This window comes from Cryptomeria japonica, chromosome 10, assembly GCF_030272615.1.
Source record: "Cryptomeria japonica chromosome 10, Sugi_1.0, whole genome shotgun sequence".
Lineage (NCBI taxonomy): Eukaryota > Viridiplantae > Streptophyta > Pinopsida > Cupressales > Cupressaceae > Cryptomeria > Cryptomeria japonica.
In genome coordinates, this window is record NC_081414.1 from 555,988,779 (window position 1) to 556,060,867 (window position 72,089).

Here is a 72,089-nt window from a genome sequence, read left to right on the forward strand (position 1 = left end):
TTTAATCCAGTGTTTATCTTCACATGCCTCATTAATTGATGATGGCTCAATTTGATAAATAAGACATACCTCTTCATTTTCCAATCTTCCTCTTGTCATAACTCCTTTATTCTTGTTTCCAATTATCTGATCTTCAAATTGATTCAGTCTTACATACCGAGGTGTCTTCGTTTGCTGATGTTCCTTAGTTATTGCAGAATTTTCAAATGATACCGGTGTAACTGGATCTTCATTCTATACTGGTGAGTTCAATGTAGGTTCATTTGTTATAATCTTTGTTGCCAGTTTAGAGTCTATATACCTTGAAGTTCCTCTGAATTGTTCATCAATCTTCACATTTGTACTCTCAACAATTTTTTGCAATCTTTTGTTAAAACATCTATATGCCTTGCTCTTAGATGAATAACCAAGAAACATCCCTTCATCACTTCTAGGATCAAATTTTCCAATATACTCATGCCTTCTAATATAGCATTTACTCCCATATATTCTGAAATATTTAAGAGTAGGAGTAATACCAAATTGTAGTTCATGAGGGGTCTTACGGGTCTCACCTTTGATGTTAACTTTTTTGAATGTATAGACTGCTATACTTACTGCCTCTCTCCAATACACATGTGGTAGATTTGCTTCTGATAACATACTTCTTGCTGCATCCAAGATAGTTTTGTTTTTCCTTTCAGCAACTCCATTCTGCTATGGTGTCTAGGGTGTTGATAGTTGTCTTCTGATTCCATTATCTTCACAGAATGTATTAAATTCCTTAGATGTAAATTCTTCTCCTTGATCTAATCTTAGATATTTGATTTTCTTACCAGTTTCATTCTCTACAATTGCTTTGAATAGTTTGAACTTTCCAAGTGCTTCTGATTTTTCTTTGAGAAAAGTAACCCAACACATTCAAGAGTAGTCATCAATGATTAGCATGAAATATCTACCACCTTGCAAACTTTTAGTTCTAGCTGGACCACATAAATCAGTATAAATCAAGTCAAGAGCATTATTTGATTTTTCTGGAATACTTTTAAAAGTAGCTCTAACTTGTTTTCCGAATTGGCATTCCTTACATACTGTATTGTGAGGTTTGACAATTTTAGGTAAATCTCTAACTACCTTAGTAGTATTTATTTTTACCATGCAATCAAAATTAACATGACAAAGTCTCTTATGCCATAGCCAACTTTCATCAATATGTGCAATCAAACATGTCTTTTCATTGTTATTCAAATGAAAGATATTACCTCTAGTTTGATTACCAATTGCAATTTCCAAACCAGTTCTATTCATGATTTTGCATTTTCCATTTTTGAATTGGAGCTGAAATCCTTTTTCAACTAATTGACCAACACTGAAAAGATTAAGCTTTAAACCTTAAACATAGTAAACATTGTCAGTATTATGCTTACCATCAAGAGATATTGTACCTTTACCTTTGATCAAACAAGATTTATCATCTCCAAATCTCACTAAGCCTCCATTATATTCCTGAAAGTTCAAGAATTTACTTTTATCTCTAGTCATATGATGTAAGCATCCTGAATCAATGATCCATTCATCCTTAACTTCAACTTTAGCTACCAGGGCCTACTCTACCAGTTGAATAGTAGGTGTTGGTTGATCTTCTGTTATAGCAACAAAAACCCATCTATTATCTGTCAGATCTTCATCAGAATCATCAGTCACTCCTTCATCAACAAGATAACAAGATTTATTTTTATTCTTCTTAAATTTGTATCTCTGATATTCAGGGTTAGGCTTGTATGTTATCCTAGCTTCTTCTCTTAGTCTAGCATGTCTATCAGGGCATCTAGAAGCCATATGACCAATCTTATTACAGTTAAAGCATTTAAAGGGTGCTTTACCTTCATGCTTACTTCCAACTGGACCTTTAGGCATTTTTCTTGCAAATAGTGCTTCAAGTTCTTCATTTTCTCTCCTGGTTTCCTCAAGTTCTCTTGCATAAAAGGATTTCCAATTAGACTTGTCAAATGATGGTGTAGATGATGTTGATGCCTTAAAAGCTAAATCTATCTTTATAGTAGCAACAGGACCAAATTCCTCAATTTCAAAAGCTGAAAGTTTTCCAATCAATGTATCCCTAGTTACTGATGTATTAGGCATTGTTCTTAATTCATTTATAGCAGTAACCTTCATTTTATATGTTGGTGGCAATCCTTTTAAAACTTTTGAAACAATTTCATCTTCAGTTAAGGTTCCTCCACAACATTTAATACCCAAAACAATTTCATTTACTCTTTCCATAAAAGAAGAAATCCTTTCATCTTCTTCCATTTTCAGATTTTCATACCTGACCCGAAAGCTTTCAATTTTTGCAATTTTGACTGTGGAATCTCCTTCATTCAGTGTTTCCAAATAACCCCAAATATCTTTAGTAGTTGATCTATCTGATAATCCCATGATTTGTTGATCTATTAATGCGCTCAAAAGTTCTTCTCTTGCTTTGCAATCATTTTCTTCATCTTTTCCCAAGGTAGGTGGATTAGGCTGACCGGGAGTAGGAGTACTATAGCCATTCTTTGTAACTTCATAGATGTCCTTTCCAATGCAATTTAAATGTGTCTCCATTCTGATCTTCCATATGCCATAGTTGGTTCCATCAAGTTTAGGACTGTCCTTCCTGAAATAGTAGACATTGGATCTCCTCAAGTTGTTTAGCTTAGGCAAAAAGAGGACTAGGCTCTGATACCAATTGTTAGGTCCCAGAGACAACTGAGAGGGGGGGGGTGAATCAGTTGTCTAATAAATTCAAACCAAAAACAACTTTACCAACTTAATGCTTAATATCGATAAACCAGTCTTTTATGCCGCTAGACAGTTTTATCAGTTAATTGTAATACCAGTAAAGATTAATGCATTAAACAAAAAGACAAAGTCATCCACAACACATAAAACCAATATTTGTACGTGGAAACCCTGTAAGGGGAAAAACCACAGTGGGAAACCTTACCCACAATCAGATGATACTACTGCAGATAGTATGTGTATACAAATGGGGTCTGCACATGTAGAAAGGCCAAGCGCCTAGAGCTCATTGTTCAAACACAAATAGGAGTCACACTAACTACAATTGGATTGTTAAATCAAATAACAATGTACTATTCAAATTTGCATCTTTCTATGCTGGATTTAGTACTGATGTAGTTCTGATTGTCTTCACAAAAACCCTCCTTCAACCTTCAAATGATGTTTGTGTGTATAGATCTGCTTATTCTCACATATACCTTCAGACAATCATTTTTCGCATTCCACACATGATCTTACAAATAAGATCTTACATTTATATCATAACCTAAGACCAATTTTAGTAGGTTGGCTCTAAAGTATATTACAATAAAATCAATTTACAAACAAAACAATGTTTGATGCAATAACCGATTCAACATGTCAACTTGATGCATTTACAACAATAAAGAGACATCTACATAGCATGTCGTGCTGATCTGGAAAAGATAAACCTATCGGTGTATATCCTGGACCTATTTGCCGGTAACAACAAATATGCAAATATGAATATGCCAATGAACAAAACTCCAAGACAAAGTGTCCAAATGATATCTTCGACATAACCAGGTGTTTTCCACACTATTCCAAGTGCTAGTTAATATTATATCCTGCCAGTGTACTAGATACTGGTGACTGTGCATAAGTCACTTTCTTACCAGTGAATGTTGCTTATTCTCCAAAGTGCCAGAGTTGATAAGTGTTTAGTAGGTGTTGACATCAATGAAAAAACCATACTAAAATACCAACAGCTAGTGTGGTACAATTTCACACTTAGGTTAGCACCCGCCTTAGTGTGTCTTGCATCTTGAATTTCTAATTCCCCTTTAAGAATTTAATTAATTAATTTAATAAAATCTAAATTCATGTTTCATCACTTTACATGTTATAAAGTTGGGCCCTTTACCCTAAGTGTGCCCCTTTTCATCTTATTCTTTCAATAAATCATTTAATCATAAACCCTAATTATGTCTTATTTTGACCATTTAGGCCTGATTTTGCATATCAAAACATCTTGAAATCAGCTATAACTTTGGGATGTGCACTAATATCATCATATCTAATGGCCCAAAAAATTTGGTGAAAAGTTGGTTGGACCATGGCAGGAATGCACATGGTCCTTGGCTTTTTTCCCGAAATTTATGGAGCATAATCTTATGATATAATAATGTTTAACCTCAAAAGATTGGTGGGAAATTCAAATCCTAGGTCAGCCTAAACATGAAATTAAGATCTAGGTTTTCATACTTAAGATCTCTCTTTCTTCATTTGAAGGGCTCTTCTTGTAAGAATCTAAGAGTAGGTTTTTGGAGCATAAGAGCCTTCTTTGCAACAAAAGAGTAGATCTTTCAAGTCTTCAACAACATTCAACATTCATCCACCAAACATTCATCAAGCATCATTTTATCAATTGGGGGCTTTTGAAGATGTAGAAGAACAATAGGAGATCACCGATTGATGATTGGCTTGTACCTCTCCCTTGGGGTTGGGTATGGTTTCATGTTGTTTTCATGTCTTTGTATAAGATTCATTTTGAATCATATTTAGGCTTTAGATCACTTTGCATCATGGATTTAGAGCACGCACTTTGTCAATTATAAGCAATTAGGGTTTACTCTTTAGGATTGCTTTAGATTATTTGCTTTCATTTTAGGATCTTGCATACACACAAGGTTCTTGCACACACATTTTTAGTACATTATCAGCTATTTTTGGAGGTGGAAATCACAACATAGGGGTTTCACTAAGGCAAAACCCTATATAGCCACCCCAAACCCTATTTTTTAGCTTCAGGTACAGGCTCAGATTCGAGTGTTGTCAGAAGTTTCAAGACTGGAAGAACACACAAAGATAGTTTTTGGTTGTAGATCTCAAAAAAATCCCTAAGGACAAGGGCGTGGCACCCTAGTCTTGTCCAGGATAGTGGCGTGGCACCATGGTCCTGCCTTCTATCAGTAGGATTTGGCAGAACAGTGTCTTGCAGTCTTCAGAACCCATCCTATCAGTTGCATCTCCAAACTCTCAGAATCAGGATAGTGGCATGGTACCCTGGTCCCAGACATTTCTACTCATATTTTAGACATAGGTGAACCTTTTATTTTTTCCTTATGATCTATACTTTTCAGCAGTATATCAGTTATCCTTTGATCTGTATTCTCATATTAGGGTTTTCTTGCTTACTTGCATTCTAGGTTAGATTGCATTTTTGCTTCATTCCTCTCTCTCATTTACATTAAATGAATACAAAACCTAAGAGGTAATCCTTAGCTCTCTCTTCCACACAAGAAGTAGCCCAAAGTGTGTCACCTCCCTAGGCTCTTTTGTATTATGTGAGTGTGTATGAGAGTGGGATTAGGGTTTTCATACTAGGTCTCATTTTTTCCCCTACACATCTTTGGTGAACCCAACGTGAATCCAATTTCATTCTAATTGAATTGCATTGTTAGATATAGATCTATTTTATTTCATTTTCTTTCAAAACATTAAAAAAAAAAGAGAGATTTTTTTTCCTTACATTGTGTGCTTAAGTTTCATGCAACTTTCATTTCAAAATGTCAGATTTCTATTTGCAAGATGTTGATGCTTTTGATGATGTATGCAATTTTGTTGATTATGATTTTAGTAATGATGAATTAGATGAAGCTCTAGATGATATTTGGAACCCTAAGCCTTCTAAACCCTCATTTTGCCAAAAATTAATCAACCTTGTTACTATGCCATTTCGTGGTGATGATAAAGATAATTTGAATGATTCCTCTCATGGTTACATTCCTATCAACTCCTCCACTAAATCTAATGACATGATTTACCTTCACAATTCTCTTTATGAGATTATGTCTCCTTATGATTCCAAAGATAATCCTTTCAATCACTATGATCATGCTTTATTGGATGATGCCCTTGATGACTTTATGTCTTTGCCTAAACTTTCAAACAAAAATAATCCATCTAAAAGGTTAATCAATATGATCAATGTGAATGAACATAGAAAACCTCTTTTTATTGTCCAAGGTGCTTGTCCTTCTCCAACTTCATCTCTTTCTAATCAACCTCTTTTCACTGTTCAAGGTGGATATAGTCATGATTCCTTTACCACTCCAAACAAACCTATTATTACGGTTCAAGGAAGGAATCGCACTAAGATTCCTTATAGATATGTTGGACAACTAACTAAGGAGAGTTATAATGTAGTTTCCCATACCTATAACATGAGAAACAATAGGAAACCTAATCCTCCTCTAGTTGTTCCAACTTCTCTACCTGATCCTCAAACCATTCTTCCTCAAGCACCTCACATTTCACAAACCCTTGGTAAGGAATATGATCTTCTTGAACAACTTAAAGCTACTTCTGCCAAGATATCCCTTTTGGATTTGATTCAAAATTCCTTGGCTCATCATGGAATGCTACAAGATGCCTTCAAAACATTGAATATCCCATCCACAATTACATTCAATAATATGGCTTCTTTGATTAACTCTATTACAGTACCCAAGGCTTAGATTGTGTTTACACAAGATGAATTGCCCTCTAGTGAAATTAAACAACAATATGGTCCCTTAATGATTGCGGTTATTATAAATGATAGTGTGATAAGAAAATCAATAGTGGACAATGGTTCTGGCCTTAATGTTTGTAGCATTAACTTGCTGCATAGGATCAATGTTGATACATCTCTTATTAAGTCTAATTCTCTCACTATATGTGGCTTTGATAATGTTGCTAAATCTTCATTCGGTATCATCACCTTGCCTGTTAAGGTAGGTCCTGTTACTTTACCCATACCTATCCATTTCATGTCTAGAGAATTGACATACAACTTGTTTCTAGGGAGACCTTGGATTCATAGAATTCAAGTTGTTCCCTCTACATTGCATAGGCAAATTAAATTTATTTACAACATATACCTTTCTAGGTGACACAAGATTCCAGGCTTGTTTACAAACATCAAGTTCTAAATCCTCTTCAACCAATTCTTCCCCAACTATCTTAGATAATTACTCTAAATCTTCTACTTTGATTAGTGTGACCACTTCATGAAACCTATCTCCTATATCTGAATTGATTCCCAATACTTACTCAAGTGGACCTAAGGTTCTTGAGGAAGAGTCTTCTCAACCTGACTCTACTACTGAGGGAACCTTTTCTCCTGAGAAGGTTCTTGCAAAAGATGATTGGGGATCCCTTGATTTCAATCCTACTTTTGTAGGGGAATACATAATTCCCCCTAGAGAACCCAAGGTTAAAAAGAAGCAAGATGAAGAAGAACCTAAAAAGAAATCCACCTTTTCTAGGCCATTGAGTAATAAATTTGTGGTGGCTTCTCAGACTTCATCTCCCTTAGTTTCTAGTCTGGAGGATTTTGATTCTTCACTTTATGAAAATCCTCCTTCTTCTTCAAAAATGACTAACCTTTATGGTCCTGGTTTTCGCATCCTAGCTAGGTGTGGATATAATGGAAATGGATGTGGTGCTCAAGAACAAGGGATTAAGGTTCCCTTGGAAAATAAATTTCATGATATGACATTTGGGCTTGGTTATGATCCTTTCAAGCGTACTAAAGCCTCTAAGATACCATCTATTAGTTCTAATGTCATTTATGCTTCTCTCTCTCTAAAATATCCAGAATATATGTATTTGTATTTGTAAGATGAATTGTAGTTGGAGATTGTAATTTAGAGATATTATATTTGTACTATTGTAGAGATCTGATTTTATGAATCATAGAAATAAAGTGGAATATAGTTGGAATAGAATGGAATTTCTTTCTAGATTAGTTGTATTACTGCATGGAATGTTTATATGCTAGTTAGAATGTTAAATTATCTTGAAAGGGGAATATTTGTAGATTAATAGATGAATATGTTAGAAGAGGTTAATTGGATCTAGTAAATAGGAATGATTCACATAGATGCATTGGTAGAAAGGAAATTATGCATATCATGAGGGTTAAGTCATGTTGTAGGTTGCATATCTCATAGTTAAAGAATTAGAATATGATGCATTAATGAAGGTGAAATATACCTATCATGTGTGTAGTATGTTATTGTGGAAATGAATTAAGTAATGATGTTAAAGTACCCTAGAGAAAGATTATTGATGTTGTGTTATTTCCGCTTGCATTATTTGATGAAATGAGCAATGATGTATGTTCATATTGTTTAATTGGTTAATAAATGTAAATAGATGGAGATGTTATATGTTGCATTAATTGTTATTAGATGTTAATTAAGAAAAAAATTATCTCCATTTGTATATTATTGTTTAGTTTCTTTAGGGTATTTTGGTGAGCATTAGACTTTATATGCTTTTGTATTGATTTTTTTTTCAGGACTTTATATCTCATGCATTAAACTTCTTGAGATGAATAGAATTTATAGGTTCATCAAACCAATCACCTTCAGGGGTAGATAACTTGTATGCTCCTGAGCCATATGTTGCTACTATGACAAAAGGTCCTAGCCAATTTGGTTCAAATTTACCCTTCTTTTCTCAGTCTTGCTGATTTCTTGGATTCTCCCTTAGAACTATATCTCCAATCTAAAAAATGTGTGACTTGACTCTGTGATTATAACTTCTTTCCATTCTCAGTTGATATACTTTCAAATGATCTGTTGCATTTTGGCGACGTTCCTAGATCAGTTCAAGTTCTTGGAGTCTAGAGATGTTGTTCTTCCTCTGGTACAAGACCTTTCAAGGAAACTTGTAGAGAAGGTATATCTACTTCTATGGGTAAGATGGCTTCTGATCCATAGACTAAATAGTATGGAGTTTCCCCCATTGGTGTGTGGATGTTGTTTCGGTATGCCCAAAGAGAAGGATTCGACTGAATGTGCCAGTCTTTTCCAACGTCATTGACTGTTTTCTTCAAGATTTTCAAGATAGTCTTGTTTGATGCCTCAACTTGACCATTTCCTTGTGGATAATACAGAGTAGAAAACCTATGTTGGATATGAAATTTCTCACATAGTTCCTTCACATCTTGATTCTTAAATGGTTGTCCATTGTCAGTGATAATGGTCATAGGAACTCCATAGCGACATATTATATAATTCAAGATGAATGATGATATTTTTTTTCCTATCACTTTTGTCAGAGGTACTACTTCAATCCATTTAGTGAAATATTCAGTAGCAGTTAGAATGAACATATGTCCATTAGAAGATGAAGGATTTATCTTTCCTACCAAATCAAGGCCCCATTAAAAAAATGGCCCTTATCCGGCCATAGGATACAATTCTTGTGCTGGTGTGTGAATGAGATTCCCATGGATCTGACATTGTTTGCATTTTTTGGCATATGTGAATGAATCTGTCTTGATAGTAGGCCAATAGTAACCCATACGAAGAATTTTCTTAGCCAGTGTTAATCCACTTGAGTGTGTGCCACAAATACCTATGTGAATTTTGTTAAAAACTTTTTCAGATTCTTTTTGTTCAAGACATCTCAATAAAGTATTATCTAGACCTCGCCTATATAAGGTATTAGCAATAATAGTATAGCAGGATGACTGATGGATAAAATTTCTTTTTTGATTGTGGGATAGGTCAGGAGGAAGAATATTCTCTTTTAAGTAATGATAGGTTTGGCCATATAAGGATTGATTGATCCCTGATATACGACAAATCATGTAGGTATGTTGGGATTGAATGGTAGGGGTTAAGATATCTTCCACAAGGAATGCGTAATGTTGTTGATTCTCCTGATTCTGCAAGAGAGATGCTATTGTAGCCATTGCATATGCTTCTTTATTCTCATTTCTTAGGATTTGAGTAAATGATATTTATGCAAAGTTTTCTTTAAACTCTTCTACTAGTTATTTGTAGGGCATGAGCTTGTCATTCTTAGTTTGATAATCATCATTTATTTGGTTGATGATAAGTTGTGAATCACCATAAACATGTAATTCCTTGATATTCCATTCAATAGCCATTTTGAGCCCAATAGTCAATGTTTCATATTCTGCAGTATTGTTTGTACATGGAAACCACAGTCTATATGATTTTGGAATTCTGTGTCCTTGAGGTGTGATGAATAAAATTCCTGTGCTTGATCCATATTGTGTATAAGAACCATCAAAGTACAATTCCCAAGATTTTGTACTTATTGTTAGAGTGTCTGCATCAGGAAATTCAATGTGCAATGGTATGTCATTTTGTAAAGGTACTTCAGCTAATTGATCAGCAATGACGTGTCCTTTGATAGATTTTCGATCAAAATACTCTATATAAAATTCACTCAGTATCATAACCCATTTGGCTAATCTGCCTTTCAAAGTTGACTTGTTCAACAAATACTTTAGTGGATCTATCTTTACTATTAGCTTCACAGAATGAGTCAGCATATAATGTCACAACTTCTAGGTTGCAAATACAACTGCTAGACATGTCTTCTCTATTGATGTATAATTCAGTTCATAGCCGACAAGTGTTCTATTGGTGTAATACACTGCTCTTTATTTTCCTTCTTCATCATGTTGAGCTAGGAGAGCACCTAATGATACATTTGTCATGGAGATATAGAGTAACAATGGTTTCTCTTTGATTGGTGATACCAGCACTGGAGGATTCATGAGATATTCTTTGATTTGCACAAAAGCCTCTTCACATTTTTGATCCCATTTGAATGGAACATTCTTATGTAGAAGATGAGTGAATGGATGATATCTATCTACTGATTGAGAGACAAATATTCTAATTGATTGCAATCTTCCTTGTAAAGATCACAATTGACTTATGTTTCTAGGTGACTCCATCTCCATGATGGCTTTGACCTTTTCAGAATCTACTTCAACTCCATGGGCTGATATAATGTACCCAAGAAGTTTTCTAGAGGTTACTCCAAATGCACATTTCTTTGGATTTAATCTCAACTGATATCTTTCCAGCCTATCAAAGATCTTGCTTAATATGTTCAAATGTTCTTGTCTTTTATGAGATTTTGCATGTATATCATCTACATAATCTTCCATAAATGTATGCATCATATCATGGAAAATTATTGTCATAGCCCTTTGATAAGTCGCTCCTGCATTCTGAAGCCCAAATGGCATAACATTCCAATAATAAGTACCACATGCAAAGGTGAATGTTGTCTTTTCTTTATCTTCAGGGGCAATTCTTATTTAATTGTATCTTGAGAAGTCATCCATTAATGAAAACATCTCATGCCCTACTAATAAGTCCATAATTGTATCAATGTTGGGTAGTGGGAAATCATCTTTGGGACATGCTTTGTTCAACTCTCTGAAATCGGTATAGACTCTTATGCTTTTATCTGGCTTTGACATTGATACAATGCTTGAAACCCATTCTGGATAGGCAACAGGTCTTATGAAACCAACATCTAACAGTTTCTTTAGCTCAGATTTTACAAGAAGAGTGGTGTGTGGATGCATCTTCCTTAGCTTTTACTTAACTGGTTTTTCTTTTAAATCCATATTGAGATGATGCATTATAAGATTTGGATTAAGTCTCGGCATGTCAGCATAGGACCAAGCAAAATTTATTTGTCTTTGTTTGAAGAATTCTATGTATTCTTTCCTCTCTTTATCTGATAATGAGGCAACAAAATGAAGTATCTTGGGGTCCTTTGATGTTCCAATGTTTATTGCTTCTATTGGTTCTATTAGAATAGCAGATCTCTCCTAAAAATTTGTAGGGAGGATGTCAAACTTTCCATCTTCTGGCGCCTCCAAGAGGTTTTACCATCAGATACGTCCTTTATTTTCCCTTTTGATTGATCTAGTGTTGCCATGAAATGGTTTTCAACAGTAGGTCTCTTTCCTTGTTTTATTTCAATTTTTCGACTGGAAAGTTTGGCATTCTCCTAACTGCAATAAATGTTACTTGATTCTGCAATGGAAGATATCTTAGGTGTTATGGGTTCGACAGTATTAAGATACACAACTAAGTCATGATCATTGGAAAAGACGTCTAATTCAGGGTTTTCTAGATTATCCCAATCAATTAGTTCAAGATGAAGAAGGGGTAAGTCATAATCATTGTCATCATTAGGTGCTTAAAATTTCATGACATAATGGTCATAATTTGGTGTAGAGTAGGTAATTTCATAGATAGAATCATCTTGAGGATTATCTCTCCCAAGTACTAACAAAATCAATATTAGCATTTTGCAGTTCGCACTCAAATGGCTCTTCATCTGACGTTTGTCTCTTAAACGAATGGACTATTTCAACACACACGTCTTTAGTACCACAAGTTCCTTCTTGATTATTTTTAATAAATTCATTTGCATTTTGAAGTTGACATACTTGTGTACGTGATATAGAGAATTCTTTTGCTAGTTTTTGTCTTCTTTCAAACTTAGCTTCTTCTGAACTAATAGTCAATCCTACTTGACTGTCTCTTAGTTCTTCTATGGTTCTGCCATACCTTGGTACATCTTTCTCTTTATTTGATAGAAATATGATATTTCCAGATACTTGATCCATATTTGTTTTTGCTTCTTGTGGCGTTATTTCTTTGTCTTTGTCATCCCCTTTCTTTTGTTGTCTTGTATATGCCTCTTTTCTCTGGATTCTGAGTTCTTCTTGTCTTCTTTCTAACTCCATCTTTTGTTTTGTAATAAATAAGTCTTCCTTTGTGATAATTACTTTCTCTTCATTTATTTATTCACTTGATATACTAGATGAGACATCTGGACCCCATTCATATTCATTTGAATCTATCTCTATACCATTGTCTAGGACTATACCACTATACCACACGATGATGTTGTATGGTGCAAAAAGTTCCCTGATTTCTACCATCTTGATTTTCACAACTTCTGGAATATCTTGTTCAGATTTTGTACTTGCTCATATTCCTTGAACTTGTTGACAAGATTCTTCTTTTCTTTTGATTGCAATCTCTTCTTCTTGTTTCTCATGTTCTTCTTGTTTCTGCTTATTGGCTACTATTTCTGCTGCTTGATGTAGCTTTTCTTTCCATTGTTCTTCTTTAGAGACTAATTTATTTCTCAACTTTGGTTGTTGATGATTATGTTGCTTTTGATTTGATTTTAGATATCGAAGTATTGATTTTTCTTCTTTAGATTGCGAGTGGGGACAAATAGGTTCTGAAATACCTTGATGTTGGTTACCAATTGGTCCTTTTCCTTCATATCCCATTTTTTGCATGATTTTATAACCCTTGCCATATTATTCTATGGGAATATATTGACTTCTCCAGCTATTTCTATAGTTTCATTTTCATCTTTGTACAGCCAACCAAGAATGTCCTTGTCTTCGATTTCTTCTTCAAGGGCTCCAGCTCTAACAAATGCTTCGTTAAACATATATTTTGATTTCTCTGAGGTCTTTGATTGGATATTTGTAGGCTTTCCATATGACTTAGGTGAAAGTGAAAAATTATGCAAAGAATATTTTCCCATTCCTTCATCATTCAATTTGATCTTTTTCTCAAAGTTTTCCCATAACTTGTCTTGAATTTCTTTGGTAGGATATATTGATTCTCTATTATGTGGAACTCTTGTATCTTGTGTTGGCTTCAGATTATTGCAATATTGGCTAGAGTCTAAAATTATAGTGACCTCTTGTCCTTCATGAGGAAATTTTACACATTGATGATATGTAGAAGGAACTTCTTGCATGGTGTGAATCCATGGTATTCCCAAAAGAATGTTGTAAGAGAGGTTCAAATCTAAAACCTGACATAATGTATTATTTTCCACAGGTCCTCTTTTGATTGGCAACACCACATTTCCTTTAGAAGAACACTATGCTTCATCATAAGCCTCAATAGTTATTTTCTTCTTTGAATCTACTACATTTTCTGAATATCCCAAAGCTTTTATTAAATTTAATGCACAAATGTTTAAGCCTGCTCCACCATCTATGAGTACGCATTTGACATGACTTTTATTAATGGTGACTTCAACATGTAAAGGAGCATTGTGAGGATGTTACAAGGAGGCGTCATCATTTTCAAAAAATGATAAGCAATGAGGGGCTATAAGGTGTCCCACCATGTTTTGGAACTGTTGTTTCCACTAAAGCTTTTTCCAAAATTTCCTTATGCATAGGTGAAACTTTGAGAAGTTCCAAAATTGATATTTGAGCAGGTATTGTTTAAAATTGCTCTACTAAATTGTATTGTTGTGAAGTGGATGTTGAGTCTTTTATTATACCCGGAAAGGTGACCTTCACTTTGCTTCTCGTAATGACATTGATTGGCTCTGAAGGTGGGTTATCTTTAACAATGATGACATGTACCACATCCTCAAATGTATAAGTGTAGTTCACTTTGGCTTTTCCTTTGTCAACTTTTAATTAAGATGGTTCGCCTTTGTCATAATTTGGAAGTGGAGTTTTGAAAGCTAGGTGTGATTTGTTCGTCTTATGGTTATCCACTGTGATAGTTCCATTATCGATTAGATCTTGGATAAGGTTTTTCAATCTCTGACAATCATTTGTTTGGTTTCCTTTACTCCAATGGTAATTACAAAAATGATTATCATTCCACCAATTAGGCTTGACTTGTGGTTCATAACTTCTGCTTCTGGTAAAACAATCAGTTTCTTTGCTAGAAGAGTGTTGTTCATCAAAATTGATTAACCCAATCACACCTAAAATTGATATATGAAGTAGCCAATTCAATCTATGAAGAACCTCAGGGCTTGGACAACATGACAAGGATCTAAATCCTTCTACTCTTCAAGCTCTACAAAACCTAGGCGAGTATACCTTTGATGCTTAAAATTCAACCTATTACACACCTATGACAACATCAATGAAGCAGATAAATCTCACCAAAGCTCAACAACAAGTAGGTTACTGCGGATGGGCTAGATCTACACATACAACTCAGCTATGCTTGAGCATGAGATAGATGAAACATTTCAAAACATAACATAACAGAAAGATATTCTGATTGGATTTTAAAATGGTTTGAGATCCCCCTTAATTGCAAGATCAGTGTCTTATCCAAGGGAAATAGAGTCATACATCAGACTATAAGTGAAAGCACTCATCACAAATCCATCTTCATCATGAAATATTTCTGCATTAATGCCTTACATAATGCATTACTAAGCTTATCCACAGAAAATATCAGATCTAGAAGCATGAACCCTATTTTATTAATGTTTGCTCATACAATTTAAAATCTTCCTTGAAGATTACCTACAAACAAGCATTACACTCACAGACACAACTGTTTATGACAAACTTGGTCCTCCTTAAGAATCAAATTTGAATAAAATGAAGATACATTTCAGAGACAAATTCTCTGCGAATTTGTGCATGCCTTACATACACAAGAACTTGCAACAAATAACACCTATAGCAAGAAAATAAGACTCCATTCTATGGAAAAGGACATTGCCCTGTACAATCTTCAAGAATACTCAAAATTGGAAACCATGAAAAAATGGAGCCATTCTCCAAATTTCTGGAACCCTTACAATGAGAAGAAAATTGGAATAAGAAGGAAGAGGGAAAAGGTTAGGTCTGCAATCGAAATTGCCAAGTGTCTCTTTTCCAACCGAAATGACTTTCTTCTTCTTTCCCATGGAAACTGCTCTCAAAATATCTAATCTTTGTTGAAACAAACTTCATAGCTACATTTCTCATCTCGAGAACTTTTTGGAAATATATAATACTTCATATTTTGGCCAAAAATGGACCTATGGGCGAATTAATTCTTCATTTGAGCACATCATTTAAATTTTTTGAATTTTTAATATAGTCTGAACTATATATTTAATCTGCATTTAACTTTGATTTTTGGCTCCTTTTGTGCTCTGACGCCTTGCCACATGGCAATCTCTGATTGGTCGATGGGGTCCACTGGGTGCCACCTCAGATGACACCTCACCACTAAGCCACATGTCCACTTGCTTATTGGCCACCTTAGCGCCACCTCGGTGCCACATCATCACCCCCTAAGCTCCACCTATGCGCCACAAGACAACCACCTCACCGAGGCCCACCTACTAGACTGCTGACTGGACCTGCCACCTGTGCGCCACCTGGCTTTCGCCATTTTGCAATGGGTAAGTTTCGTGCATCTTTGGGTCATGAAGTCACACGAGTCGTTGATCTTCATCAGACTTGCTCGATCTTTAACTCGCTGTATGTTCGCCCTGGGCTTTTCACCATTTTGTGGACTTTAACCGGCGAGCACCTTCGGCCTGCGAATCAATGCACTTCGTCAGATCCTCTACAACCTGCTCACTAGTTAAGACGACCCTTCTCTACAAAATTTGTCCAGTTGCCTCAGGATCCATGCCTGCATGCGGTCCACCTATCGCCACTTGTCGGCCTCCTCATCCACCTCGAGAAGTGCATCCACGCGCATGCGGTCCACTTGGGTGCCCAAAGGGCATTGTCCATCAAAAGCCTTGAGGCTTTGACATTATATATTGGTGGAGATTTGCATTTAAATATCAAAAATATCCTTTGCCCAGCGAATGTGGGACAAATAGTTTTAGCCTTGGAACTTCATTTTGAAGCTTTCTCTGCAACTTTAATGGTGCATTCTTTTACATTTGCTTGGAATTCGATAGCCTTTTCAACCACACCATACTGCCTATCAATTTTCCTTTGCTTGGGTTTAATAATGCCTCACTGAACACTACGCAGGGGGAGGAGGACATGGGGTTGATTTGCACTTGCTGAAAACATCAATGCCCTCTACCAATCATCACGTGCCATTGGAGATGAGCATTTCAACCTGCCAGTAAGCTTTTGCTTGAATGTTTTTACTACTACCAAAGCCATGTAAAGGGGAAGACTCTGCCATTCCTATCATCCACTGTAGAAAGGGAGGGTTATGGCTTTATACCAGCCCATAGCATTTGACTTGAAAGATTTAATTGCTGCTCCCTTATCTTCCCTGTCACACAGATGAAAGGGAGGATGGGAGACCATGTAATGGAGGATGCAACTACAAAATCGTGGAGTTTGAAGTACACCTGCCAATGTGCATTTGCTGAGTGTTTTCCCCCTCCCACGTTGGACATGGTGAATGTGTAGAAAACAATCAGCATTTGGTATTTGTTAAAGTCTCTGCTAAAAAAAAGAAACTCCACTGCACGTGAAGGGATGATTGGGCAATATCTGCCAATTACATTGCATGAAGCTTGATGCTCATTTCACTTGCCTCCCAAATGCCATGCAGAGGACTTTGACCACGCACAGCAGGGAGGGAAGGAGGTCTTTGGCAATGCCTAGCAATGTGCACTTGCTAGAAAAATTTGACGGCCCTTCGCACACCACACTCCAAAGACCTTAATGCCCTACCACATTGCGTTTGCTTGATGGTTTTTTCCAACTGCACACTGCCATAGCCACATTGCAATTGGTGAAACCTCTGCAGTCTTCTCCAACACCATGTTGGACACGGTGAAAGAGGACATGGCGTTGATTTGTAGTTGCTTGTTGTTTATAAAACAAAATTCCCACTCCATACATATGTGGAGGATAAAAATGTAAACTTACAATTGTTAGCAGACCTCAATGCTGCACCTTACCACCATAGTGCAGAGAGGGAGTTTTACTTTTGAATACCATTTCATACTGCATTGGGGCTTCAACACATTTGGTACTTCCAAGGCCACACATAACAGAGAAAACAAAATGGCACTTGCTTGGAAGTTTATAGAACGGTTTGCTATGCTGAATGGGAATATCTGGCATTACACCAATATTCAGAAAGAGGTCTTTCAGAGTGTCAATACCCTCACCAATTCTCTTTGCTAGTTCTATAAGAATCATCCCATCAAAAAAATGTCAATAATCTTATCATGTTAAAAACATACTTCTCTGTTTGGCCTACACGTTAACATTTTGGATATACGTCCATCCATCTATATATAACCAGTCAAATGAAGTCGCCTTTCACCATCCTATTGGTGAATTGCAATCGAGCCAGGTCAGGCCCCAAAGTGGGTCCGACTAAAAAAAAATTTGTTTTCATGCAACTAACCTCTAAAAGCTTCACGAACCTCAAACATACCTCTGGAAATGATTTTCATCATTTTCGGATCATAAAATTGAATTTCACAACTTTTAGGCACTTATGCCACATTTTCGCATTTAATCGCGAAGACGTATTTTTCAAGCCGATCAAAACACCTTTCTGGACCTTGCCATTTGACAAGCATGTACTGTGATATACAAGGATGAATTCTACCAAATGGTTTCTCAAGACGAGTCCCAAGCAAAGAGATATTAATTGGTGAAAATGACCAGCTGGCTTTGTCGACACTGCGGACCTGACGAAGTCAATGTTCTGGCAACACATGATGCCTTTCTTAAAAATATCAAACGACCTCCGTAGGCCCTCAAATTTGAAACTCAGGTACCTTGAAGTACATACTAAATCTTTGAATTCTCAATTCGACCAAAAGCCTGACTGGATGCAAATGGCGCGCTCATAAAAATAGCTACTTTAACTGATATAGCACTGAAAGTACGGATAACTGAAAACGATGGCTAAATGAACCCTTTTGAAAACCGATCAAACGAATTGGCAGAGGCTTGAAATTTGAAACATAGCTTTTCATTTATACCAGCATTAGCCCAGAAGAAAATTTTTGGCATGACACTCACTGAGGCAAATTTTACACTTGTGCAAAACATGGCTCCAACTAGCTGTTGAAATAGGGACTTGCCAAAACACACAAACTGCAAACGGATTGATCTTCAAAAACTAAGCAGATGGATTCATTAGGACCTAAAATTTTACAAGATAACTCACATTTAGGGATAAAATTGAATCCATTTTTAATTTCTCCATGGAAATCAACAAGGTAAAAGATATAAACACCCAAAGTAAGCTACTCAATAAAAACTGCATTTTTGCCTAAGATGCACTTTCAGCTCACCCCTAGAAATGGGTAACTCATAAACTGATCCAAACTGAATTCTGAAAGTTTCACATCACTAAATAGGCCAAATGAAAGGTTTACAACAAGTTTCCCAAGCCTTACCTTATGAAAATCAACCGGTTCCATTTTACCCTCTCGCAAACTAGGCCATTCAAACTGACTTATTTGGAAATGCAAAGCAAAAATTTGAATTGGGCCTCTAAACTTGACTCAAATTTAATGAGTCCCAACAAAGAGTTTTTAAAGATGATTCCAATGGTTCTCCAATGTTTGTCAATTTCGTGTGAGGATTGGAGAAGAAAGACTTGGTTTTATTATTTTCATGATTGTTATTGTTTGGGATTTGACTTGATAGATTAAAAATTGGTTGTTGTTTTCTAGCACTATTGTCGTCATTTCCTCCATTGATGGCATTCCTATTCTTTGACCAGAACTTGGGTTTTTCATTGTTACTATCGTTGTTGTTTTTGTTGTTGTTGGTGTAAGAATTATTGTTAAGTTTTATCTCTCCTTTCTTTACCATCGCGTCTTCTATTTTCAGACCATTCTCAATCATCTTGGCGAAAGAGGGAGGACATTGCATTTTTAGTTGATAACTCATTTCACTGATAAGATTATCAATGAATATGTCCATCTTTTCTTGATCAGGTACATCTCTTGGATACCTATTAAACATCTATTTCCATCGCTATAAGAAGATCATAAAAGATTCACCATTCTTTTGTTTAACATTGCATAAATCCAACATTGTTATCTCATTCCTTACATTGTAGGAGTATTGTGAAATAAATCTACTCATGATCTCTTCAAAAGATTTGATTCTAGATGGTAATCTTGAAAACCATTCCATTGATTGTCCATTTAAACTCCTAGGGAAAAGATGCATCAGGTAAGTTTCATCATGTGCAAATTCCATACTCATAGTACAAAACTTCGTAATGTGATCCTGAGGATCAGATTTTCCATCGTATTTGTCATATTTAGGGATCTCACAATGTTGTGGAAATAGTACCATATTCAATTTTTTATCAAAAGGATATGGGCATATATCTTCCAATGAATACTTCTTGGAGCTTGTCCTATTTTGCATATCTTGTATATGCTATTGTAGAGTTTGCATTTGTTGAGTAAGGTTTAACAACAGATTATCCATATGGTTTCTCCTTATTTCTTCGTAAGTTCTTTTATCACTACGCTCTTTTCTTGTGTCATCCCATTCTTTTCTTGTCTCTTCATGACTTTCTTTGTTTACATCTTCTTTGTTTGGATCATCTGTGTTTTGGGTGTTACTTGCCTCTGCATCTTGTTTCAAGCTTTCTATGTTAAAGTCGTGTGGCAATTTATCTCCTGATTTTGCCAACATCAAAAGATATTTCTCTTTTTGTTTTGCCAATAATTTTTCCATTAGTCTATCAAATTTGAAATCTTTCTCAAGGTCTCTAATGGTGTTATTGATCGCTTCTTCATCAACAGTGGTATACCCAAAAGTTTGGAATATCAGATTATCTTCTTCCTCCATTTGTTTTTGTTGTTTTCTAAGTTGTTTGTATTGAGCTCTAGTCTAACTGCCATGTGATTGTTTCAAAAAATTTGAAGTTTCCAAAGGACAAGTCAATAGCTGATTATTGGTTTAGGAAGATATGGTTTGTTGATTTTACCACTATTGTTTGTTCGTTGTGATAAAGCATCTCTTTGTTGAAAAGCACATCCTTGCAAAATTTCTCCATCAAAATTTGTCCTGCAGCCATGTAAATAGTGACCAAAATAGTGTAGGAATGTCCTATGTTTTAATAAGATCTTGTGATTGATATACAAGAATCTTATTCTTTTCTAAGTAGCTTTATAACTAGGTTTTCTTTTCTTAAGGCGATACTTAAAAGTCATATAAGCATATGATAGTTTACAAGTTTGTTTGATTCTAATGTTGGTGCAATTCTTATTTTGATATGACCTATGTTCAAAATAGGAAAGATATATCCAAGATAATTAACACAAGATGAATTGATCAAGCTTCATGATAGAGGATTTGATATATCCTGATGAGAGACTTGACAATGATGTTGATTTTTGTACTTAAAATATTTGAATCAATAGCTTGTTAAATGTTTATGCTTATGGAAACCTTTTGAGAATAGCCTATTGGATTAGTCACCTGGTTATTGAACTAGTTTGAAAATGTGTGATGGTTTAGAGACAAATCTACTCAAGAAGTGTTTTGATACTGATGTTGAAATTTTGGTTTGATATGCTTTCTAGATGTGAAAAAGCCTTTGTGCTAACTCTAGTGGAAAAGAGTGTTAACTTATGGGATAAAAGCACTATTTTGTTGCTTGAAAGCGCTATTCTGATTATGTTTCAAGGATTTTTCTCAAATCCTTCAGCAAGTTGTTGGATTTTTTATAGATTTTTAGACGATGATTTTCTTTAATTTTTGACCATTTTGAACATGTCATAGACATAGAAGACACAATGTTTTTGAAAAACAAAATGCATAAGCAAGTATAAATCCTATGGCAGGTTGAGACAATAATTGTTGAATCTCACATAGGGTTTCCCCTGAGGCTACGCTATTCAAAGCAGATATTTAGATGCTTGACCCCATTGGCTCCACCCTCGACACTCACTTCTCCAGGGCAGCCATGTACCAATTTCCATGAAAACTCCCCATGGCAAACTTTATATCTCTACTAAGAACCATATGTGTGTGAGCCACTTTAGAGGTCCTACCTCTTGCACCAACAACTAGAAGGATTTTGGCAACTAGTACAAGTGGTTTTTAGTAAAGTCTTCCTGTCATGTGGCCATACATGCAGCACTTTTAGCTCTATAAATACAGAATGTTCCCAGCCTATAGAGGTTACGCTCCATAGGGTTTATGGAGAAACATAGTGTCGGTATGAACTTATCAGCACATGTTGCTTGTGACTTTTGTCATAAACATGATTTATTTAGAGTGGACTGGAAGGACTCAATATTAGCATGTTTCTACTTTGGGTCGTTCCCCTCTCACTGGCCTCCTCAAGGCAGCTTGGAAAGGCAGACCCTCTAAAGGTTATACATAAAAGAAAGTAGGTATGTTTTTCTAATCATCGTATGATGGTGAGAGCATACTTACCTACTACTTCATCAAGCACGGAAAACACAAGTCCATTTTAGCTTTTCTAAAATCTATGTGCAACTATTTTAAAGAAGTCACTCAAAATGCAAGTTGCATGTTGTTAATTTATCCCCCTTAGTTAAGCTAAATGAGCATGACATGATGTGTTACTTTCCAAAATAGAACTCTTAATTAACTAGGTGAGGATATGCATGAAATTTACTTTAAAAATAATCCTACACGTGCATGTCAGTAGTTTGAAAATTTTAAGTTCTTGGACATTCGGACCTGCAAGAAAATTCTTTCAGTTGCAAATAAAAGCGCTATCATAACAAATGCGTTGTCTTTCACCTCAAAAGCACTAACCTAAAGGACAAAAGCGCTAACCTGAAACACAAAAACATTGCTCTGCAGACTAAGAAGCGAGAATTCTCTAACAAAAGCATTAATCAAACTAACAAATGTGCTAACCTGAAGGAAAAAAGCATTGTTTTGAAGATTAAATGCATTGATTTATAGACAAAAGCGCTAACCTAAATGACAAATGTGCTCACCTGAAGGAAAAAAGTGCTAACCTATCAAATAAAGGCGCTGTCAGAACTCACATAGGCGTGAATCTGTATTACAAATGCATTAAATTTGCTTTTTGTGAGAATTAGATAGTATATTAGAAAGAATATGCGAGGCTCTGAGCCACACAGTGGGTGTCAAAATGTGTCAACTTGAATTTCATCATCAGAATACTACCTGCAACATATTAGTTTCACAAAATACAAAGAAAATGCTACAAGAAATCAAAACTCAACCAATGAAACTACATGAAATTGATATTAAATAAAACATTATTTTTACCTTCATGATTTAAGTCTCATTATGTCCTAACTCCACTATTCCTGGTTGCAGATGGTGTGCTCTCAGACAAGCACTGATAACTTCCAAGATGGCATATGAAGAATGGACCGATAACTGATAGTTAACTGATACTATGATATGCAATGCTAAATGATTATGCCAAATGATTATGCTAAAATGATTATGCTATTTGCTTCAAGATTAAAACTCACGGATGCATAAGTTTTCACAAATGATTAGCTTTGAAAAATCACTTGAAGACTAACTCTTTCTCAACTCAAACTCCTGATTTTATAGACTTTGAGAGGATAAGATGATGTGGCCCAGATCAATGGTCATGATCATATCTACAAATTTGGATGCCTATGAGAAAAGGTGAAGGTTGAGAGAAAGGGGGAAGGAGAAGACAAGTGTCACTCATCTCACCTTGACTAGGTTGCTGACTAAGGGAATCTAGGGATGGTTGGAGAAAATTTAGGCATCAGAGGACAAGTGAACTCAAGTCCTTCCTAAGATGTAGGGATATTGGAGGGAATATAGAAGAAGGTTATGAAATATGTGTACATACACAATATTTCATTAAATTTGGAGGTTGGAGATAAATGATGAATTAATATTTAAGAAATATTAATATCTTTAGCCACATGATTAATGAGTTGGCAAAGGGAGAATGAAGTGGAGATGGAAGAATGAGTTGGATAAGGTATTAAATAATTAAGAATTATTTAATATTTGAGAGAAGAATAATAATTAGATATTAGATATTCAAATGATTGAAGGAATAATTAAATATTAGATATTCAATTAATTGATCAGAAGAATAATTAAATATTAGATATTTAATTAATTAGAGGAATATGATAGATGAATTAATTAATAAAATATTTTAATTAAATTAATTAATAGAAAGACACGAAATGAATTAAATAAATTATTCTTTTCAAATTAACTATTTAATAGAAGAATAAACATTAACTAAATATAAAATATTTATTTCATCGCTCATAGCCATTTTTATGTGTATACACACACCACTCGGTGAGCCTATTGAATCAATGTTAAAGAAATTAATACAAACAAATATGATCACTTTTCTAGAGGTTAGAGTATATGAATCGGGTCCTTTCAAACCTACATGGTGGAATGATAACGATTTATGTGACTATCATTGTATAAAAGGTCATAAGACTACAAGTTGATATAAGTTGAAGAACTTAATTCAGGACCTGATAGATCAAGGTGGCATCATAGTTGATACCAATAAAACTTCAACAAACACAAATCACACCATCTTTAAGGATCATTTTGTCAAACATGACAAAGGTAAGGCATCAACATCAAGAACACAAGACAACACTGCCAACTACACAAAAGTGTCATATGACTATACCATTCATGCTATGAGTTCAGGGAATGTAGTAAATGTTGATTCACAAGAAGAACCTGATGATGATGAGAAAAATCAAGGGACTGATAACTATGATAACCAAGTTTGCATGATGTCAAAAGCACCAAAATATGATAAAGATGACAATCTCTATCTTATGGACTAGGGGCAGGAAGAACCACCATATTCAGGATGGTTTGAAGATGAAATTATAGCACAAATCATGAATGTCAGACTTGCACATGATGAATATAGGATGGGATATGGAATAAACCTTGATAACACAACATATGTTGCAGAAATGTCCCTCAAAAGAGATAATACAGTGGCTACTATCACAAAAATCCAAGAGACAGAGACTGTGCAGTAGTTACCCGCAAATCAAAAGTAACCTTGCAAGGAGTACCCTCAAATTAGTCACCAGCAGTAGGGAACTATAATGTGGTTGAGAAATTGAAGAAAATCCTTGCACAAATATCACTCTTTGAGTTATTGCGTATATCACCAAATCACAACGTTATCATGGATAAAGAAGTTGAAAATTCAGTAATCAATAGAGATATAGATGAAAATGATTTCCAATCCATGGTAGGGAATCTGGCTAATGTTACCCGTATTGCTTTCACGAAATGGGATGTTCCTAAAGATAGACTTTTCTATAATAATCCACTACATTTAGAAGCTTACATAAATAAGAAGAAAGTCAGAAGATTTTTTATAGATGGAGGAGACAATCTTAACATCTGTACACTAAAGTTGGTCAAGGCATTGGGTTATTCTGAACTTCACATTGATCCTTCAAAGAGAATAAACATAAAAGCATATGATGATAAAGAACACCCTTCAAAAGGTGTATTCACACTACTAGTACTAATAGGACCTATCACAATAGAAATTACCTTTTGACTGTTGGATAGAGAAATAGGGTAAAACAGACTCTTAGGCCACCCATGGATTCATGCCATGTAGGGCGTACCTTCAACATTCCACCAATGTGTTAAGTTTCCACACAATCACATTGAAATCACCATCCATGGTGATCCAAACCCATTTCAACATTGTAACCACTTAAAGGCAAGTGTAGATAACCAGGTACCCATTAATCAAGCAACACCACTCACTACACAAATGGATTCATCAAGACAATCATAGAAATACAAAAAAATACACCTACAACATCTTCTTTACAAATTAAGGATGTCGGTTGTGGGGAATATTTCATTTCAAGTACCTCGAATGTCAAACTTGGGAAACCTCAAAATACTATGATGAAATAAGATAAAGGAAAAGAGATAGTAAAGTACTCAGATTCATTCTCATTCATTAGATGGGGAGACTTACAGGAAGAATCCTTAAATGAAGATGTCAATCAATGGATATATAAAGAAGAAGATGACATGTTGATACCCAGGTTACCTCTAGATCAATATGGAAATGGTTTCAAGATGCTACCAAAACATGGGTATGATGGTACCACAAGCTTGGGACTATAGAAGCAAGGAAGATTGGAACCTGTTTTACCTCAGGAAAACTCAAAGAATCAAGGGTTAGTATATAAATATGGACCAAAGATAACAGAGGCAAGACAATGAACACTAGATATACTGAACAAACCTAGGCTACCATCAGAGTACATACCTTAGAATTAGTTATCAATAAGGGTATTTACCCCTTCATCTTAGAGAAAAAAGAAAACACCAACATATCCTAGCATGGAGTCAGATGGTGAATATATGAGGCATCTTCTACAAGAAACTAATACAGAATCATCTAACAATATAGTACTTTAAATATCTACACAAGCAAATGTGGTAATAGAAACTGGCTTAGCACCGACAAATAAACCTAATCCTTGGATTTTATCAATACTTTTACCAAGGGAAACAACACAAGCTCTACCAGACGAGTCAGATGAAGAAAGACTGCAATGACCTATACTAGGCTTGAGAAGGGTATCCACAACACAAAGGAGGTCCACAAATCAAGAAAAAAATTAGTTACAAGAACAAGAGGAGACAAGTGACACAACCTTAGAAAGTGGAACATACATAGAAAGTGTGATAGATTCTCATGACTATGAATTCCTATCTAACCATGATGACAGCCCATAAGAAATAGACATGACATATGACAACCAATCACCCATTGATGATGACATTTCCTATGAGCATACACCAAATCATCCAAATTCAGTAAAATATATTCAAAATAATCAGGTATGCATGTTGTCAGAGTCTTTTACAATAGATGGATGCAGTGACTTACCCCTTATACATTCACATTTAATTGATTGGGGGTGAGAAGAAAAACCAACTCTAGACTGGTTTGAGAATGATGAAGCTATTGCAGAATTCCTTGGTGTCAGAGAAGGGTTTCCACAGGGTGATCATAAGGTAGGATTTTCTATAGGCTTGGATAGAACAACATGCTTTGGAGAGGCAAGTACCTCTATGTCAGAAGATATGGATGAAAGTGATTACACTGGCAAAAGCATGTTAGACAACCTCCCTATTGAACAAGAGAATTCAACATTACTTATGGAAAAGACTGAAGAAGTCAATATAGCAAAAGGAGAAGTTATACATAATATCCACTTATCAAAATCATTAAATGAGGAAGAAAAGGAAAAGTTCATACATTTCTTCAAACAACATCTGATCAATTTCACTTGGTCCTATGTAGATATACCAGTTCTAGATCCAAGATTGGTATTACATCACTTACCCTTGCTACTAGGAATCAAACCGTACAAACAAAATCTCAGAAAGATGCATCCACAGATTGCATTATTGGTAAAAGTGGAACTACAAAATTTTTTGGATGTGGGCTTCATTAGACCTATTGACTATGCAGAGTGGATATCCAATATGGTACTTATGACCAATCCCATTGAGGGTATAAGAATCTGCACAAACTATCGAGATATAAACAAGGCACGCCCTAAGAATGATTTCCCATTACCTAACATAGACATGATAGTTGACTTAAATATTGGGAATGAAATGCTTTCATTAATGGATGGTTTCTCAAGATACAACCAAATCAGGATTGCACCAAAAGAACACAAGACAACATTTACCTGCCCATGGGGAACATACTACTGGAACATCATTCCATTTGGTCTTAAGAATGTTGGGGTAACATATCAAAGGGCTATGACAACATTATTTCATGACATGATCCACAATATCATGGAAGACTATGTTGATGAACTACTAGCTAAGTCACAAAAAAGAGAAGGTCACCTTGAAGTCTTTGCTAAGATATTTGATTGATTAGAACAATGCAATGTCTGATTAAACCCAAAAAAGTGTGTGTTCGATGTAACAACGAGAGACCTTCTAGGCTTCATTGTTTCTAATAGAGGAATTGAGGTAGATCCAACAAAGGTCAAAGCGATCATGGATATGCAACCTCCATCAACACTCAAGCAGTTAAGAGGGTTACAAGGAAGATTAGAGTCTATAAGAAGGTTCATAGCATAACTAGTAGATAAATGTCATCCATTTCAGCATTTACTCAGAAAAGGAGTCACCTTCAAATGGACAAAATACTACCAAGAATATTTTCAAGCTTTAAAATATTATCATCTAAATACTCCAGTATTAGTTCCACCTACTCAAGGAAAGCCCTTATTACTATATATATCAGCAACAAACTCATCTTTGGGAACCCTTTTAGCACAACACGATGATCAAGGAAAGGAAAGAGCAATGTACTATATAATTAGAACCCTAGTTGGATATGAGCTTAATTACACTCCTATAGAACGATCATGTCTAGTAGTGATATTCGCATCTCAGAAGCTTAGACATTGTATGCTGAGTCACAAAATTCAACTCATAGCATGCTTTGATCCACTAAAATATTAGTTGAGCAGAATAACATTAACTGGAAGATTGGCCAACTGGGTCATGATTTTAAGTGAGTTTGACATAGAATATATGGACAGAAAGGCAATCAAAGGGCATATTATAGCAGATCAATTAGCAGAAGCTCCCTTGCATGACATTCACCTACTACTAGTGGATTTTCCTAATGAATCTATGTTTACATTGACAACATCCACCACTTGGAAATTATACTTTGATGGATCTTACATAAATCATGGGGCAAGAGTCATGATTCTTTTTATCACCCCTCAAGGTGATTCTATCCCGAAGTCATTCAGAATCAATTTTCCCTATACAAACAATATAGCTGAATATGAAGCGCTCATCATAGGACTATGTACCATTATACATTGGAGGATAAAAGAGCTACAAGTGTATGGTGACTCACAACTAATTGGCAACCAAGTCAATAATGACTACAACATAAAAGATGATAAATTGATGCCTTATAAACAAATGGTAGAATATTATAAAGAACACTTCAGTAACATCACTTTTGAACAAATTCCAAGAATGTATTACAAGGCAGCAGACACCATGGCTACTATAGGGTCTCTCCTAGACATGCCTAATATTGAAACTCAATTTGAGTTTATTGTAGAACAATTGATGGTACCAGCATATGAGATTCCCTCATCATAATATGTATGTGTAATTATGGGTCCTGAATCCCCATGGTATAATGAGATATACACATACTTACATAATCAGAGTATGTATCCTGATCTGTCAAGAAATCAAAAGAAGGCTCTTATTCATCAAGCATCTAGACACACTATTATTGCTGACACATTGTACATAAAGAGCCTTGATGGAACACTTCTCTGATGTCTTAATATTGAAGAAGCACAACTTGCCTTAAAATAGGTACATGATGGAATTTGTGGTGCACAACCAAGTGGCCCAACACTATCAAAGAAATTATTAAGAACTAGATACTATTGGCCTACTATGGAAAAGGATGCCTATAAATATGTACAAAATTTTAGACAATGTCAAGTGCATGGATACCTCATTCATGTGCCAACACAGGATCTCCAACCTATCACATCACCCTGGCCATTTTCACAATGGGGGTTAGATCTTGTTGGTAAAGTTAATCCTACTTCTTCCAATGGGCACAAATTCATCTTAATGGCTATTGAGTATTTTACTAAATGGGTAGAGGTAATCCCTCTATGATACACCATGGGTAAGAAAATAGCAAAACTCATGCTTAACTACATCACCTGTCGATACGGATTCCAATGTACATAGTTACTGACAATGGACATTTGTTCAAGAATCAAGAAATGAGAATTGTGTGAACAATTCCAAATACAATAAATATTCGCAACGCCCTTTTATTCGCAAAATAATGGACAAGCAGAAGCAACAAACAAGACAAAATTAAAAATCCTCAATAAATTTGTCATTGACACGGGACGAAACTAGCATCTATAGTTAAATCCCACTCTTTGGGCTTGCAGAACAGGGGTACGCACACCTATAGGAGAAATGCCCTATTCATTGGTCTATGGTACAAAACAAATATTACCTATTTAAATAGAACTACCATCTTTAAGAGTCTCCTTAAAACACATCATATCAGAGGAAGACTATCAAGTTGCAAGGTTACAAGAGCTTGAAATGTTCGATGAAAAGAGACCAAGAAATTTTGAAATGGGAGATCTAGTTCTCAAGGAGAACCAAAGGAACCTAGCAGAATGTGAAAAGGCAGGGAAGTTTGAACCTAACTGGCTAGGTCCTTTTATCATAACAAGGGTCATAGGAAATGGAGCATATAATTTGGCTACCATGGAGGGAGATCCACTCCCTAGCCCTATGAACAACATGCACCTTAAATGATATTATATCTAAGGGCTAGGTTAGTTTAGGTTTTTCTTTCTGCATTGCATCACATATAGCTTCTTTCCAAGCACATCACATTCACAAATTTAATAGCATATAGTTTCTGCATTTACATATAGCAGCATCAATAAAACAAGGCAATTGTCCAAGTTTATCATTTGTTTGCATTCAAGAGAAACAAGCATCATCTCCTTTCGTAGATATTCATACATGAAGTCTTTGAGATCCTAAGGTCATTCATTTTCAACATTACCCTATGACGACACTTTACTTAGGGTTGGGTAGTCATTTCACTATTTGAGTCTTGGTAACCCAAAATCTCTCAATTGCTATATCTCAAACACATTAACAAAATCTCTAATTCATTCTAGAAACCTAGTTGATCATATGACTAGTGAAAAATCTAAAATTCTACTTCAGCGCCACTATAATTGTCACACCCAAGTAGGTTTCATTACTTACAAGTCAAGGCAAGAAAATAAAAAAGGAAAAATGTTATGCCAAATATTCATCTCAAGGCAGAAGAGCAATGATATATAACTAGAATATCACACATACAAGTGTGACAAAAATCTTGACTATGGGAACATGCGAGTAACTCCATCAGGGCTATGGACGTATGCTAGCAATGGAGAAATATTCAAGAAATTACAGTCTATAACCTCGTAGGAGCTCTAAAAGCTTGCTGGTAGTGAGGCTCTATTCGGGATTCTTTTGGAGTTTGAATAATCCACAAAGCTAGTCATATAGGATGCTAAGGATCTATAGTGAACACAAGAGTGGGAATTAACTCATTTGCACACACATGGACAAAAGAAGATCAAAGTTTCAAGAACCAATCGGGAAGTCTTTTGTGTCTCCATTTGTAAATCCTAGTCACTAAGTGTGTTAATTTGGATGTTCCAAGGGTCCTCAAGGATTGATTGACCTCTTATCTATGAATTGTTTTGAACCCCTACTTCAATTGGTGTATTACAAAATGCTAAACAAACATAGTCACCCTTGTTCGAATAGGAAATGCATCTTCATCATGCATATTGCATTAACATAGGTCATGTGAAAAATTCATTGTCTCCACATGTATTCTACAGATCATCATGTGATATAGGTCTTCATACTAGGGGCATAGCTGAAAAAATCTTTAAAATCATATATAATCCAAAAATAGTGAAAAACACAAAAATTCAAAAACATTGAAAAAACAAAAAATCAACCAAAAACATTCAAATAAAGTCTTAAAAAAATTCAAAAACATTAAAAAAAAAAATCAACCAAAAATATTCAAATAAAGCCCTGAAAAAATCCTAAAAGCATTCATATAAAGTCTAAAAAAAAATCAATCCAGAAACATTCAGATAAAGTCCTGAAAAAATAAACCAAAAAACAATCAAAATCAATCGAAAAACTTGCAATAAAATGTCTCGCAAAAATCAAACACCCTAGCAAATATCCAGCAAACACTTCGCACAAGGTTAACAAAGGATACAACTATCCAATCAAACATCTGCAATCAACTAATCAAACTATCTTATCAATCGTATCAATATCCATATCAAGTGATCATTATCTTGTCTTAAACAGAGATGGATACACTTGAAATCAGACAGATCAGTCTTGAACAGGGTCTACAACTTTTTGAGATTGGACATTATCAACCATCACATCAAGGAACTGAGAATGAAGGCACAGATCAATATAGCTTCTGAATTTTGTCTAGGTTAGTCTTTATCTTTTATCATTTGGTGACATATCATGTTCTTATGCTACTTGAGGATGTCCACGAGTGACTAGAGGAGCCATGATGGGAATTATCTTTTTATTTGTTTGTTGTTTATGGTTTGAACCACTAGTGGTTGTCTGTGATAGGAGCATCCAGCTTGTGAATGCCATGCATACCTTGACCCCTAGCATAATTCCTAGAATGGAGGGTTCACTCCTTGTCTGCTATGTTTTTGTTTCTTCGATGAGATATCTTTACATCTTGGTTCCTTATACCCTAATGTGCTAAGCTCCATTGTTTCATAATAAGGCTCAGTGATTAAAATATATTGCACAATAAATAAGGACACAAGTTCGTGAATCAATCATTCTCATTTTATCTCATTTGCTTATTCTTTTTAGTCTGTTGATTCTTTTCTTATCATCTCTTTCTAGAATCATTTTCTATCATCTAACATTATTCTTTCATCAATCTATTCTTGGTGCAGAGCACATTTCGTTTCACAGCTAATTTTCAAGCACATGGTGTTGTCTACTCGTTCATTTATGTTGTAATTATGGGTCGGATCAATGATCAACCTTGATGTAACTGAATGCCTATTTTGTATGGTCAATAATCTCTCAAGTGAGCATATAAACCTAGAGGTCTATTAGGCCACGAAGGCTTGAAATTTGGATTTTGTCAAAGTTAGTATGTCTAGGATGTTGTCTTAGGTGTTGGAGTAAATAATGACCTTTGTTGTGTTTCCATAAGGTCTAGGTAGTTAATAACTAGTGTTCTAAAATTGAAAAATTGCAAAATGTTGCATTTGATTTCAAGCAACTTTTCAAAGTTGTCAGCGGGATGACAACTACTTCTCCAACGGTCCTCACTATTCAACAGTTGGTTATGGATGTTGGAAGAGGTTTATATATATGTGGATAGCCATAGGAAGGCATGTCAAGGGTTTTGTAAAGTTTGATGGAGAAAGTGAATAAGATAAATTTGATTTCGCCATACAGAGATTTTCCATGCGATTCATATAGATTGTGAGAATTTCTGATGAATTTTTTATTTTAGTAGAAGTTACAAACATTTAATTTCTACAGGTTGAAACCCTCCATTTTCAAGGGTTATAATGCAAGTAAGGCCCTAACTTGCACTCTACTCATTGGGATCTGATGGCCATGGGTAGAATGCTAGTTAGGGATGTGCATTTTGAGATTCCAGAGGGGCGAGGTCAGGGGAGTTGGTTAGTACAGTGCCACCAAGCCCTAGTCTAAACCGATTGAGGGTTTAGATTAGATTAGATGAGTTTCTTTGAATAGACAATGAACAAAGATGAGAAGATGATTTCAAGTGCTGAAACTGGGTATTTGAATATAGGAGAAACTTCCTGAAAAGTTGGAACCTTCCTATGATCCCATTCTCCATTCCTCTTTTGTGTGACCGGTCTAACCTGATCAATTAGGCCTATAACCAAGTAGGTGTTGAAGAGTGCAAGAATAGGGTGGAAAATCCAATCTTTTTTAATCTGATAGCAATCCCAAAAGGGTGTCTGAAACCTAAATTTGGGTAAGTGTTGTTTGGTATTATTTGGAGAAAAGTCCCAAAATACAGTGAAATAGGGCTACTAACCAGTGAACTTGTACTGATAAGTCTGTGAAACCGGTATCGGTAAAACTATGAAACTTGTACCAGTAGACCTATACCGATGGGCTTGTCTAGTCCTCAAAATTCAATACTTGTCTTGTGTTTCAAATGAGCATTGTGGAAGATCTTGATAGGTCTTAGGAAGTGGATAGGAGTGTGTGTCAACCCGATTATTGGTGAGAAGTTAATTTCACCATTGAGGTGTGAAACATAACTGGAAAGAGAAGACCAGAGGTGTGTGTGTGGGTTTATTACCCTACTGCTACTGACCTCTGCATCAATTCTCTTTTTCATCTCATTAAAATTTCTTCAAGATAAATCTAAGTTGAAAGAAATAAAGCAATATTCTAACATTTTCAAACAAAAACAAATTGCCTTCATTCCCAGGTGGTCTCTGATAGGAATGTACTCGCTCGGACAAGTGTTGTCATGGCCTAATACCAGACATGATGATCAAACACTTGCATGAAAGAAATCAACTCACAATGATCTCCAAGAACACAAAACAATGCAAATGAGAAACTGAAAGGGAAAAATAACTATTTATAGCTCCAAATTAGGGCTTTTGCACTCTAACGGTCATGGTCCCCCTGAACTTTGACACACTTGTAGGCTAGTCAAATGGTCTTGAAATTGCATGAAACTTCCCATGATTTCTTACTACCATGATATCGAAAATATGGTCTCAGCTTCCAAATTTTTTGACCACTTTTTCTGAGGGGGCATATTTATACCCTAAGCGTCATTGAGGCATACTAGGGTAGGAATTTTTTCGTTTTCTTTGAAACAACGTCGTTCTAACATTGTCTCAAAGAGGGGCAAATGTAGACACCTAAAAAATGTCTCATTGATCATGTACTAATTATTCATCCAATTAGTTAAATAATTCTTTAATTATTTAATTAAGTTAATTAATCTTATTCTTTTAAATTCATATTTCCTCATTTTACTAATTATTATATGTCTATCTTATAACCCTTTTCTAAATATTAATTAAATATTAATTATTTAATGAATTGAGATTTTAATCCTTTAATTTAAATAATCTTTATTATTTAATTAAATTCAATTTCTAAATAATAAAATAGTTTCTTTAAATTATTTAATTAGCTAATTAATTCTTCAAATTCCAATTCCAAATCCCCAACTTTTAATTTTATCTAATTCATTAATTCTTCTAGTTTCATTTAATTTCATATTCTTCTAATTTCATCTAATTTCATTAATTCTCCAAATTCAAATTCAAACTGTGTTGGCATTGAGTTGTCATTGGTGTCAACTGGTATTGCAGGTAGGCTATTGGTAGAAGTATGAAGGCTTGTCACCTAGTATGGTGGAAGACAAGTAGTTATTGAGACTATCAGTGACTTCACCAGTATGAAGTGAGATGCATGTGTATGTTAGCATGTTGAGTGATAACCGGTAGAGCATAAATTGGTTTGGAGGTTAGTTGCATGTTTATGATGAAGAGGCATAATATTAAAATGATCACAAACCATCGAAGGTGAAGATATGCTACCAGAGTAGTGTGCACTACCAGTTAGCAGGAGAGGGTCTCACCGATAAAGGCTTGTGCCAGTATGAGTTTGGTGAATGTTCAAGTGTAAACCGGCCTTGTGTCGGTGAGCTAAGTGTATGGCCGATGTGATGCCATGTGGAGCTCAAGTGGTAAGCATGCAGAGTTCGGTAAAGTTTCCTACGACATGGTTGTTGAAACAACTAAGTTGACATTAATGAAATAGCGACAAATCATGGGATGATAATAGATTGATGCAGCTCGAGGAAGAAAAAATGACAGAGAAAGATCAGGGAGTTGTTGGTGCCTGGATCGAAGCAAAGAAATCAAACTGCAAGAGGACCTCGAAAAGGAAATAGTTGGGTCATAAATAAATAGACAGATTTCAAGGCCGTGGATCATGGGTGGGATTGCTATCTTTAGAAAATATGCATTGGATAATGTAAAACATTTACAGATGCATTCCTTGAGTACAACTGATTGAACCAAGGCAGATTGGATTAGATTTGATGTAGATTTGGTCAGGTGAAGGAAACCCTAACCGCCCTCAGTTTGAATTGATTCTTGGTGAGAAAGCTCAAGTTTAAATATGATGACTTGAGACTATGGTTGTTGTTGCTGAAGAGTGATGATAAGTGTGAAATTATTCTTTGAGAGCCAAAGAGATAGATACTTGATGTGTTTATGAGTGAAGACTAGACCGGTAAGGAGAGGTAGGGTAAACCAGTGTAAGGAACGAACCGATGGAGTGTGCATTGAACACAAATAAGATAAACCAGCAAAAGTTATACCTGATAAAGAGTGATCAAGTGTGAGTTGAAGAGTAAACATATAGTGAGAGGGGACTTAGAAAATTCATCATCAAAGCCAAGTTGTAGAGTGGGTAGAGAGAATACAGACCGGTAAGGTTGAAATAGACAGAGCAGAATATTGTAAGCTTGCAAAACTTCATTTGCAACAATGATTTCATTTGTATAACTGAGTTTTATATTGTTCTCACTAAGTTGGAGATTAGTGCAGTGGTTTTAGCTCCTTTAGGTTGTAGCCTATAAATTGTGTACAGGTTGGTGCTCATAAATCAAGGGTTGGTTCTCCTTGGGTTGGTGCCCTAAATATTGTAATCAGAGATTCTTTGTGAGGTTGGATTGGAGCAGAAGATCTCCAATAGCTATTCTCACCGAGGTTTTTCACACATTGGGTTTTCCTCATATATCTGGTGTTGTGTGATGCAATCTTGTGCATGTGTTATGTTAATGTTTTAGCAAGTCCTTTCACACACCTTGTTTGCACTCAATTTGTTTTATACATTATCGGTATCTCCCTACTAAATAAAAAGTGTTTAAATCACTGATTCGCCCCCCTCTTAGTGATCCATTGTGTCTAACAACTGGTATCAGACCCTAGGCACCCTATTTTGTCAAAGCATTCTCTAGCTTGGGTAGATCCTGTCAAGTGTTCACAATGGTAAGAAATGAATCTGCCTCCTCAAAATCCCCTATATTCTATGGTGTTAACTATGCATTCTGGAGTAGAAGAATGGAAACCTATTTGTCCTCTCTAGATTGTGATGTGTGGATGTCGGTTGTGAATGGGTACACAATCCCTAATAATCCTCCTAATGATCTAGATGCTAAGAAAGAATATGAGAACAATGTAAAAGCTAAAAATGTCATTCTTAGTGGATTGTCTGACAAAGAGTTTGTTAAATTCATGCACTGCTCCTCTACCAAAGAAACTTGGGATAAGTTGCAAAAGATATTTGAAGGCGATGCTAAAGTCAAGGAAGCCAAGTTGCAGACATTGAGACCACAACTTGAGGGTTTCAAGATGAGAGATGAAGAGAAGATTGTTGACTATCTAAACGGTTGATGAAACAACAAACACCATTAGAGGGCTTGGAGAAGAAATAAAAGATGAGGTGGTAGTGAAGAAAGTAATTAGATCTCTTACATCTAAGTATGATACAAAGGTCTCAACAATAGAAGAAGAAAAGGATTTGAAAGTATTTGAGTTGTATGGTTCCCTAACTGCTTATGAGATGAGGACTGTCAGTATTGATGTTGTGAAGAAAGAAGCTGCATTCAAAACATCAAGAAAAGAAAAAGAAAAATCTCCTCATGACGCAACCGGTGAAGACTCTGATGACATCATGGCAAACTTTGTAAGAAGACTCAAGAAGGGTTCAAGAAAATACAAAGGCAAGCTGCATTTGAAATGTTTCAATTGTGGAAAGATTGGACATTTTGCTGCTAAATGTCCCTATGGTGATAAGAATGAAGATGATCAATCAAGTGGTAGCAGATCATATGGTAAGGATAGGAATAAGAATGTCTACTGGCATGGTAGAAGAGGCTACCAAAAGAAAAACATGTTAGGAATTGGGAAGGATAGCTGAGAGGGGGGTGAATCAGTTGTCAACCAGTTATCAATAAATTACAAATCAAAACCAATTAATCCAACTTGAAACTTAGTGTCCGTAAACCAAACTTAAATGTCGGTAAAATAGTTTAACAGTTATACCAGTACCAGTTTAAGTTAATGCATGAAATAGAAAGAGAAACAACATCCACAACACATGACAAAGAGATTTTGATGTGGAAACCCTATAAGGGGAAAAACCATAGTGGGAAACCTTACCCACAATCACATGATACTACTGCAGACATTAAGTGTATATAAATGGGGTCTCCACATGCAGAAAGGCCAACCTCCTAGAGCTCATTGCTCAATCACAAAATAGGAGTCACACTGACTACAATTGGATGGTTAAATCCAATAACAATGCACTGCTTCATAATAGCAACTACAATGCTAGATTCAGTACCGATTTAAGCTCTGACCATGAGTTCCAAACACCTTCATAACCTTTCCTTCAACCTTCAGATAATGTCTATGTTATTCACATGAGGATCTGCTTATTTTTTCTCTTCAATATTTGCACACACTCATCATGATTGATCTCCAATAAGATCTTACAATCATATATACAAAACCAAAGACCTATACATGAGGTTGGCTCACTAAAGATATTACAATAAAATCAATTACAAATAAGTATTGATGCAATACAATATGTTGGCTCAATGCATTTACCACATTATCCAATTAATAAACCATTTCCAAAACGTGTCATGCTGATCTGGAATAGATATCATGTATCGGTCCATAACCTAGACCTATCTGTCGATAAAGGCAAATCTGTTAACCCGATTAGACCAATAAGCAAAACACCAAATCCAAACATCCAATCCATGTCTTCGATATAACCAAATGATCTCTAGATGATAACAAGTTATCATCACTGTTGGTGAACAATATAACATGTCAGTGAAGCATATACCGGTGACTGTGCATAAGCCACTAACCATGTCGGTGAACACAATATGTTGGTTCAACAATAAACCAATATAGTCAGAGTGCCAAATCAACAATATAGACCTCCAAGAAGACAAGTGTTGACATCAATGACAAAAGCAATACAATACATGACGAAGTCATCCATAATACCAACAATATCCCCCTTTGGCATTGATGGAAGCACTAGATGGAAAAACATCTAAGTGCCAAAAACAGAATGCCAAAAACCAATAAACCAACAATCTCCCAAAATAAATCAATACAAAGTTATGTGCCAAAACAGAAACCAAAACCAAAAATACATCTCTCCCCAAAGTACAAATTTTTTCCATAGATATATCTCCCGCTTTGACATCAAATGCCAAAGAAGTTAAGAGTCAAAGATCTTAGCATACAACCAACTACTCCCCCTAAGAAGTAGCTATCCTTCATCAAAGCCAGAAAAAGATATTTTTATTAGTTCATGTCGATTTGATGCCAATCTTCATCATTCAAGTCTCTGCCAGTGGGGAAATTACCCCAAGCTGCTCTTTGAGATATTCAAATGTTTCCTTAGGCAAAGGCTTTGTAAAGATATCTGCAATTTTCTCTTTAGTATTCACATAAACCAATCTCACTTCATTTGCTTCAACATTCTCTTTCAGAAAATTATACTTATGTCTTAGAGTGAAATACCGGATTCTTTGATATATCAATTGTTGTTGAATTATCACAATAAATAATTATTGGTTCTTTGCATTTTACCTTTATATCCTTCAACATTTCCTTGATCTATAATACCTGAGTACAATTAGTTGCTGCTACAACATATTCTGATTCTATTTTAGATAATGATGTACAAGTCTGCTTTTTGCTTATCCATGAAATCAATCTTCTGCCAAGAAAGAATGCACTGCCAATGGTACTCTTTATGTCATCTACATCTCCTGCCCAATTAGCATCTGTATATGCACATAAATCAAAATTTTCATCCTTAGGATACCATAAACCAAGATTTGTTGTGCCTTGTAGGTACCGGAAAATCCTTTTAACTGTTGATTCATGATTTTCTTTAGGATTGCTTTGAAATCTTGAAAAAATATATACTGCATTCATTATATCCGGTCGGGTTTGTGTCAAATACAGTAATCCTCCAATCATAGATTTGTACCTTGTTGGATTAATAGGAGCTGAATCATCAATTTAATGTCAATTTATCAGTTGTAGTCATAGGAGTACTTACCAATTTGGAGTTTTCCATACCAAATTTATTCAAGAGTTCCTTCAAGTATTTTGTTTGACATATTAATATACATTTATCTATTTGTGAAATATGCAAACCTAGAAAAAAATTTATCTCTCTAATCATAGACATTTCAAATTCTTCCTGCATATTGTTATCAAAATCTTTACATAACTCTTCTTCACCTCCAAAAATGATATCATCCACAAATACTTCAATAACCAAAATATCATCATTGGTGACTTTGTAATACAAATTGTTGTTAGCATTACCTTTTGTGTATCCAAGCTTTAAAAGATATTTATCAAGTCTAGCATACCAAGCTTTGGGAGCTTGCTTTAATCCATATAAAGCTTTTCTTAACCTGCAAACCATATGCTTATCATTTGTCAATGAAAATCCATCAAGTTGTTCAATGTAAACTTGTTCTTCAAGATCTACATTCAAAAATGCACATTTTACATCCATTTGATAAACTTTATAGTTCTTATGAGCTGCAAATGCAAGAAATAGTCTAATTGCCTCAATTCTGGCTATCGGTGCAAAGGTTTCATTATAATCAATTCCTTCTTTCTATGAATAACCTTTACAAACTAATTTTTCTTTGTTTTTTATTACTTCACCATCCTCATTAAGTTTGTTTCTATAAACCCATTTAGTTCCAATAACATTTTTGTCTTTAGGCCAGGGAACTAATATCCAAGTATTATTCTTTTCAATTTGTTCTAATTCTTCTTCCATTACTTTTATCCAATGTTTATCCTAACATGCTTCAATAATTGATGTTGGTTCAATTTGAGAAATTAAACATACCTCTTCATTTGCCAATCTTCCTCTTGTCATAACACCTTGATTCTTATTTCCAATTATCTGATTCTCTGAATGATTCAATCTTACATACCTGGGTCTATTCTAATTTCCAATTACATGATGTTGTTCTTCAGTCACAATTGAGTTTTATGATGATGTCGGTGTGACTGGATCTTCACTCTGTATCGGTGCAATCTATGTCAGTTTACTTATGATCATTTCAACTGTCAGTTCTACAGATCTTGAATCTCCTCTAAAATGTTCGTCTATCTTCACATTACTACTCTTAATGATTTTTCGTAACCTTTTATTATAACATCTATATGCCTTACTTCTAGAAGAATAACCAAGAAATATTCCTTCATCACTTCCAGGATCAAATTTACCAATATACTCATCTCTTCTAATATAACATTTTCTTCCAAATATTCTGAAGTATTTAAGAGTGGGATTATGACCAAACTATAGTTCATAAGGGGTCTTACCAGTTTCACTTTTGATGTGAACTCTGCTGAAAGTGTAAACCGTTGTATTCACTGCTTCTCTCTAGTACACATGAGGTAGATTTTCTTCCATCAACATGGTTATAGCTGCATCCAATATAGTTTTGTTCTTCCTTTCCACAACTCCATTCTACTGGGGTGTTCGGGGTGTTGATAGTTGTCTTTTGATTCCATTCACTTCACAGAATGCATTAAACTCTCTAGATGTAAATTCCACTCCTTGATCTAATCTCAAGCATTTGATTTTCTTTCCGGTTTCATTTTCTACCATTGCCTTGTATATCTTGAATCTTCCAAAAGCTTTTGATTTCTCCTTGGGAAAGGTAACCCAACACATTCTAGAATAATCATCAAGTATTAACATAGAGTATCTATCACCCTAAAGACTTCTTGCTCTTGTTGGACCACATAAATCAATATGAATTAAATCAAGAATATTATTGGATTTCTCAGTAATGCTCTTAAATGTTGTTCTAACTTTCTTTCCCATTTGACATTCCTTACATATCGGATTATGAGGTTTCACAATCTTAGGTAAATCCCTTACTACCTTAGTTGAATTGATCTTTACAATGCAATCAAAATTCGCATGACAGAGTCTCTTATGTCATAACCAAATTTCATCAATGTGTGCAATCAAACATGTCTCATCATAGGTATTCAAATGAAAGATATTACCTTTAGTCTAATTACCGGTTGCAATCTCCAATCTAGTTCTGTTTATGATTTTGCATTTTCCATTCTTAAATTGTAACTGAAATCCTTTTTCCACTGACTGACCAACACTCAAAAGATTATGCTTTAAACCTTCTACATAATAAACATTGTCAGTATTGTGCTTACCATCCAAAGATATAGTGCCTCTTCCTTTGATTAAACAAGCTTTATAATCTCCAAATCTTACTAGACCTCCGTGAATTTCTTGAAATGATAAGAATTTTCTTTTATCACCAATCATATGATGTGAGCATCCACTATCTATAATCCATTCATCCTTTTCTTCAATTTTTGTTGCCAGTGCCTGCTCTACTGGTTTGACAATAGGTGTTAGTTGATCTTCTTTTATTGCAACAAAATCCCATCTGAGTCATCTGTAACACCTTCATCTGCATAGTAACATGACTTATCTTTGTTTTTCTTAAATCAGTATCTCTAATATTCAGGGTTAGGCTTATATGTTCTTTTTGCTTCCTCCCTCACTCTTGCATGTCTATCAAGACACTTAGAAGCCATATGACCAACTTTATTGCAATTAAAATATTTGAAAGGTGCTTTACCTTCATACTTACTTCCTATTGGACCTTTAGGCATCTTCCATGCAAATAGTGCTTCAAGTTCTTTTGCATAAAGTGTTTTCCAATCAGTTTTGTCAAATGATGATGATGATGATGCTTTGAAAGCTAAATCAGTTTTGACTGTAGCAATAGGACCAAACTCTTCAAGTTCAAATGCAGAAAGTTTTCCAACCAAAGTATCTCTAGAAACTAGTGTATTAGGCATTGTTCTCAACTCATTAATAGTAGTCACTTTCATTTTGTAAACTGATGGAAAAGCTCTCAAAACTTTAGAAACAATTTCATCTTCACTTAAATATCCTCCACAACATTGTATTCCTAAAACAATTTCATTAACTCTTTCCATAAATAAATAAATTCTTTCATCTTCTTCCATTTTTAAATTTTCATACCTGACCCGATAACATTCCAATTTTGCAATCTTGATAGTGGTATCTCCTTCATTCAATGTTTCTAATTTATCCCAAATAGCTTTAGCAGTAGATCAAACTGATAATCCCATGATTTGCTGATATGATAATATGCTCAGAAGTGATTCTCTTGCTTTGCAATCATTCTCCAAGTCTTTAGCCAATGTCGGTGGATGAGGTTGATTTAGAGTAGGACCAACATAGCCATTATTTATAACATCCCATATATCTCTTCCAATGTAGTTCAGATGTGTTTCCATTTTGATCTTCCATATACCATAGTTAGTTCCATCAAGTTTTGGACTGTCATTCCTGAAAATATTTGTTGCCATAGGATCTCCTCAAGCTATTAGGCTTTTGGAAAAAGAGGACTTGGCTCTGATATCAATTTTAGGAACCATGAAGGACAACTGAGAGGGGGGGGGGGATGAATCAGTTGTCAACCAGTTATCAATAAATTACAAAACAAAACCAATTAATCCAACTTGAAACTTAGTGCTAGTAAACCAAACTTAAATGCAAGTAAAACAGTTTAACCGTTATAGCAGTACCGGTTTAAGTTAATGCATAAAACAGAAAGAGAAACAACATCCACAACACATGACACGAAGATTTTAACGTGGAAATCCTGTAAGGGGAAAAACCATGGTGGGAAACCTTACCCACAATCAGATGATACTACTGCAGATAGTAAGTGTATACAAATGGGGTCTACACATGCACAAAGGCCAACCGCCTAGATCTCACTGCTCAATTACAAAATAGGAGTCGCACTGACTACAATTGGATGGTTAAATCCAATAACAATGTACTACTTCAGAATAGCATTTGCAATGTTGGATTTAGTACCAGTTTGAGCTCTAACCATGAGTGTTGAACACCTTCATAACCTTTCCTTCAACCTTCAAATAATGTTTGCGTGATTCGCACAAGGATTTGCTTATTTTCGCTCTTCAATATTTGCACACACTCATCATGATCGATCTTCAATAAGATCTTACAATCATATATACAAAACCAAAGACCTATACATGAGGTCAGCCCACTAAAGATATTACAATAAAATCAATTACAAATAAGTCTTTATGCGCCACAATATGTCGGCTCAATGCATTTACCATATTATCCAATTAATAAACCATTTCTAAAACATGTCATGCTGATCTGGAATAGATATCATGTACCGGTCCATAATCTAGACCTATCTACCGGTAAAAGCAAATATGTCAACCCAATTAGACCAATAAGAAAAACACCAAATCCACACATCTGATTCATGTCTTTGACATAACCAAATGATCTTTGGATGATAACAAATTATCATCACTGCCGATGAACAATATAACCTTCCAGTGAAGCATATATCTATGATTGTGCATAAGCCACTAACCATGTCAGTGAACACACTATATCGATTCAACAGTAAACCAATATAACTAGAGTGCCAAATCAACAATGTAGACCTCCAAGAAGACAAGTTTTGACATCAATGACAAAATCAATGCAACACATGACGAAGTCATCCATAATACCAACAAAACAATCTTTACACACATGAAAATGATACCACGGATGAGGAAAGTGCCTCAGATGACTGTTGCAGTGGAGATGAAGTCAAAGAAAACCTTTTCATGGATCAAGAGGTTCTGGTACCTAAAGAAGGAGAAGTAGATCTTGAAGCAAAGCTCATTAGTTCCTTAGATGAGTTAAAGAAAACAAGCAGATATTTGAAGAAAGTAAAAAGGGTTGCAATTGAAGAACAAGAATTGTTGGAGTAATCTCTTGATGTTAGGGTTCCCACAAATACTAAGAGGGGGGGTGAATCAGTATCTGACTGGTAATGAAATTTTCTTAAAACTAAATATGTAGAATATAAAGTAATAGTATACCGGTATGCAAGAATTACTGCAAATAACATAATCAAAAGCATCCACATGAAAAGAACACCATAACACAAGATGTTTAATGAGGAAACCTAGTGTGGGAAAAACCTCGGTGGGATTTGTGACCCACAATATTCACTTACTAGCCAATAAGAGAATATTACTTACAATAGGGGCCTGCACATGCAGGAAGGCCAACTGCCTAGAGCTCACTACTCAATAAGAAGTCACACTGACTTACAATGAGAATTTACATAAATCCAATATTTTGTACTGCTTTACAATAGCATCTTCAATGCCAGATTCAGTACCGGTTCTTGCTCTGTTCTTTACATATACCCTTGACCTACAATTTGCACATTAGGTCTGCCTTATAATTTATTTATTGCTTTCTATCCATGTCCTACAAATGCCTACAATGATCTCTTTTATATACAAGAGTCATTTTACAATTTTCCAAGTCGGCTTACAATGATAAACAAAATATTACATATCAAAAATCTTGTCGGCCTCTATGCCGGTATACATATTTCCTTCTATGTTGGTGTACATCTTCTAAGCCGGTACTGGTGTAGATTGATTTTGTTGATGCCGGAGCACTGTTTTGTTTGAGTAATGCTTTGCCAGTATAATGTCTTGTCGGTGCCATAGGATTGCAAGGTTTCCTGTGTAATGCTTTGCCGGTATAATGTCTTGCCGGTGCCATAGGATTGCAAGGTTGCCATCAATGACAAAACCTTCAATCACACACAATGTCTCATTGGAGTGTCCATATGCCAACAATCTGCCCCTTTGGCATTGATGGCAACACTCATGAGAAATTTCAAAAAGATATCCAAAAATGTGTATACCAAAAAATGTTACCAAAAATGTGAGAGCTCCCCCTAAGCATGTGATCCCTATGTTTTGAATTTTCTCATCTACTACTCACCCTTTGGCATCAATGACTAAGGTTAGTAGATTTTGTAGTTGTACCAATTCATAACCTCAACCTTGTAGTTGGGTAGTTATTATCTGAAGAATATCTCCCAAAATTAAGTTTATACTATCCATAATCTTCTTGCTCTCCTTTATTGCTATCTTAGTTCTGTATACTGTACCGATGAGATGCTACAAGTTCTTTGTCGGTGTTTTGCTACCTTGTGTTAGTGCCTCCGAGATTCCTTACGCAGAGATGCTAAATAGTCCAATCTTGGACTTAGTTTAGATCTCAAAAAATTTGCCTTGTTTATTATTTTCTCTTTTTCTCTTTCTAATTTGAGCAATTCTTCCTCAAAATTTGTTATCTTTTCCTCAAAAACTGATAATGTATCAGGTGAGTTAACAAAATTATCAGCAAGTTTATTGATCTCTTCCTGTACCTTGCTCATCTTTTTATCTACATTTGTGGTCAAAATTTTTATCTTACAGGTGTCTTTGTACAGAGTTTTGTACTCTTTCAATAAATTGCACAGTTCTGGTAGAAGTGTGTCAAATTCCCTGTTACACTTCTTTATTCCTTCCTCAAATAATTTCTGTTTCTCTTTTTCTACACTTTCCTTTACAGTTTCTACCTTTGTTTGCTCAAAAATTTCCAGAAATATATTTACAAAGTGTATCCAACTGGCCTAAAGAATCTTTGTTAGCTATATTACAATTGGGAGCTATTGATTTCAAAACTGGAATTGAATCATCTATCCCTTTATAGGCTTGTGAGCTATAATCGGTTATTTTCTTGATAGATTCGAGCAATACCTCTATTACATTTGATGGTGACCCAATAAACTGAGTGTCGGTGGAAGTGACCATGCTAGTATTGACCTCTAGTAGGTCTGTTTGTGTCTCCATCTCTTTAAGCATAGTTTTTCCTGCATCATTTCTTGCCAGTGGCATTTGTTCTGGAGCCTTTAGCTCTGTTTGTGTTCCAGATTCCATCTTTTTCTCTGAATCTACTGCCGGTTGCTCTTTGTTTCCTGTTGTTGGTTGCTCTTTATCAGATTTATCTGTGGTATCCTTATCTACCACTATGTTGATTTTTTGAGTATCAACATTCACAGTATATAGGACTTCAGGATTAGGATTATTATCCTCTGTGTCCATGCTCTCAGCTGCCGATGTGCAGTGGAAAAAACTGTCCGATTGGCCTGAGCTATCAAATCATCAATATCCTTAGGTGAGTTGACCGGGTATATTGCAAGTAATTTTTCTATTTTAATTTTCTTATCCAACTCAATTATTCCTTGCCTTCTGGCCTCAAGTCTTTTATATAATTCATCAGGAATTTCATTTAGGACTTGCATCAAAAACTTTTTATACATGTCCATGTGTAATATAACACTTTCCTCAACTTGTCCTTTCTCATCATCTGATAGGGTGTCATAGATTTTCTCTATGTTTTTCAATTTACCTTCCTCTGTGATCTCATTTAGTAATATGTCAAAAGGGGCCAAGTCAGTGTTTGTCTTCTTCTTCTTTTTGGGGGTCATCTTTTTTTTAGGTGTGGCTTTCTTGACTGGAGACCTTACAGCTTGTTGCTTCTATCTTGTACTTCTAGGTAAAGGAGTGGATACCAATGAGGGGTCTCTTTTCCTAACAACTCTTTTGAAATTTGCTAGCATATCTCCTTCTAAGGAGGTATCTACCAGTGATAGATGAGTTTCATGCTGTTGGGCTGCCAACTCTTCTTCTGTTATGCCAGTTTTCTTTAATACATCATCTTTTATGGCTTTTGCTTGCCTAGTTCCTTTCCTCACAGATGCCTCAACTTTCTTTACTCTATTTTTAGATTGAATTTGACTTTTGATGGTCTCAGCACTACCAAATACTTCTTCCTTTGGTTCATTGGGGGCTTCCAAAAGTGCTTTGGCATAAGTTTCCACTATGTGGTCATCTGTTTCATACCCCATCTCTGTAACCCAGATTGTTCTTGGGATGACTGCTTCCATCCAGATCTCATCCTTTTTTATTACAAAGCATATATCATCCTTGTATTTGTTGACAATTTCCTATGATAGTCTGATCCTCTTATTCATTTTGACCTTTAGTGCTTGAAAATACTCATTGATATTCTTTTCTTTGTTTTCACCCATGTTGTTGAATAAGTCAGACAATTGTTTTCCTACCAGTATGTCAAATCCAAAATCCTTGTTGCCTATACCGGGAGCCTGTTTGGTTATATGTAGCATTAAGCATACAAGTAAATTTCAAAATCTAAAGGTTCCTTTCTTGTCCTTCTTGATTTTTGCCAAATTGTCAATTAACTCATCTTTTAACCATTCACACATATCAATTTTCACATTGTCCTTAACCATGTCATAAGCACTCTTTATGCATAAACTGGAAACAGAGTTAAGCCTATTTGCATGAGTTGCTTTGTAACCTAGAATCATGCTAATGAATCTCACATTTGTATCAGTCACATCATTAACCCTCAATGATCTTTTGTTAGATGTTGCACCAGTTAATTTCATTACTAGGTCATTGGAGACCTTCTTGGTTTTGTCGGGTCTAGTACCGGTGGAAGGTAACCCTGTTACTGCTTTCATAGCTACCTTTGTAATTTTATGTACTGAGTCAAGCCAAAAGAATGAGCCATGTACCCTACTAAGAACTATCCTAACCACTTCCTTGGGAAATTCAGGAATGCAGAGGATTTTAGTGAATCCTAGGGTTTCAACAATTTTATGTGCAGGTTTCACATTTCCAGCATTGTCACATATAACAGATTTATACATGTTTTTGATTTCTTCATCACCTAATTCCTCTATGTTGCAATGAATATACATTCTAGGGTCTTCTACATAAACAACACCCTTTGGAATTTGGGAAAAAGCACCTGTGTTGTCATCTTTCTTAGCTACCTCGGGAACTAGCTGAAACACGGGCCTAGGTCATTTTATAACCTCGACTACTATAGGGGTTGCTATGAATTTAGGTGCAGAGGAGGATGCCATGATGATAAATACCTTTTTCTACCTTTTGATGGATTGATTACTGAAGTGCTTTGCCTCTTTGCTCGAAATGCCTTAGCTCGAAAATCTTCGCGCTCTCTGAAAGTTTGAATTCATGGTGAAATGAAATGGAGCCAAAAACCTTATTTTATAAAGTCTTTTCTGCTACCTACCACATTAATTGTTTGTCGGTAATGTATTAACTCAACTTTATTTGCCGGTAATGAAGGATTTTCAACTTCTTTTCTCTAACAGAGGGAATAATAGCACATGTGTCATTAAATTGCCAAACCCTCAAGATAATTTTCTTCAATTTGATGAAGAACATCCTGTCGGTGGAGCATTGCTCTGTCCTACCGGTGGAGCATCATATTGTCCTGCCGGTGAAGCATTTGTTGGTTCTACCAGTGGAGGAGTAACCCCAATATTTAGATCACCTTTTCTAATCCATTGCTTTGAAAATTATTGCTTAACCTCTTCAACCTTTTCTTTACCTTTCAAGCTAGTACTTTTGTTATCTACCGGTGTACCTTTACTTCTACAGAATTTAGCAATATGACCAATCTTGTTACATGCATAACAAGTTACATTATTTTTCTGAATAGCTTTCCCATAACCTATTCCAGTTTGTGTTCTGCATTTATTTGATAAATGACCAAATCTTCCACAAACATAACATCTTACATTCATTCTGCAATTTTCAGAGTTATGACCAATTTTGTTGCATTTGGTGCATTGACCAGTGGGAGGATTGATGTTTTGATAATTCCTAGATCTACATTCATTTGCCCTATGACCATATTTATTACAGTTAAAGCATTTTCCATTGAATTTGTAAGTATTAGAGGGTCTTACCGGTTTGCTTTGATCTTAGGTATTTGCAGTACTGGAGCTTTCTCCAACTTCAAATCCAACTCTAGAAGTGTCACCTTTGGGTTTTTGATTCTTCAATAAGGTACCAAGTTCTTCTAAGCTTTTCTTGAATTTTTCTTTGTGTTGATTTGTAGTTTCCAATTCCCTTTCCAAGATCTCTTTTTGTCTCATTAGTTCATTCGAGTCATTTTGAGTATGCATCAGATCTGTCTTCAACATGTCATTTTCATACCTAAGTCTTGTGTTCTCATTTGCTGCATCACTTATTCTTATGGTCAATTCTTCTTCATTCTTCTTTCTGTCCTCAATCTCCTTGCAGAATCTCATAGTCATATCCTGCATTTCATTTTTTGTTGTCATGATCTCTTGTTTCAATTTGCTTATCATATCATTTAGTGATTCCTTTTCATCATTTTCATTTTGCAATTTTTCACAAAGTTCTCTTCTCTTGTTTCTTGTAACAGTGAGATTTTCTTGAAGTGCCTGAATAATGTCGTGAGCTGCTTTTAAATCATCTTCTAATTTGATATTTTTCAACTTCTCTGCATCATAGTCAGTAAGAGCCCCTTCAAGTTGCTTCATCAGATTTTCCATCTTTACTGGTGTCAAGATCTTCCTCAAGCTATTAGGCTTTTGAAAATAGAGGACCAGGCTCTGATACCAATTGTTAGGGTTCCCACAGATACTGAGAGGGGGGGGTGAATTAGTATTTGACCGGTAATGAAATTTTCTTAAAACTGAATATGTAGAATATAAAGTAATAGTATATCGGTATGCAAGAATTAATGCAAATAACATAATCAAAAGCATCCACATGAAAAGAACACCATAACACAAGATGTTTAACGAGGAAACCCAGTGTGGGAAAAACCTTGGTGGGATTTGTGACCCACAATATTCACTTACTGGCCAATAAGAGAATATTACTTACAATAGGGGCCTGCACATGCAGGAAGGCCAATTGCCTAGACCTCACTGCTCAATAAGAAGTCACACTGACTTACAATGAGGATTTACACAAATCCAATATTTTGTACTGCTTTACAATAGCATCTTCAATGCCAGATTCAGTACCGGTTCTTGCTCTATTCTTTACATATGCCCTTGACCTACAATTCACACATTAGTTCTGCCTTATAATTTATTTATTGCTTTCTATCCATGTCCTACAAATGCCTACAATGATCTCTTTTATATACAAGAGTCATTTTACAATTTGCCAAGTCGGCTTACAATGATAAACAAAATATTACATATCAAAAATCTTGTCGGCCTCTGTGCCGATGTACATCTTCTGAGCCGGTGCCGATGTAGATTGATTTTGTTGATGTCGGAGCACTGTTTTGTTTGAGTAATGCTTTGCTGGTATAATGTCTTGTCGGTGCCATAGGATTGCAAGGTTGCTTGTGTAATGCTTTGCTGATATAATGTCTTGCCGGTGCCATAGGATTGCAAGGTTGCAATCAATGACAAAACCTTCAATCACACACAATGTCTCATTGGAGTGTCCATATGCCAACACTTGAAGAGTCCAAGAAAACTATTGCATACCTAAAATTCCAACTAGAAGAAGCCAAAAGGATTTGTGAAGCCACTAGCACTGGTCTAACTGAAAAGGAGAAGGAGGATCAGAATCTAGAAGAAGAAATAGTGAAACTCTGGAAGGAATCAGAGAAAACTCAGGAAGAAATAAAAGTGAGAAGCAAATATGAAAGCAGCACTGAAGCCCTGTACAAGATGTTGAGCAAACAGAAGCAATCTAAAGATACCAATGGCTTAGGTTTTCAAGAAGGTCAAAGTTTAAACAGGAAAGACACATTTGATAAGGAGATACAATTAAATTCTTCAAATGAAGGTGAAGAGAAGAAGACATTCACAATAAGCAAGGATACCAGAAAAAACACATATGCAGATGCTACTAGAAACCACCACACAAACTGGTATACTCAATCAATGAACCAGAGACCATATTCAATGCACCAACATGCAAATCCAAGGAGAAATGAAAGTGTTGATCATAAAGGATTCACAAGAGTTTGTAGCATGAAAGGAAGACCCCTAGTGAGGCAGTCATTTGTAGGTTCAAGACAACTAACCCATATGTTCCAATTTTTTATGGTTATTGTCACCGGTGTAATAAGTTTGGTCATAGAATGGCAAATTTTAGGAAAATGAATATCAACCCTAGTTTTGTGAGTAGAAACTCATTCGTTGCATTACAAAGTACAAATGTCACATGTTATAATTGCAATGAGTTTGGTCACAAGAGTTATGAATGTAGGAGTATAATGCAAATGTCCTACAAGAATGCTTTGAGTACATCTTACAGTGCTAATGTGAAATGTTATAAGTGCCAAAATTTTGGTCGCATAGCAAGGTATTGTCAGATGAGAACTAACAAGCAAAAGAAAATTGTACCGGATGAGAAGTTAGAAACAAAACCCAAACACGAGGTGATAGAAGAGGAAAAGAAAGAAGAGAAATCAATTTGGGTAGAGAAGGAGAAAAACAAGACAAAGTCCAGCTTGATTGTGCAGACTACTCTACATTGTGAAAGAAGGAATTTATGGGTAGTTGATAGTGGTTGCTCAAATCACATGACCAGAGATAAGAAAAAGTTCATCAAGCTTGATGATTGTAATGGTGGTTCAGTCCAATTTGGTGATAACTCCTCCATCAAGATCAAAGGTTGAGGTATACTAAATATTGATGGCAAGCTCAAGGCTCATAATGCGTACTATGTGGAAGGACTAAAGCATAACCTACTGAGTGTAAGTCAGATGTGTGACAAAGGGTACAAGTTTTCATTCGACTTTATCAATTGTCAATTAAGAAAGCAAAGTATCGATCAGGTGGTAGCAGAAGGTAATGTCTACAATCTAAAGGAATGCTATGAGTCCCAATGCATGATGGGATAGGTTGATGAAAGCTGGTTGTGGCACCAGAGATTGGGCCATGTGAATTTTGATAATTTGGTTAAGATAAGAAAGAACTGGTGTGTGAGAAACATACCTTAGATCATAAAACCAGTAAGCACATTCTATGATGAATGTGTGAGAGGTAAGCAAGCAAAGGTCACCTTTAAAAAAAAAGAATATAACACCTCAATACCTTTGGATTTGATACATATAGACTTATGTGGGCCAACAAGGATAAGAGCATTGGCCGAAGAAAGTTGTTTCATGATGTTCATAGATGATTACTCAAGAATGACTTAGGTAACCTTCCTGCATGATAAGTCACAAGCATTTGAGAGATTCAAGATTTTCAAGAAGATGGTAGAAAATGAAAGTGGATACCGGGTAAAATGCTTAAGATCAGATCAAGGTGGAGAATTTTCTTTCAATGAGTTTGTTGACTACTGTGAGAGACATGGAAGCCAAAGACAGTATTTAGTTGCAAGGACACCTCAGCAAAATGGGGTGGTAGAGAGGAAAAATAGGACAGTGAAGGAGATGGCTAGGACTATGTTGAATGATGCCAACATACTGGATATGTACTGGAAGGAAGTAGTTCATACTGTAGTCTAAACATTAAATCGAGTACACTTAAGAGTGAATAGTAGAATGACTCCTTATGAGTTATGGAATGAAAGGAAACCATCACTCAAGCACTTCAAAGTATTTGGAAGTAAATGTTTCATCAAGAGAGATGTTGATGGATTAGGAATTTTTGACTCCCGAAGTGATGAAAGAATCTTATTGGGATATTCAACCAACAGTAAAGCCTACAAATGCTACAACAAGAGATTGAGAAGGATGGTTGAGAGTGTAAATGTGAAAATAGATGAAGACTCACATAGAGGAAAATCTACACTGGTACCTTACATTGATGATTCAGATGTTGAATATGAAGAACAATCTGACAATGGACCGGTAGAAGATGCACCAAACAAGATCCTCAACCGATATGTGCAAAAGAATCATCCAAAAGAACAAATCATAGAAGATAGGAATGAAGGTGTGCTAACCAAAAGGAGATTAGCCAGCGAAAGTGAGAAGGTAAATTTATGCCTCATGACTGAAGTAGAGCTCAAAACTTCTGATGATGCTAGTAAAAATGAGAAGTGGGTAGATACCATGGATGAAGAATTGAGACAAATTGAGAAAAATCAGACTTGGGAACTTATTCCTAGACCAGCAGACAAGAATGTCATAGGTACCAAATGGGTTTACTGGAACAAGATGAATGAAGAAGGTAAGATAGTCTGGCATAAAGCAAGGTTGGTTTGTAAAGGGTATGCTCAAGCGGAAGGTATTGATTTTGAAGAAACCTTTGCACCGGTTGCTAGATTAGAGGCAATAAGAATGTTTTTATCTTTCTCAGCCTATAAGGGATATAAAGTGTATCAGATGGATGTAAAATCTACTTTTCTCAATGGTAATCTTAAAGAAGAGGTGTATATGGAACAGCCAAAAGGGTACTTGTTGCATGAAGATGAGAGTTTTGTATGTCAGTTGAAGAAATCCCTATATGGGTTGAAGCAGGCTCCCAGAGCATGGTATTCCCAGTTAGACAAGTACTTGAAGGAGAAAGGATTCTGGAAAGGGAATACAAACAACAACTTCTATGTCAAGATTAATGGAGATCACATGATTATAGTTGTTGTATATGTGGATGATATTATCTTTGGTGGAGACAAGGACATCATGTGCAAAGAATTTGCAGATCAGATGAAGATAGAATTTGAGATTTCCATGTTGGGTGAGTTGTCCTATTTTCTTGGTTTGCAGATCTCACAATAGGAGAAAAGAATTTTTATCTCCCAAACCAAGTATGCTAAAGACATGTTGAAGAAATTTCAAATGGAGGACAACAAACCGCTAAGTACTCCCATGGTAACCGGTTGTAAGTTGAGCAAACTAGATGAATCACCGGAAGTTGAGAAAACACTATATAGGTCTATGATTGGTAGTCTGTTATATCTAACAACATCTAGACCAGATATTGTACAAGTTGTTTGCATGGTAGCAAGATTCTAAGCTACTCCTAAATAGTCTCACCTAAATGTAGTCAGAAGGATCTTTAGGTATCTACTAGGAACTATCAGTTATGGTCTATGGTATCCAAAGAATAGAGACTTCTCTTTGTAGGCTTATATTGATGTAGATTGGGAAGGAAGTATTGATAACCAGAAAAGTACAAGTCGAGGTGCTTTCTACTTAGAAGACCGGTTAGTATCATGGCACAGTAAGAAGCAAGATTCAGTGTCATTGTCTACTATTGAGGCAGAGTATATAGCAGCTACTACATGTTGTTCACAAGTTTTATGGATGAAGAAGACACTGAAAGACATACAGGTGGAGATACTGAAACCTAATCCAATCCAGTGTGATAACTCAAGTACAATCAACATCTCCAAGAATCCAGTAATGCACTCAATAACAAAACACATTGCAATTAGGTATCACTTTTTGAGGGAGAAGGTAGCAGACAAGGAGGTTATAGTAGAATATGTTCCAACTGATGAGCAGATTGCTGACATATTTACCAAGCCACTTCCTTTGAACCCATTTGAGTACTTGAGACAAAAGATGGAAGTTGTCCCACCATCTGGCAGCACTTAAATGCATAAGAGGATGCATGATTCAAGGGGATTCAACCATTGTTACTATCTTATGACTCTGGAACCTTGAAGCATAGACACAGGGGGAGAGTGTGTCTCAATCGGGTGTAGTCAAGAGAAAGATTATTGGTGTTAGTCTAAGATTCCCTTTGCCATTGTTGTCAAAGGGGGAGAGAAACCGAAAAAAATACAATGTTGACATCAATGCCAAAGGGGGAGATTGTTGGTATTGAGTTGTCATTGATGCCAATTGGTATTGCAGGTAGGCTATTGGTAGAAGTATGAAGGCTTGTCACCCAGTATGGTGGAAGACAAGTAGTTATTGAGACTATCAATGACTTCATCGTTATGAGGTGAGATGCATCTATATGTTAGCATGTTGAGTGATAACCAGTAGAGAATAACCCATTTTGGAGGTTGGTTGCCTATTTATGATGAAGAGAAAGAATGTTAAAATGATCACAAACCACCAAAGGTGAAGATATGCTACCAGGGTAGTGTGCACTACCGGTTTGCAAGAGGAGAAGGTCTCACCAGTAAAGGCTTGTGCCAGTGTGAGTTTGGTGAATTTTCAAGTTTAAACCAACCTTGTGTTGGTGAGATGAGTGTATGGTCGATGTGATGCCATGTGGAGCTAAGGTGGCAAGCATGCAGAGGTCAGTGAAGTTTCCATCGACATGGTTGTTGAAACAACTAAGTCGACATTAATGAAACAACCACAAATCACGGGATGATAATAGATTGATGCGGCTCGAGGAAGAAAGAGTGACAGAGAAAAATCAGGGAGTTGTTGGTGCATGGATCAAAGCAAAGAAATCAGACTGCAAGAGGACCTCAAAAAGGAAACAGTTGGGTCATAAATATGTCGACAAATTTCAAGGCTGAGGATCATGGTTGGGATTGCTATCTTTATCAAATATGCATTGGATAATGGAAAATGCATACATATGCATTCCTCGAGTATAGGTGATTGATCCAAGGAAGATTGGATCATATCTGATGCAGATTTGGTTGGGTGAAGGAAACCCTAACTGCCCTCAATTTGAATTCATTCTTGGTAGGAAAGCTCAAGTTTAAATATGATGACTTGAGAATGTGATTGTTTTTGTTGAATAGTGAAGCCAAGTATGAAATTGTTGTCTAGGAGTTGAAGAGATAGGAGTTGAAGAGACAGACACTTGATGTGTTTATGAGTGAAGACTAGATCGGTAAGGAGAGGCAGGGTAAACCGGTGGAGTGTGCATTGAACACAGAGGTGAAAAACCAGCAAAATTTGTACCTAATAAAGAGTGATCAAGTGTGAGCTAAAGAGTAAAGATATAGGGAGAGGAGACTTATAAAATTCATCAGCAAAGCCAAGTTGTAGAGTGGGTGGAGAGAATACAAACCAGTAAGGTTGAAACTGATAGAGCAAAATATTGTAAGGTTGCAAAAATTCATTTGCAACAATGATTTCATTTGTATAACTAAGTTTTATATTGTTCTCACTAAGTTGGAGCTTAGTGTAGGGGTTGTAACTCCTTTAGGTTGTAGCCTATAAATTGTTCAAGGGTTGGTTCTCCTTTGAGTTGGTCCTCATAAATCAGGGGTTGGTACTCCTTGGGTTGGTGCCCTAAATATTGTAATCGGAGATTCTTTGTGAGGCTAGATTGGAGCAAAAGATCTCCAACAACTATTCTCACCGAGGTTTTTCCCACATTGAGTTTTCCTCATATATTTGGTGTTGTCTAATGCAATCTTGTGCATGTGTCATGTTAATTTTTTAGCAAGTCCTTTCACACACCTTGTTTGCACTTTTTGAGCTACCAGTTAGCACTCAATTTGTTTTTGGTATTTGGCATTTCTGTTTTGGCACTTTGAGGGTTTTTCCATCTTGTGTTGCCATCAATGCCAAAGGGGGAGATTGTTGGTATTTGGTATGGTTTTGTCATTGATGTCAACACCTACTAAACACTTATCAACTCTAGCACTTTGGAGAATTAGCAACATTCACCGGTATTTGGTACACCGGCAAGATATAATGATCATTGGCACTTGGAAGAATATAGAAAACACTTGGTTATGTCAAAGACATCATGTGGACACTTTGTTTTGGAGTTTTTTTTATTGGTACATTAGCATTTGCATATTTGCTATTACCGGAAAATAGGTCCAAGTTACACCTATAGGTTTATCTTTTCCAGATCAGCACGACATGCTATCGAGATGATTAATTATTGTTGTAAATGCATTTAAGCCGACATGTTCAATCGGGTTATTGCATCGGATATTGTATTGTTTGTAAAATGTTTTTATTGTAGTATCTTGTAGAGCCGACCTACTAAAATTGGTCTTAGGTTATGGTATAAATGTAAGATCTTATTTGTAAGATCAAATGTGGAATGTGAAAAAGGATTGTGTGAAGCTATATATGAGAATAAGCAGAGCTATACATGCAAACATCATTTGAAGATTGAAGGAGGGTTTTTGTGAAGACAATCAGAACTACACCAGTACTGAATCCAACATATGAAGATGCTATTTTGTGCAGTACATTCTTATTGGATTTAACCATCCAACTGTAGTTAGTGTGACTCCCATTTTGTGATTGAGCAGTGAACTCTAGGCGCTTGGCCTTTCTACATGTGCAGGCCCTATTTATGTACACTTACTATCTGCAGTAGTATCATCTGATTGTGGGTAAGGTTTCCCACCATGGTTTTTCCCCTCACAGGGTTTCCACGTACAAAAATTGGTGTTATGTGTTGTGGATGACTTTGTCTTTATGTTTCATGCACTAATCCTTACCGGTATAGCAATTAACTATTAAAAGTATCTACCGACATATTGAACCGGTTTACTGGTATTAAGCATTAATTTGGTTAAGTAGTTTTGATTTGAATTTATTTGACAAATGATTCACCCTCCCCCCTTTCTCAGTTGCCTCCGGGACCTAACAATTGGTACCAGAGCTTAGTCATCTTTTGCAGAGGTTTAACAGCTTGAGGAGATCCAATGTCTACTAACTATTTCAGGAAGGGCAGTCCTAAACTTGATGGAACCAACTATGGCATATGGAAGATCAAAATGGAGACACATCTAAATTGCATTGGAAAGGACATCTAGGATGTTACAAAGAATGGTTATACTACTCCTACTCAGAGTCAGCCCACTCCACCCAACTTGACTAAAGATGAGGAAAATGATTGCAAAGCAAGAGAAGCACTTTTGAGTGCATTATTAGATCAACAAATCATGGAACTGTCAGATAGGTCTATTGCTAAAGCTATTTGGGATCATTTGGAAACACTGAATGAAGAAGATTCCACAGTCAAAATTGCAAAACTTGAAAGCTTCTGGGTCAGGAATGAACATCTAAAAATGGAAGAAGATGAAAGGATTTATGCTTTTATGGAAAGAGTAAATGAGATTGTTTTGGGTATTAAATGTTGTGGAGGAACCTTAAGTGAGGATGAAATTGTTTCATAAGTTTTAAGAGGATTTCCACCCGCATATAAAATGAAAGTCGCTGCTATAAATGAGTTAAGAACAATGCCTAATACATCAGTAACTTTTGAAATTGAAGAATTTGGTCCTGTTGCTACTATAAAGACAGATTTGGCCTTTATAGCACCAACATCATCTGCTTCATCATTTGACAAATCTGATTGGAAAGCCTTTTATGCAAGAGAAATTGAAGAAAGCAGGAAAGAAAATGAAGAACTTGAAGAACTTGAAGCACTATTTGCAAGGAAAATGCCTAAAGGTCTAGTTAGAAGTAAGTATGAAGGTAAATCACCCTTTAAATGTTTTAAATGCAATAAGATTGGTCATATGGCTTCGAGATTCCCTAATAGACATGCTAGACTAAGAGAAGAAGCTAGAAGAACATACAAGCCTAACCTTGAATATCAGAGATACAGATTTAAGAAGAATAAAGACAAATCTTGTTACATTGTTGATGATTTTGATGAGGATCCGATAGACAATGGATGGGTTTTTGTTGCTATAACAAAAGATCAACCGGCACCTACTGCTCAACCGGCAGTATAGGCCTTAGCAGCTAAAGTTGAAGTAAAGGATGAATGGATCATTGATTCAGGATGCTCACATCATATGACAGGAGACAAAGGTAAATTCTTGAACTTTCAAGAATACAATGGAGGCTTAGTGAGATTTGGAGATGACAAAGCTTGTTTAATCAAAGGTAAGGGTACAATATCTCTTGATGGTAAGCATAAAACTGACAATGTTTACTATGTTGAAGGATTGAAGCATAATCTTTTGAGTGTTGGTCAATTAGTTGAGAAAGGATTTTAGTTACAATTCAAAAATGGAAAATGCAAAATCATGAATAGAACTAGTTTGGAAATTGCAACCGGTCATCAGACTAGAAGTAATATCTTTCATTTAAATAACAATCAAAAGACATGCTTAATTGCACATATTGATGAAAGTTGGTTATGGCATAAGAGACTCTATCATGTAAACTTTGATTGCATGGTGAAAATTAGTACTACTAAGGCAGTTAGAGATTTACCTAAAATTGTCAAACCTCAAAATACAGTATGTAAGGAATGTCAATTTGGAAAACAAGTTAGAGCTAGTTTTAAAAGTATTCCAGAAAAATCCAATAATGCTCTTGATTTAATTCACACTGATTTATGAGGTCCAACTAGAACTAAAATCTTACAAGGTGATAGATATTTCATGCTAATCATTGATGACTATTCTAGAATGTATCGGGTTACTTTTCTCAGAGAAAAATCAGAAGCACTAGGAAAGTTAAAACTGTTCAAAACAATGGTAGAAAATGAAACCAGTAAGAAAATCAAATGTCTAAAATCAGATCAAGGAGGAGAATTTACATCTAAGGAGTTTAAGGCATTTTGTGAAGTAAATGGAAATAGAAGACAACTATCAGCACCTCAGACACCACAACAGAATGGAGTTGTTGAAAGGAAAAACAAAACTATCTTGGATGTAGCTAGAAGTATGTTATTAGAACCAAATCTACCACATGTATATTGGAGAGAAGTAGTAACTACAACGGTCTATACATTCAACAAAGTTCACATAAGAGGTGAAACCAGTAAGACCCCTCATGAACTATGGTTTGGTATTACTCCAACTCTGAAATATTTTAGAATATTTGGAAGTAAATGCTATATTAGAAGGGATGAGTATATTGGCAAATTTGATCCTAGAAGTGATGAAGGAAAATTTCTTGGTTATTCATCTAAGAGCAAGGCATATAGATGTTTAAACAAAAGACTACAGAAAATTGTTGAAAGTACAAATGTAAATATTGATGAACAATTCAGAGTAACTTCAAGGTATATAGACTTTGAACCAGCAACAAAAATTTTGACAAATGAACCTAATCTGAATCCACTGGTACAAAATGAAAATCTAGTTACCCCGATATCATCTGAGGATTCCACAGTACCTGAGGTACAGTAGCAAACAAACACACCCTAGTATGTAAGACTAAATCATTCTGAAGATCAAATAATTGGAAACAAGTTTAAAGTAGTTATGACAAGAGGAAGATTGGAAAATGAAGAGGTATGTCTTATTTCTCAAATTGAACCATCATCAGTTAATGATGCATGTGAAGATAAATTTTGGATTAAGTTATGGAAGAAGAGTTAGAATAAATTGAGAAAAATAAGACTTGGACATTAGTTCCTCGACCTAAAGATAAAAATGTAATTGGAACCGAATGGGTATTTAGAAACAAACTTAATGAAGATGGTAAGGTTGTCAAAAATAAAGAAAGACTAGTGTGTAAGGGATATTCTCAGAAAGAAGGAATTGATTACAATGAAACCTTTGCACCGGTAGCTAGAATTGAGGCAGTCAGATTATTTTTGGCTTTTACAGCACATAAGAACTACAAAGTATATCAAATGAATGTTAAATGTGCATTTTTGAATGGAGATCTTGAAGAAGAAGTGTACATTGAACAACCTGATGGATTTTCTTTGACATATAACAAAGATATGGTTTGCAGGTTAAGAAAAACTTTGTATGGATTAAAACAAGCTCCAAGAGCTTGGTATGAAAGATTGGATAAGTATCTTTTGAAAATTGGGTTTTCTAAAGGTAATGTAGATAGTAATTTATACTATAAAGTCACTAATGATGACATCTTGATTATAGAAGTATTTGTTGATGATATAATCTTTGGAGGAGAAGATGGATTATGTAAAGAATTTTCTATTAAAATGCAGCAAGAATTTGAAATGTCTATGATTAGAGAAATAAAATTCTTTTTAAGATTGCAGATTTCACAGACTGATAAAGGTATATTCTTGAGTCAATCCAAGTACTTAAAAGAGTTACTAAAGAAATTTGGGATGGAGAACTCTAAACCGGTAAGCACACCTATGACAACAAAAGACAAATTATCACTAAGGGATGAATCTACACCTATTAATCCAACTAGATACAAATCTACGATAGGAGGTTTACTGTATTTGACACAAACCAGACCTAATATTATGAATGCAATATGTATTGTTTCAATATTTCAAAGTAATCCTAAAGAAAATCATGAATCAGTAGTAAAAAGGATTTTTTGGTACTTAAAAGGAACTATAAATCTTGGATTATGGTATCCTAGAGATGAAAACTTTGAATTATGTGCATACACAGATGCAAATTGGGCAAGTAATGTGGATGATAGAAAAAGCACCACCAATGGAGCATTCTTTCTTGGAAATAGACTAGTTTCATAGTTGAGTAAGAAACAAAGTTGTACATCTTTATCAACAGCAGAATCAGAATATGTTGTAGCAGCAACTAACTATACACAGGTACTATGGCTTAAGAAAATGTTGAAAGACATAAAGGTAAATTACAAGGAACCTATTACTATCTACTGTGATAACACTACAAGAATTGATATATCTAAGAATCTGGTATTACATTCTAAAACCAAACATGTTTCTATCAAACTGAATTTTCTAAGGGAAAATGTTGAAGCAAAGGAAATAAAACTGGTTTATGTGAATACTAAAGAGCAGATTGCAGATATCTTTACTAAACCTCTTCCTAAGGAGACTTTTGAATATCTCAGAGATCAGCTTGGGGTCATACCCCCACCAGTAGAGACTTAGGAAGTTGATGATTGTCATCAACCGACAGAATTAACTGAGAAATCGTTTCTTCTGGCTTTTGATGGGAAGCTACTTCTCAGGGGGAGTAGTTGGTATACTAAATTGATTGGTATTTTGTATATGAACTTGGCTTGGTAAGATGTTTTTGGTAAGAAATTTGGCAATTGATGTAAAAGGGGGAGAGATTGGTATGGAAAAACACAAGGCAAACACATGTTGCTCCCAGGGGGAGAGATTGTTGTTTGGGAGAGACTATTACTCTCTGTATCTGTATTTTGATTTCTGGTTATGATCTCTTTTTGGAGATTGTTGGTTTTTGGTATTTGGCATTTCTGTTTTGGCACTTTGATGGTTTTTCCATCTTGTGTTGCCATCAATGCCAAAGGGGGAGATTGTTGGTATTTTGGAATGGTTTTGTCATTGATGTCAACACCTACTAAACTCTTATCAACTCTGGCACTTTGGAGAATTAGCAACATTCATCGGCAAGCAAGTGACTTATGCACAATCACCGATATCTGGTACACCGAAAAGTTATAATGATCACCGGCACTTGGAATAATATGGAAAACACTTGGTTATGTCAAAGACATCGTGTGGACACTTTTTTTTGGAGTTTTGTTTATTGGTACATTAGCATTTGCATATTTGCTATTGTAGACACCTAAAATTGTCATGTCTAATTAAATAAATATTTTATTTATTTAATTATCTAAGCTTAATTCTTCTATTAATTAAATAAATCTTTATTTATTTAATTAATTCATTTATCCTCTTCTAGCCTTATTTCTCATTTAAATAAATACATTTATTTATTTAAATTATCATTTTCCTAAATTAAATAAATATCTTATTTATTTAATTGATCCCACTTCTTCTATTAATTAAATGAATCTTTATTTATTTAATTAATTCATTATCTTTTTCTACACATGACACATGTCATTCATCTCTTAATTCATACACTATCTACCTCTTTCATTATTTTATTATTTCTTCTACCTACCCTCTAATCATAGCCGACCTCCTTTTACACCTCTCAATCTTATCCCTCCATTTCATATTGTATCTTCTATTTAAGGAGATGCTTCCTTCATTATCAAAGCCTAATCAAGCATTCTAATGACTTTTTTTGACTACACTACGATCCTACTTGCAACCACATTCCGTTCTTTGTTGAGCTCTTGTGCACATAAAATTTGAGAGCAAATATATCAAGCAAGATCAATGGAGATAGGAAGAATGGAGATCAAAACCCTATTGGACATGTAATGGTATAATCTTTGTGATTTCATTTGATTTGCATTGTCTTAGGTAATCTTCATATGTTATGGTGGATCTTTGTTGATTGTTAGGCTAGGGTTTTGTGGTTGAATTCATTTAGCCTTTCAATATTGTTATTATTGCTATCCATTTTCACCATACACATTTTGGCACGCCCGGTGGGACTCTTGTCCCTTTGCATCTAACCTCCTTGTTGCAGATTTTGCGTTTTGAAGTTGCAGATCGGACAATTTTCGACAGCATTTTAGTTTTTTTCTGTGTCTGTGAACTTTCAGAACGCGTCTTTGATTTTCTGGCACGTTTGCGGGATCTGGAATCGCGTCTGTGTTTTCGACAAATTTTATTTTGCAGGTTTCAGAAAGGAGCGTCTCTGTTTCAGAAATGCGTCTGCGTTATTTCTACCCGCGTCTGTGTCGTAAAGGGGTGTCTGTGATTTTTAGGCACGTCTGTGCATCACAGAATCGCGTCTGTGTTCTCCAGACACGTCTGTGTTGAGGGTAACAGTGTCTATGTTTTTACTGCTTTGAAATTTTGAAGTTTTCATTGATTCAATTTTCGGATTTAGTACTTAGGGTTTCAGATCTGGTTTATTTTTGGACTAACACTTTCAGATCTAGCTAACTAAATTGGTGCAGCTTGTCTTGGAAGCAAAATGTTTTGTTGAAGGCCCCTATGTCACAAAGCCTTTTGGGTTCTTAAAATGTACCTAACTTGTGTGTTTGCAGGAAGGGGTGATTATGTCAAACAACCCAAACTACTAACAACTTTTGTTGCAGGTCCTTGGCTAGGGTTTTGAATTTTTGTTGTGTGCTTTGTTTTCATAGAATAGCAAACACTTCCATTGGTGCACTAAAATTGAATCATTGTCTTTTGTGTCTTGAGCAATAGGCTCTTTTTGTTTAATCTTTAGAGGGCCCGTCTTCCCGTGTGGTCATTAGGACTACTAGTGAGAAGAGAACGACCCAAGTGGTAGCGAGGAAAACCCACCTCATCCGAACCACTATAATCAAATGTATTCATGGTGAAAACTATGAATAACGTCCTGATTAGTTCATACCGACACTATGTCTCCCCATAAACCCGTTTGATCAAATTTATTTGATCATTTGTAGGGCGTAACCCCTACCGGCTGGGAGCCTTTTGTATTTACAGAGCTGAAAGTGCCGCATGTATGGCCACATGAGTAGATGCCCTTACTAGCACCATTTTGTTTTAGAGGCCCAAATCCTTCTAGTTGTTGGGGCAGAAGGTCGGACCTCTGGTAGCAGCCCACACACATACGGTTCTTAGTAGAGATACAAAGTTTGCCATGGGGAGTTTTCATGGGGACTGATGCTTGGCTGAACCGAGAAGTGAGTGCCGAGGGTGGAGCCAGTGAGGTCAAGCATCTAAGTATCCGCTCTGAATAGTGTAGCCTCAGGGGTAAAACCCCATGTGGGATCAACAACTATTGCCTTGCCCAGCCATAAGAATTATGCTTGACTTATTTTAAACATTCAAACATTCAAGGACCAAATAGTAAAACATTGTGTCTTTTGTGTTTTCAAGTGTATGCAAAACAATTTTACATCAAACAACACACTTTCTTGGAGTCATTTTGAAGTCTAAACACTTACAAACATTGAGTCCTCATCAACATTGTGTCCTCTTTTCACGAAAAATAGTCAAACAGTCAGATTTGGTCACAACTTCACATATTGGAAAAATTGCACAAATTTTACAGAAACGCGTCTGTGTCTGTTTTAACCGCGTTTGGGTCATATAAACATGTCTGTGAAGGGAAGAATAGCATCTATGTTTATAACAGCATCTGTGTTGAATAGAAACACGTCTGCGTCAGATAACTGCGTCTGTGCAGTATACAGGCGCATCTGTGTTCAAAAATTGCAAGAAAGTTTCACAGTCCAGCAAACAAAGAAATCAGTTTCAGAAATACTTGAGCTTCCTAGGTTGTTTCTCCAGGTTTCATCTAGCATTCAACTTGTCTTTGCGTCTCACAAAATCCATCATTGCTTTACACCTTACATTACATTCACATTTGTCTAAACTTGAGTCAAAAGGTCACTTGCTTGTCCTCATCATACTTTGTCAACACACTACATACAACAACACTTTGCTAAGTGGTCCCTCATCAAGGTTTCTTACCTTTGGGTCTCATTTGGTCTTACTTAGAGTCAAGGTCAGCTTACCTCATCAAGAGAAACTATCCTCTCTTTGGAATTCACACCTACTCTACTACATACATACTTGGCCTTACACTTTGGACATTACAAGTACACTTCAGACTCATTTACATTCCATTCAACTCTTGGTCTTCCATACTCTTTCCTTTTTTCATCTAGTCTTACACATCTTGGTCAATACCTAGTTCATGGTTGAAACCCGTCTTCAAAAATCTAGGAGAGAAACTAAAGAGGCTCAAGAGTCCGCAAACATGAGTTCTTATGAGTATGAAAATGATTTATTTTTCAATACTGATCACACTACATTGCCGGACATGGATGTCTATAGAAACATTCCAAATGTTGAGAACATGAACACTATAAACAACAATGCTACACAAAATGACAATATGGACAACTTTTCAATACATTCAGCAGATGTGGAAGAATCCATTATGAATCCCCATTTCAATCGATTGGTTGAGGAAATAATGAGGAGAGATAGACAATACTTCTTACACATGATGGCACAAAGTGGCGCCAAGATACCTCATGATTTTGACATGTCTCAAATAATGGAAAATCGACCTTTGCAACAAAATCACTCCAACATGGATCAAAGGAGACCTAATAATGGAGGAAATAGAGGACCACATATGGTACCTGAATCACCATCAGCTTTGCTTCAAAAACCAGAGGTCCCACATACACATGGTCAAACATACGATACTCACCTTCGCAGACCATTATGGAAGTCTTATGGAGAAAAATATGCTCAATCACATATCAATGCTAAGGATCAACCACCAAAGCAATGGGATATTCCAAGGCATGCTCAAAATTTGGACACAAGGAAACCTCATGTCAAATTTGGGGGCAACACAATGGAACATGACATGCCTGTAGAATATGGTATACATGCGCAAAATAGATATGGGGTTCCTCAACATGAATCTATACCAAGTGGTCCATATACGCAACATCACTATAGACCTCCTCCATATGAACATGTGTATGATCAATATCATCCATATATGCAACATGTACCTCCTCCAATGGGTGCCTCAAACATAGGATATGGTCCAAGAAGTCGATCTCCACCTAAGAGCAGTTTGGAACAACAAATCAGGGACTTACAAAAGAAAACGGAGGACATAAATACACCAAAGCCAACATACACAATGAGAGACATATGTCCTTATCCATTTGACAAGAGCATTCCAATGCCTCCTTTTCCTACACACTTTGTGATGCCTAAATTTGATAAGTATAGAGGAAAAGGGGATCCTAAGGCGCACATAAGACAGTTTTTCACAGCTTGCATTGAGGTAGCAGCAGAAGAGACATATTTGATGAGATTATTCCCACAAAGCTTAGGTGATCAAGCTATGGAATGGTTCTCCCAACTTCCACCTGGTATTAAGTCATGGGGTGACCTAGCAGAAGCATTTATTCAACATTTCTCCTACAATATAGAGACAGACATATCAGTCACTACTTTGTGCAACACTAAGCAAAAAGAAGGAGAATCTTTTGCATCATTCTTACAAAGATGGAGAAATCTAGCCAGCAGATGCTCTTGTGAAATTCCACAAAAACAAATGGTAGAGATGTTCACACAAAATGTTAACAAAGACATTGGCTATGACTTAAGAAAAGCTTGTTTTTCCACCTTCAAGGACATCATTGAAAAAGGCTTAGCGACAGAAAAGGTCCTAATTGAACAAGGAGTCATTAAATTATTCAAGGAAAACAAAGATGACTTTAAAGGAAAAGACAAGCCAAGATTTTGGAATAAAAACAAGAACACAGTCAATGATGGTGTTGTTGATGCCAACACAGTGCGACCCAAATTCATCTTTTCGGGATCAAGTTCTACAAACAATCAAGTGAATACTCAAACAACTTCCAGATCACGAAGGAAGTACACCCCATTGGGAGAACCACTTGAGTCAGTTTTCAAGAAGCTTGTGGCAAACAAGGTAATCACAGTTCCAGATTTTCCTCCATATGAACCAAAGGTTAAGCCGAATTGGTGGAATGATGATGAGTATTGTGAATTTCATAAGAGCAAGGGTCATAAGACAGGAAATTGTCATCGACTGAAGAACATCGTACAAGATCTCATTGATAGAGGTGATATTTAGATTGAGGGACACTCATCCAATCAAGAACATGAGATGTTTAAGGAACCATTCCCAAAGCACGACAATGGAAAAGCTAAAGTCACAGATGATCAAGCCAACTATACTAGAGCACCTTACAACTATAATTCAACTATCAATCATATCTCGATGGACAATCATATCTCTACTATTACCATCAAGAACAAAAACCCTGAGAATCCTCCTCAGCGACCCAAGATTGTCCTAAAAGGTGTTGGATCTTCTTTCGAACCTACCTCTGAATGTCACGTTACAACCCGTCGAGGTAAAATTACTTTGCAAGGTGCTCTAGCTAAAACCATCACCTCTTCATCAACCAAACCTGAGTATGACCTTGTAGAATAGTTAGGGAAGACACCCGTGCTCATTTCAATCCTTGAACTATTACGCATATCCCCCGCTCATAAAGCTATTCTGGACAAAATCTTGAGAGACACCGCCATTCCTACTGACCTGAACGTGGACCAGTTTCAAGCCATGGTGGGATACCTTTCCATTCCACATTCCCTTACATTCACAGAAGCCGATGATGCCTCCATAAGTCAGCCACATAATGCGCCATTACATATTGAAGCCTTCATACACAAACATCGAATAAAGTGAGTCCTGATAGATGGAGGAGCTGGTCTAAACATTTGTACATTGAGCACCATTAAACAATTGGGATATTCTGATAAAGTTGTGAATTCAACAAATCAAATCACCATCAAGGCATATGATGATGAAGAGCGCTCATCCAAGGGCACAGTCACCTTACCTCTAAGAATTGGGCCAGTTACAAAGGATGTGATTTGTCAAGTCCTGGATCTAGACCTCACTTATAATATATTGCTAGGACGTCCTTGGATCCATGAAATGAGGGCAGTCCCATCGACATATCACCAATGCATTAAGTTTCCTCACAATGGAGTCAAAGTAACAATTAACGGTGATTCTAATCCATTCATATATTGCAATAACCTGAGATCACATACTGAGACCATCATTCCCAGTAATCGTGAAGTTGTCCCTTCTTCAGCATATATTGACCCTGAGTCATTAAAACCTTCGACATCAAAACAGGGTGAACTTAAAGGCAGATTTCAGGACAAAAGCATGGGAGAATACACTTTAAATCAGACCATGTATTTACGACAAGTCATGAGCTCTCCAAAAGAATATGGAAGGCCACATCCTAACAAGCAAATATCCACCATGGTATTCAAATGGGATCCTACTACCTTTCAAAGATGGGGTGAACTGGAAGAGGAAGGTTTATACAAAATGCTCTACAAAGACATTGAAGATGATACACAAGAACAGATCAATATACCCTGTGAGAAATATGGCAAAGGCTTCAAGATTCTACAAAAATTTGGGTATGATGGAAAAAGCCCTCTTGGGTTACGCAAAGAAGGCGTTATGGAGCCCTTACAACCTGAATTGACCATAAAAAGGGAACGCTCGAAAGGACTTGGTTTCCTGACTTCCAAGATTTATACTAAAAGGACAGAAGAAGCCTTACAAATCAAAGCTGCCAAAATTCTACAAGAGGATTGCTATTCCACAGATTCCAACAAATGGGAATGGGGTTCTGACAAGTCTTCCAGTGACTACGAGCTCACCGAGACATTCAGAGAGCCAGATGAACCCACAGAAGAAGAGGAGTTTTATAACAAATTCAAAGTTGGTCAAGAAACAACCCATGAGGAGTCTACATAGTCCTTGTCTCAAGGTTCTAGGTTGAAATCACATAGGATGAGAACACCTATTCCAGAATGTGCTACTAGTGATGATAATTTGGATTCGCTCGTGATCGAGACTGATGAGGAGAGTGCCATCGATGACCTTGATAATTACCTCGACATACCCGAATATAACCACATCTTCACTCTTGAACCCGCAAGCTCCAAAAACATCAAAGGCCTTCCCCTTGTTCACCACCAACTCATTGACTAGGATTATGAAGGACCAGCACAGTTTGACACATTCCAAAATGATGAAGTTGTTATTAACTATCTCGGCGTATGAGATGATCTTCCCCTTGGAGACCATAAAGCAGGATACACTATAGAACTCAACAACATGGCATATTTTGGTGAGGGTGTCAGACCTTCCAGTCGCAAAAATGTGAAAATAAGAGAAAATCAAGGATCTTATGGCAAAAACCACACTATGGCGCTATCTGATCCCAAAAAAGTAAAAAGAAAGGACGTATCTGAGGGCAAAAACCTCTTTGAGGCACCCGAAGATGGAAGGCTCGACATTCTCCCAGCCTCGTATGAGGAAAAGTCATCCATGCTGGTAGAGGAGACTATCAAAACAAACATTGGTACGGAAGAGGTTCCACACAACATATTCCTGGCTAAATCATTGACAAAGTCTGAAAGGTCATAGTTCATAAGTTTCTTCAAGGAACAACAAATCAACTTTGCATGGTCATACGCTGATATGCCTAGACTAGATCTGGATTTGGTAATGCATCATTTGACAGTCAAATCGGGGGCAAAGCCAGTGAAATAGAAATTAAGAAAAATGCATCCACAAGTGGCATTACTAGTCAAAGTAGAACTTGAGAAGTTATTGGATGTCGGATTCATATGCCCAATTGATTATCCTGAATGGATATCCAATTTAGTACCTGTCAGTAAACCAGATCGCAGCATCAGAATTTGCACAGATTTCAGAGACATCAACAAAGCTTGTCTAAAAGATGACTTCCATTACCAAATATTGACTTGATTGTTGATCTCACAGCAGGTCACGAAATGTTATCATTAATGGATGGATTTTCTAGTTATAATCAAATAAAGATCGCACCCGAAGATCAACACAAAACATCATTCACTTGTCCTTGGGGAACTTTCTGCTGGAATGTCATGCCTTTTGGGCTAAAAAATGCAGGTGCTACATATCAAAGAGCAATGACCACTATCTTTCATGATCTCATGCACATAACTGTGGAAGATTATGTTGACGATCTCTTGGGTAAATCAGTAGATAGAGATACACATTTGGACATACTTTCAGTCGTCTTTGATCGGTTGGAAAAATACAAAGTAAGATTAAACCCCAAGAAATGTGTCTTTGGAGTAACCTCCGGGAAGCTCCTAGGATTCATTGTGTCCAAAAGAGGAATCGAAGCTGATCCAGCAAAAGTCAAGGCTATCTTGGACATGCCGCCACCCAGAAATATCAGTCAACTTCGATCCTTACAAGGAAGACTCCAGTCCATTCAAAGATTCATAGCACAACTAGCAGATAAGTGTAATCCTTTTCAACACCTGCTACATAAAAATATCAAATTCAAATGGGATGATAACTGTCAACAAGCTTTTCAGACGCTCAAAGATTATCTTTTGAATCCGCCAGTTTTGATGCCACCAGTTCCAGCTCAACCTTTGCTACTATACATATCAGCTACTCCAACAGCACTGGGGGCACTCCTAGCACAACAAATTGTTGACGGCAAGGACAAAGCAGTATACTATATCAGTTGCACATTGGTGGGATATGAGCTAAACTACACACCAATCGAGCGTGCATGTCTCGCCGTGGTCTTTGCTTCACAAAAATTATGACACTACATGCTTACTCATAAGACTAAGTTAGTTGCAAGGATCGATCCATTAAAATACCTCCTCAATAAAGCAACACTTACTGGGCGGTTGGCCAAATGGGTAATGATACTTAGTGAATTCGACATCGAGTATGTGGACAGAAAAGCAATAAAAGGACAAGACATTGCGGATCAATTAGCAGATGCCCCCATGATTGATGATGTTCCTCTAAATTCAGAATTTCCAGATGAATCAATTTTAACAATATCACATGCAAAGCCATGGCAATTGTATTTTGATGGCTCATACACACAGCATGGGGTAGGAGCTAGTATTCTCTTTATAACTCCTCAAGGCGATTCTATACCAAAATCATACTGCTTATCATTTCCTTGCACTAACAATATAGCAGAATATGAAGCATTAACAACTGGATTACAAATTACAGTTCAGTGGAAGATCCAGGAACTTCATGTTTTTGGGGATTCTCAACTTGTCATCCGTTAAGCAATTGATGATTACCAAACAAAAGATGAAAAATTACTGCCTTACAAGAAAATGGTGGATGATTTGAAACAACACTTCACAAAGATAGATTTTGAGCAAATACCAAGAGAGCAGAATCGTGCCGCAGATGCCATGGCTACAATTGCTTCACTGATTGATCTACCTCAAAATGAGACCTGCTACGAGTTCCTAGTGGACAACTTGTTGGTTCCTTCATATGAGATCACTCCTACTGAAATGATATGTGTTTTCGGTCCCGAATCCCAGTTATATGGTTCCATTTTCACATACCTACATGACAATACTTTACCACCTAATCTCTCAAATAACCAACGTCGCACCTTCATTCGCCAATTCTCTCAATATGTCATTTTAGCTGATATCCTATATCGATGAGGTCTAGATGGCACTCTTCTTAGATGTTTAGAAAGCGACGAAGCTCGGATTGCATTACGTGAAGTGCATGAAGGGATATGTGGTCCACATGCTAGTGGTCCTACCTTGGCCAAGAAACTCATTAGGACTGGATATTACTGGCCCAATATGGAAAAAGACTCATATCAGTTTGTCAAGAAATGTAAGCAATGTCAAATTCATGGAGACCTCATACATGCGCCAGCACAAGAATTACAACCACTTGCGTCTCCTTGGCCCTTT